Below are 65,000 nucleotides of genomic sequence, written 5' to 3' on the forward strand. Positions count from 1 at the left end.
ACTAAGAGGATAGAGAGTAAGGAGATTTGCCTGTATTTAGCCAGAGTATAGTGTAGCCAACTGTTAAGGTCCACTCGTCTTTGTTGCCGTACTCATCACTGGATTCACTGATGCCTGAATGAGACGCTGTGGATAAAAACACGCATTACCACCCAAAGATGAATGATAATAGGCACCCTAATCTACGTAACATTCAAGCGTCTATTAATCTAACCACGAAACTGGGTTATGAGAAACGAACGGATTTGAAGATTTACCGTACATAAGCACTCGTCTAGCTGCTAACCTGACGTAGATGCTGCTCTAAGGGTGAAGGAGTAGCCTGTTAGCCATATTTTTACGATTATTGGAAGGTTAATGGTGACAGTATTAACACTCCCAGGCTCCTATGACTCACTCCTAGCCGAATAAAATCATATATCATTTAGTTAGAATTCTGGAGTTTTTTCGACCATGATAAGGTCTATATAGCAGGAGATTCAACGCGGCAGAACAGTAATTATTCGTGGCATTGAAACTGTTATTGATGAAAGTTGCTGTAGTAGTAGCAGTTGTAGTAATAGTAGTAGCTGTAGGAGTAGTAGCAGTAGCAGCATCAGCAGCAGTAGTAGTAGTAGTAGTTGTTGTAGTTATTGTTCTTGTTGTTGTTGCCCCAGGCTCATTGGAGACGTGAATCCCCTGACTGCAGGCTGGAATTGCCCTTCTTCTGCAGGCAACCTTCCTCCTTTGGGGGGATAAAGATGTAGTTTAAGGACGTTTGTTTAGCCAGGCAGTTGAGCCGTCTAGCCATATCGGTGCTCCCATGTGAAGGCGTCCCTCATCAGTACCTATTGATGACAGTAAAAATGATCGATGTTCTTTCCGCGCTCTGGTAATCTTGTTTTGGTAAAGATGTTATTTGTCGCTTGCTTGTGTCCAGGGCCGGTTGTAGAGGGAGGCACGGGGGAGCAATGCCCCACCAAATTTTTCGATTGTCCCCCCAAATGCAAATTATCAGTATATGATATGCCCCCTAGTTAGCCTTTGTGCCCCATCAATGTGTGTAGTTGCCCCTCCAAGTGGAGCAGTCTAGAACCGGCACTGCTTGTGTCTTTTTTTTTCTTTTAGTTGATATTGTCCTTGTACGGATATTGAAATGTTAGTTGATTAATTTTCTTGAGATTTCACAAGCAGTATTGATCATTTCGCATATCATCGCACTCTTCCTGAGCGATACGTTTCTGATCGACTGCACCCCTACCTGGAACGTGTGTGACCTTGTTCTTCCATCCAGGTGAGTTGAAGAAACGTATTAAACGACATGGGGAACTACAGCTGTGGTAGTCTCGTTTACACACACACACACACACACACACACACACACACACACACACGAACGCGCCAAGAGGTGCTGGAAATCCCCACACAGGTGCAAGGGAGGTCATTGGCTTTACCTGTGTCACTTCTTACCTGTCGCCTTAACTGTTCAACCCTCATTCCTCTCTTTCACATACTCATTTTGCTCTCTTTTTTCCTCTCTCTTTTCGGTACTCTTTCTTCTCCTTTTCTCTGCATCCCTTTCCTATATTTTTCTTCTCCCTCTCCCTCCCCTCGCTTTTTTTTTTTCTTTTTGCATTTTGCTTGCTATTTTTTTTTTTTCAGTCTCTCATTATTGTATTTGCTCCCTCTCTTTCATCTCTTTTTTCTTCCTGATTACTTTCATTCTTTTTTTTCCACCCCTCATTCCTCTCTTTTCCTTCATTTTTCCTCGCTCTCTTTTCCTTCTCTTTTCCTTCCTCCCTTTTTCTCCATCTCTTCTTCCTCTTTCCTTCTGTCTTTTTTCATCTGTTCTTCCCATAGCTCCCTTCCTTTCATCAGTATGCTCTTTCCACTATCTCACTTATAACCCCTTTCTTCTTCTCTTTCTTTCTTTCCTTCGTCATTCTCCTCTCTCCATTTTGATCACTTTTATACCCCACCTCTTCTCCTTCCATCCTGCCTTCCTCATCGTCTTCCTGTCTGTCTCATCATTTCTTTCATTTTCCCTTTCTCTGCCTGTTTAAACGCTTCTCTTCTAAGCCATCTTTATTCTCTTTTCCCTCATCCCCCTCCCCTCCTCCTCCTTTTCTCCTCCTCCTTTTCCCTTTTCCTCTCCTTCTTTCCTCTCCTTTTCTTCTCCCCCTTTTCCCCTCTTTTTCCTCTCCTCCTTTTTCCCTCCTTTTCCTCTCCTCCTTTTCCCCTACCCCTCCATTTTTTTTTTAATACCTTCCTTTTTGCTCCCATTACTTTTGTTTCTCCTTCTCTTTTTTTTTTCCATCTGTTCCCCCTTTCTTTTAGTCTTTATTCTCATTTTCTCCTTTTTTTTTCTCTCTCTCTCTCTCCCCTGTTACCTCCTTCCTTTTTGCTCCTATTTCTTCTTCTCCCCTCCGCTTTCCCTCCTTTCCCCTTCCTATTTTCTCATACTTCCTTGCTTCCTAGTCGTACTTCTCCTTTTCCTTCCTCCATGTCACACCTCTTCCTGAATCTGTGGGCAATGTTCCTGGTTGCATAGGAGACATAGTAACACCTCTTACTCAGCGACTTAACCTTCATTGTTTACCTTAACCCTTTATTGTGGTTTTTTTGTATCGCTTTTAATATGCATTCGGGTTGCATTAGTAGCACGCACAAGGATATCAAGGTGCTAAGTGCAGAAGAAGTCGCTAAGGAAGAATAGTTAAGAAATTTCCACAGTCACTTGGTATACGACTCATGTCCTCGTCACCAGAAGGTATAAGAATAGCGGACTGCATCTCTCTCAGGCCACTCACCCCACCACCTCACCCAGACAGCAACAATCCTCACCCCGAACCAGCCTTACTTCATACCAGTCCTCACATCACACAAATCTTCACACCACCAACTCCTCATTATACCAGCACTCGCCCCACCAGCTCTGCATTGCACCGGTCATCACACCAGCCAGCACGCCAAAACATTCCTCACATCATACCACTCTTCTCATGATTCCACCCTTTGACACCATACTTCACTACACCAGCCTGCACTAGCTCTTAACAAAAATCCAGTTCCCATCACTCCTTAAATAATACCAGCCCTCACGTCATAGCAACCCTCTCATTGCACCAATCCTCACACTACAGCATCCTCCTCATCATACCAGCTCCTTCATCATTCTACACAATGAAGACGGTGAGTTGAAAATTTTTGGCTGATTGTTTTGTTGTAATACACAGGAAGACAACACAGCAAGATAGTATACAGTGAAGGGAGCCATATCTGTTCACTCATATTGAGATATCTATCTGAAAAGAGAGGTAAATGCACAAAGGAAGTGGAAAGAAGAGTGGCACTGGGAAGAAAACAGCTAGTGCTTTACAGGCCTTGATACAGAACAGAGGTCAAAGCGAGTGGAGAGAGCAGGAGGATCGCATATAGGTATTTTAGTGCCAATATTAACGTATAATGGTGAGGCTTTGGTGTGGGAGGAGAACGATTAGTCAGGGGTAAGAACAGTGGAAATGAGATTATTGAGGAACCTGTGTGGAGTGGGTAAGTTAGAGTGGACAAGATATGACGTGATATGTGAAAGATGTGGAGTAAGAAAGTGTGTCGACTTTGCCCTGTAATAATGTGCTTAGATGATATGGTCGTATGGAAGGAGAGGATGAAAATAGGGTGGTGAAAAGGGTAATTGTGAGGAAGTATGAAGGTGGGAGGAGGAGCGCTATGCCAAGGAGAAGGTGAATAGATATATGAGTAAACGCACTGTAGTACATCTCATCCCGGAGCAATGTTTTGAATTTGTTTATTTTTACAGATACTTGACGAAATGGAATGCCGCCTACAGTTTTTCACTTATGCCCAAACCTTTGTCCCTTTGCAGCTTATTTTACGTAGCTCAGTGGCAAAATACGGCAATATTACAGATCTACATCCTTTCCATAGCACTTCCTCGTGACTAGCGCTATCTTCCTGTATTGATCTCTTGTTACAGCCCAGCATTCACGGTGGAGAGATGTCATATTTAGCCCAAATTAAGGTGAAACAAGTTATATTTGACTCACGGGGATACAGTCAGATACAAAATTTAGCCTACTTTCCACTACGTCAACTTCACACTTAGGGCATGTCCGTCACTTTCCTCCCTAACGCATTATTTTACAGAATCGTTCTCTCTCTCTCTCTCTCTCTCTCCATCCTAGTTTCCCTGCACGCTTTTACCCTTTCTCCTTCGTGTCTAAATTATAACTTTGTTCCTGTTTTACACAAAAATTAATTCTCCAAAATAAAAAGAAAAACTATAATGAAATCCAACGTGATCGACATTTTGAGCTGGAGTAAAAGCCCGACCGAGATCGAGAACCAGATCGAGATCGAGATCGAGATCCAGATCGAGATCGAGAACCAGACCAAGATCAAGAGACCGACCGAAATCGTGAGCCCGACCGAGATCGAGAGCCCGACCGAGATCGAGAGTCCGACTGAGAGCCGGAGGAACGAGGAGCCGACTGAGAGCAAGAAACAGTCGGAGTGTGAGCATAAGGGATGTGAGGCGTGTGGATGCGTGTGTGTTGGTAGCAGATGCGGGTACAGCAGAGGGACGGGATCTAGTAACCCGCTCTTCCCCGTCGTCCACACCAGAATAGATGGATGCTTCAGTGCTGGGCGCCACCATACCGGGTGTTGGTGTGGGTGTGGATGCCGAAGTGAGGAGGCGAGTTGGGGTACAAAGTGGAGCACCGGGGAGAGGGGTACAAAATCCTGGGGAGCCCGGGAGGAGTACAGCTCAATAGAGATGAAAATTAGGAGCACAAGGGAGTTCTATGCCCTTTGTGATAGACTCCAGGCGCGGCAATGGGCGAAGCGGCACTCCTCCGTGAAGGTGAGGAAGTCCCCCGCCCTTGTCCCTTACGAGTCTACCTCTTTGACCCCCTCAACCTCCCCCATGCTAGTCTGTTACGAGTCCACGTCCTCGATCCCCATAACCCCCACCCCATCCAAAACCAAATCCACGACCCCAGAGGCTCCTAAACACTCTACCACTTCCTCCATCAGTAAATCCACCATCCAGTCTTCCATTCCGTCCTCCACGATCCCAGCCTCCACCATCCCATCCTTGACCTCCACCCCCTCCACCCTATCCTCTGCTTTCTCCCAGAGACCCATTCCTAAGTCTCCCAACTTCTGTCCTCCCATGGTCAGGAACCATTCGTTTAGACATAGAGAGGCGAAAAAGAGGAAAGAGGAGGCGGAGAGGAGGAGGGAAGAGGAGTTGAAAAGGAGAATGAAGGAGGCGGATGAACGGATGAGGGCAGCGCAGAGGAAAGTGGAAGAGGAGAGGAAGCGCAGAGAGATAAAGCTTGCTTGGTACACAGTGCTAAAGGAGACTGCCGCCGAGGAGCGCTTAAGAGAACTGAAACGAAAACAGAAGGAAGAGGTGGACCGCAAGAAGATGGAAAACGAGCGACGACAGGCAGAAGCTGCGAGAAGGAGGAAGGAGGCAGAAGAAGGGAAGGCAAAGGCGCATAGAAAACCCTAGCTGTCAAAAAGGGCAAACAAAATGAACCTCGCCAAAGGTGCGCAAAGCGGCTCGGCGACCAGCTCACAAAACTGAGCTAAGTACGAGGTCAATTGATCAAAATGTAAATCGCTTGGGGTTTCATTCTCTCGGGGTATATCTTGGAAGGATCATATTGCCTCTCGTAAAATCTGCTTCCAAGAGATTAGGTGTGCTAAGCCTACTGCATGCTTTCTTTACCCCTGCACAGTTGTTGACTTTGTACACGGGTTTTAATCGCCCCTGTGTAGAATACAGCTCTCATGTGTGGGGAGGATCCCCATTTACAGCTCTTCTCTGAAAGGTGGAGTCAAAGGCTTTTCGTCTCATTAGCTCTCCCCTTCTCTCTGGCTTCCCTCAGTCTTTGCCTTTATTCTATCGCTACTTCAGTGGTCACTGCTACTCTGAACTGTCAGCTTACATCACTCCATCACTACAGAGGGCGCAGTAACACAAGTTTAACAACAAACATTCATCTATTTCTGTCCAGCTTTATAATGCAAGGGTTAACCGTCACTCCCAGTCCTTCATGTAGAAAACAGGTCAACTCTGGAACTGTCTTCCTTTGTCTGTATTTCCTACTGCCTGTGACCTCCAGTCTTTCAAACGAAGTGTGTCCAGGCATCTCGAAATGAACAGATCTTGAATTCGGCTGTCTGTTTTCTTGTTTTTGGTTATTCTTGGAGGGAACACACCTTCGGGCTTCTGGCCTTTGCTTCCATCTTCATTACTAAAAAAAAAAAAAAAAAAAAAAAAAAAAAAACTTACAATGGGAGAGAGTGGATGAACGGGTGACTTGCATCCGGGAGGGAGAGAGGGAGAAAATCTTTCACCTCCTAAGAAAGTAAATCGTTTTTCCCCCCTCCTCGACCTATTTCAAAGCTTGCAGTGAGAGAGGGAGGGACAGACCGTTTTCCTGAAGAGAAATGAGAAAAACACCTTCTTACTCCACCATCCCCGTCTTATTTCTCACCCCTTCCCTCATGTGTTGCTAAGTGAGGATAACGAGGGGTAGGGGGAGTACCCAACGCTACCTTCGCTTCATCTGAGGTGCTTTTTGCTCCTCCATGTCTGTCTGGGGTGGTTTAGTGCATTCTCAAACTCTGCCTTGCCATGGAAGACATCTAAATTTGCTGTAGCTCGAGTTTCGTAGACAGCCAAGTACGGAACGCTCGTATTTACAAAATGTAGTTGCTCTATGATTTTGTCATAAACCTACAAACTGGCGGATTTCTGCCATAACTCTTTTGGAATTCACTGGAAGTTGTAGGCATTGGCAGTGTGAAGTTTTTCATGATCAAAATTATCCTTGAATAATTTTACGGTATTCTAGTTAGGCTTATTATTATTCATGTTGTTCTTATTATTGTTATTATTATTATTATTATTGTGCTTACCAGTTCCTATTTTGCATTCGTCCCACTACATGTAGTAATGGGAAGTAGAGCAAGGATGATGACGATGATGCTTGCTCCACAGACTCTGGTAGTGGTGTCCCTCTGTGGTGTCCTGGGCCTCTCTCTGGCACTCCCCGCCCCTGTGGCACTCCCTGCGGCACTCCCACACCGCTCTCCCAACAACCCGACCCTACTCTTTGGCAGCGGGCATGGCTACGGCGGGAGGCATGGAGGAGGAGGGCATGGCGGGGGGTATCACCAAGGGAGCCCGCACTTCCACGTTACTTTCGGCAATGGCGGTCTCACGATAACCGGACACGACCACCATGAAGCTCTCCACGGTCATGGATTCGGCGGTCATGGACTTGGCGGGCATGGGCACGGTGGCCACGGATTTGGCGGGCATGGACACGGTGGCCATGGATTTGGCGGGCATGGACACGGTGGCCACGGATTTGGCGGGCATGGGCATGGCCGTCCTGGAATCGGCAGCTACCATAATCATCGCCATGGTTGATCTCTTGGCTGTACGTGATCTATCTGGTGAGGCCCTCCTTTAAATGATGCTGAGTTTGGTTCTCGTCATTTACACTACATCGTTAACAGCTTTTGCCATGCTAGTGTCTGATAGCCTTGGCCACCTAAAGCCTGTTTTTCTGACTGCTTGATCTTCTGCAGCATCTCTGATTTATCCCAATACCATGATCACCTCATGCCTTGGGACTGTGCTGTTGACCTTACTTTATAATCCAAACACAATCATCAAACTGTTATGTATATTTATTCTATCTGTATTTACTTAAGGGTTTTTGTTAACAATTTTTATTAAATGCTGTTAAAATTTCGTCCAGTTGTTACATTTGTTTTGTGCTCCTTGCCACCCAGCCATCAGCCCGGCAATGAGGGGAACAGTGTCAGTTATTGCCGAACAGGGAGCAGTAGAGTGGTAGAGAACAGGTAACGAGATGTGAGAGTGCTTGTAGAAAATCTCTGCCCGTTAGGGATTCAAACCTGCTTCAGCCCAGACTTCATGACCAAAGCACTGCACCTCACTATACGCACCATGATCACTCCCTGTTACATGCTGGCTTTTGATTTATCAGAATATTCCAGACATGTTCAGGGTGGTAAAAGTCCCAGGAAAAACTGGCATGAAAACCGAATATTATGATACATGTTGGAAGAATAGAAATAAGTAAATAAGTAAATAATTAAACGAGAAGAAGCACTCAAAAATTGCAACAACCACTTCCACCACTTGGTCTTAGAGACGGACATTTGACTTTGCCTTGTGATCCTGAACTTAACTAATTGCCCTGCAAACCGAATTACTTCATTTTTGCCAGACTGACATTTCCACCAAGACTGATCCAAACCAGATCAGAATTATCGGAATTGACCTTGTCTTTTGACCTTTCCTCATAACCTCTCACTTTGACATTGTTCATAAATCAAATCTTCATATCCTTGCCTTACCCTTAACCCTTCTACTAAGTTTGGTGTAATTCAGACATAATTTCAGTTATCTCGACCTTATACCTGTTGTTCTCAAAATTGACAGATCAACTCTTTAACTTATTATTAACCCTTCAACCAAGTCTGAATCAAACCGAGTAAAAATTGTGACATTTATTTTATTCACACATAGAAATACGGGCCCAACTTGGATCTTGCCATTTACCCTTGACCATTGACTGATTGCTCTCAGAATTGAATAATTTCATCCTTGTCTAACTCTTAACACTTCCACCAACTTTCATGCAAATTAGATAAAAACTGTTTGAGTTGACCTTGCCCTTGACCCTGACATTTGACATTTCCATATAATCTTGACTTTTGACTGGTTGTTCCCAGAAACTGAACCTGATTATCCTTGCCGCACCTTGAAGTCTCTCACAAAGTTTAGTATAAATAAGATAAAAACAGTAAAGTTGATGATACCATGTAACCTGACCTTTGACCTATTGTTCTCAGATGCAAAGGATCAACTCCTTGGGTGATCCTCGACCCTTTCGCCAAGATGAATTCAAGTCACATAAAAATTCATATAGTCATTTTGTTCACACACAGCCACGCAGTTCGAAATATGGTCTTGTCCTGTGGCATTGACCCTTGACTGTTGGTTCTCAAAATTGAAGACCTTTGTACTTGCCTTACTCTCAGTCCCTCCCCCAGGTTTGATCTAAACTCAGTCAGCATTGTATACGTTGACCCTCTCAGATCAAACTTTGACTTAACTCTGTGACCTTGACATTTTATCTACTGGAAAAAAAAAAAAAAAAAGTCCATGACAAGTCCTCAACCCCTTCACCAATTATGGCTAAAATCAGATTGAATCTTCTTGAGTTGTTTGTTCACACACACACACACACACACACACACACACACACACACACACACACACACACACACACACACACACACACACACACACACACACACACACACACACACACACACACACACACACACACACACAAAGCAATGCAACACAAAGTGAACAAATATCTTCTCTCGCTTCGCGGGGCGCAGATAAATTTTCTCGTGGTATCAAGAATAAAGGAGAAGCACAGTGTTAAGTACTCCAGTCTTACAGCTATTATTTATACATTCCACCCCCGCACCCAGGCGAAAGTGAAAGTATAAGCAAAAGGACAGCATCTCACAGCAGGTTAGCCTTTCCCTTTCCATAATACGGTGTTCCTCATCCCCTCCTGTCACCTGCCTCCTTTCTAGTCCCTATATTGTCATCTCTTTTTACCTAATAGCTTCCATCATCTTTCTCACTCATTCCACCTTATTTGCCTCATTTATTCCTTGTACGGAGTGGTCCAAATATTGTGCAACCCAATTCTGTTTTGATCAAGGGGCTCCTCAGCGTTACCTATTTCTCATAACCCTTTTCATGTTTTACTGAGTATGCCTTTTTACGTCCTTTCAATTCATGGTTGATTAATAGTATCCTGAGGCAACCAAAATATCTAACCTTCTGCCAAAATTAACCACTTCCTTACGAGAGCTGGTCTTATAGTGAGTAGGATTCTTTGGGAGTGGTTAGGATGAGAAATGAAGTGATTCGCCGTGCTGATGTAGTTGGGTTTGCAGTTTGTGGAAAAGGGGATGAAAGTGAGTGGCTTGTATGAAAGTGGATCTCTCTCTCTCTCTCTCTCTCTCTCTCTCTCTCTCATGATTACTACCCTTAGACTATTATAGCTAACTTAGGAGGAAATAAAAGAGTCAGTAAAAAGAAATAGTCTCCATTAACCACGTTATAAATATAAAATCTTTGTTTACATTGCTTTTGTTACTACCAGAAGATTTCATTCAGGTTATCTCGTTTTTATTTATTTTCACATACTTTCTGTTGTTTTATTAGCAAATTTCCCTTTATCTGTTTTACTTACTTATCCATCATCTATTTACACGATTTTTTTCTTATTTATCTGTCTATTTATTTACTTATCTGGGTATTTATTTAGTTACGAATATAATAATTTACCTTTTTGAATTTTAATTTGTATAGATTATTATTTTTTATATATATTCATTGGTTTACTTCTGTATTCCTTTCCTAGCCATGGATATACTTTTTATTGTTATCTACTTTTATTTGTTGTTGTTATTATAATAATAATAATAATAATAATAATAATTATTATTATTATTATTATTATTATACTTATTATTATTATTTTTTTTTTATTATTATCATTATTTATTCATTTGTTTATCTAATCACGTGTTTACTCGTTTACCACCTTATTTAACCCTGACGGGAAATACCGTAGGGCATACCAAGGTTAAAAATATTTCGTAATCACTCAGTATACCCTCTACTTACAATAGTCCATCTTTTAGAACTAAGGTATCTTCTCTGCCTGTTTATCCCATTTATTTTATATATCATTAGTATTATTTATTAGGGAGGAGGGAGGACTTAAGAAGAAACTATTAGGGAACATTTGGTTATTATTTTTTTCAAGGGTAAGGAAGGATAAAGAAGAAAATAAAAGGCAGACTGCTTTCATGGCCATCCAGTTTCTTCCCAAAGCTCATCATCTTCACCGTCATCTTCATAATCACCACCACCATAATCCTCATCATCATCATCATAATCAGCACTACCAGTATCACGTCATAACAATCATCATCAGCAGCATCACCATTACCACCATAATCATTACTACCATCCTCATCATGATCATCTTCATTGCCCAGTCTAACGTGGGAAGCTGCCGGAACAAAGCAGGAAAAAAATTAAGATTCAGACTGATTTCACAGTCATCCAATTTCTTCCTAAATTTCGTTCTTATCCTCGTCATGGCAGCTCGGAAAATACGTGTGTGGGGACTGTAAGGCAGGACACGAAGGCAGGGATATTGACGTGCTAGGTGGAGGTTGAGATTATGATGTGTTGATTGCGGTTCCGTGAAGGCCCTTTACCCCGTGTCCCTGATGCTGGCTGGTCGGTTCTCTGATGTATCTAAGTGTTTTAGTGTTCAAAGTAGTGGTATGTAAAGCTCACAAGGTTAATAATAAAGGCTGTACTGATGCAAGAACAAAGTCAGCAATTTTAAAGCTACAAGAGATGGAGGCTTTCTGTCCTTACGTCGCGTGTATGAAGTCAGGTTTTCTTCTCCTACTATAAGTAATTTATTTCATGCATTCATTGGTACAGTGAAGAGGCTGAAGAAGCTTTTTGTTTAGACTCAACTATTCTTTTTGTGGTAACTGTAGCTATAGCTTTGATTAACTTCCTCCCTCTTGATCTTACCAAACAATTTTTCCCTCCCACCCATCCCACCCATTCGCATCCATAATCTGATCTCTTAAGCAGAATAGAATTGCCAAGAAGTAAAGAAAAATGGTTGAAGGGAATGAACAGCAGTAGCCTATAATGTAGAGAGATAAGGAAGCAAGCCCCAGATCCACAGAGTTACACCATATTCCCACTTATCTTTTATCTGTTTTTTCCCAGCATAAACACGAGGTTGTGGAAAGACTCGGCACTTTCATGTTTTCGTCCTTCCTGCAAATCCAATCATCAGTTACGACAGGGATTTGTTCTGATTTTTTTTTTACCTCTTAATTCTTGGGACGCTATTTTGATTTTATTTCTGCTCTCTCTTGGCAATGATTTTCTGATTTGTTTAGACTTTTCGAACTATATAGCTTAAATTCATCTTCGTTAAGCCTTCACGATCACTGGGCTACCCTAAAATTAGTAACTGACTATTTACATAAAAACGTGGGAACGTAACAAAAGAGGTCATTACCACCGAAGAACAAGAAAAAAAAAAGAAAAAATAGAAAGAAATCTTACAGTTATCCAGTGCCATCAAAATTACCCCCCCCCCAAAAAAAAAAAAAAAAAAAAGTCAGACGTCTATCGAGGCTTGGTTTAGATTCAGGGAAAATGATTCATCCTGTGAGTCCGTTTAAGACTTCCTGGTATTTTTCTCATTAATTCTTAACAAACTAAGGTATTATTATTCAGGAAGTTACTAAATCAATAGGAGTACCGAGAAGACGAGTGGCTCAATATTCGGAGATCCCTAGCACCTCTTTCTTTGCGATTTATTTCTGGATGCGGATGGTTAATATCAGTTTCTATGTTTATGCTGGGTATGGTGGTATTTGAATTATTTAAGCGACACAGAAGTGGTTGGTAACAAGTAATAAGCAAATAAATGGCTTAGGAAGAGGTGTTAGGGATCTTTCTTAACCGACGAGAATACGGGCCCCACTCTGAAGATTAAGGTATGGTTTAAGTGGCCGAGATGCATGTGCTTGAGAAGGGCAATTACGTTTATAAGATAAGTTAACAACCAGGGCGGCGTTTCCGGTTATACTCTTTTTACTCTAACTTGGCCTAAAACTACCCTCACTCTTTCTTAAATGCCGAGTTGTAACGATAGATTAACACTAGCATATGATGTTAGTCGAGAAGTGCCGTGGAAAGGACGTACACCACCGTAATGTCTTTTTCTGCCATTGAGCTACGTGAACTAAGGTGCAAAAGAAACAAAATCTGGGCCAAGTTAAGGTGAAAGGAGTATAAGTTCTGCTCCTTCTCCAACACTGGTTACTCTCAACTCAAGCCCTTGACTTAACCCCTTAATTTCCATGCCGTGTTTTATTATATTTTTCTTGCTGTAAGGGATTATGTTTACTTTGGATCAGATTACCCGTTGTGGAGGGATTAATGAACGCTGTATCCAACTCCATCACGAAATACGTATCCAAAGGTGAGTAAAATCGTCTGAAGCCAGCAAAAATAAAATACAGTATACATAATAGGATGGAATTGGTTAAGGAAAGTGAAAGAGGGATGCTAAATAATTCAGAGTATCTTCGTGAGGCCAAATGAATCGTAACACACCAGCTGGACTCTTTGTAGTTGTGCTGATCGCCGCTAGAGTGTGCCACCATCGCTTGTGCGTCGGCTGCTATACATCATGGGGAAAGTAGGGACGAAATTGTGTATGTTCCTTAATTTTAGTCTACTTTTGTGTTGATGTCAGGGTTTTTCTTCTTCGTCTGTGTGTATCTAGAATATTCGGGAAAGAAAGAGGTGCTAGGGAGTCTTCTTAACCGACAAAAATGCTGATCCGTGCATGAAGGAAACGGGACTCGTCAGCACACTCAAGGGATATTTATATCTTTTCTAGGAAGAATGGAAATGGAAAGCACAAAAACCTGTTGTTGTAGTTGGTTTTTGTTATTGTTGTTTTACTGTTTTTTCTTTTGTTGATGTCGTTTTGTTGTTTTTGGTGTTGTTTTTGTTTTTGCTGTTGTTCTAGGTTCACTTTGACGTAAACTATAGTACTGCAGCACCCTAACAAGAACGAGTGTCAGAGGGGGGAATACCCGTTCGTGACAATTAGTGTTTGGGCCGGACACTTAACTTTGCCCTGTGACCTTGACCTTCGATTGATTATTCTTACAGCCGAATTACCTCACCCTTGACTGAGCCAAAACCCTTCCATCAGGCTTGGTAAATATCGGCTTAAAACTATTTGCATTGACCTAGCCCTGTTACCTTGACCTTTGACCAATTAATTTCAAAATCGAATGGAATAATTCTTGGCTGAACTCCAATTTTCCCACTAAATTTGGTCCAAATGAAGTCAGCCTTTGACCCTGCCTTTTGAGCTTGACCCTTGATTGACCTCTGAAAATTGAAATGTTTTATCCTTGTCTTACCCCTCAACCCTTCCACCAAGTTTGAGAAAAATCTGAAAAAAAAATCTAAATTGACATTGCTTTGTGACCTTTACCACTGATTTAGCGTTCTCAAAAACAATAGGTCAATCCCTTGGCTGACCCTCAATATTTCCACCCAACGAGATCATAGCTTCTTAATTTTATTTTGTTAACACACAGACAAACACCGATCGAACTTTCCTTGTCCTTGCCCTGTGAGTGTGACCTCTGATGGATCGTTCTCAAAATTGCATAAGTCCATCCTCTCCTTACACTCAGCCATCCCACCAGTTTGGTCTAAATCAGGTTAAGATTGTTTAAGCTGACCTTCACGTTTAACCTTGACCTTTAACCTGTATTCCAAAAAAACAATGTCAACCCCCTGACTAACCTTCAAAAATTTCACGACGTTTGATTAAAGTAGGAATAAAACTGTTTGAACTGCACACACATGCGCGCGCACACACACACACACACACACACACACACACACACACACACACACACACACACACTGATCAAAACAATATACCTGCCAAACCATCAAGCACGTGGGTCTAAAAAAGGACATTAAAATCACACTGGTTGTTCTTTATGGATGAATTTATTGAGTGATGAGTGATGAGTGTGGGTTGTGATGATAGAGAGCTTGTCCGGTGATGCTGTTGACCTCTAGTGACGGTGACCTCGCCTGCCACCGCTGCGGACATCAAAACCATGCCCATGACTGTCGCCGTGTCCATGACCTCCCAAAAGATTACCGCCATGCCCACCAATATGGCTGCCTCCATGATGTCCGCCGCCATGACCACCGATATGTCCGCCTCCGTGTCCACCGAAATGGCTGCCTCCATGTCCGCCTCCGTGTCCACCAAAATGTCCCCCTCCGTGTCCACCAAAATGTCCGCCGTGTCCACCGAAGTGTCCGCCTCCATGATGGTGGTCGAACTTGTGTCCACCATATCCACCCCTATGGCCACCCCTGTGACCACCATGTCCGAATGAGATCTGCACGTGTCCTCCTCCCAGCCCCGACAGCAGCGACCCCACCAAACCACCAATACCCCTGCCACGACCGTAGGGACGTCGTCTGCCAAACCGCCCCCCGCCGCCGTGGGGGTCAGGGTCTGGGATTGGGGCAGGAGCAGGGGCAGGGGCAGGGTCTGGGTCAGGATTTGGGTCAGCCCAGGCCATCCCTACCACCGCACAGGCAGCCACCAAGAGCAGGACCTGGCAGGGGGAAGATGTGGATTATTAGACTAACCTATATTTTGCTTCAGAGATTCAGGTCACCCTCTAATCTTGCCCCTAGCTGGAGGAAAATCATAGTCATGGTTTCTGAACAAATGAAGGCCTGTGTTGTTGGTAGCAGGGTCAAAAGAACTGTTGTTTGATACACTCTGAATATAAGTGCAAAAAGTGCAGAGAAGGTGTGATATCACCAAATGAAAAATATAATTGTTTTAGGTACTATTATTTTACACGTCTTGCTTGAGAGTGTGCTTTCCTTTGTAAAAACTGACACAAGTTGAGTGGGCAAATCTTAATAAATAAAGCAGAGATAGAGGGCATACTGTTATCTTACCTGGTAATATAGTTATGGTGTGTATGGAAGTAAGTGAAGGATCATGGCAAGGAGTGCATAGAATATGGACAACCGACCCTGGCTAGAACACACCTGGCTGAGGGGATACCCTCCTTCTGCCACAACCCTCCTCTGCGTGACGTCACAAGCCTCTCTGAGCCAGGATTGTTCTTGCCTCGAAGTGCAATAACCTATCGTTATTTCGACCTTGGGCGATAGTTCAAAGGATTTCCGGGCTGTACTTATAACAGTATAACGCGAACTGTTCCGAGGTTAGTTTTGCCAAGCCTCTAACTCTTAACTAAACACTAAACAGGTCATCTTTCACTGTGGCTTCTTTCGAACTAGGGGTAAGGTAGAAGGTATACAGAAGCCATGACTCGCCACAGTACACTAATGGTATGTTGGAAGGAAGCGCAGGTCTCGCCATCACTACAACACTCACCATCATCAGCAGCAGCAGCATCCTTATCATTTCCCAACTTAAGGAGGTAGGACCAAGAAACAAGGAAAGAGAAGGTACGAAAGTGAAAGAACTACAAGCAGTATTCACACACAAAAATCATCTTCCTCCTCCTCATCATCATCATCGTGTCTTCCATCCAAAGCCTATTTTCAGGTTAAGGTATTTATTCATCAACAGATCATTCCTTACCTAACAGATATTCTCAATGCTTTAAGAAACTGAGCATGATCCACTAAAAGGAAATCCTGAACTCAAAATCATCACAGCTATCATCAGACTATCAAGAAATGTTGGAAGGATAGCAAGTAATAATCACACATCGTACACAAAAATATAAACACACACACACACACACACACACACACACACACACACACACACACACACACACACACACACACACACACACACACACACACACACACACACAAATACCCTTCATGCAACCAGTTTCTGATCAAGCTTCCTTTTATGCATTATTTTTTGTCACTGAAATTCCCTTATATGCGAAAGTTAGTACCTACAAAACTGGATCTTCTTAAATATTCGCTCAAAGGAGTGTTTCACAGTTTATCGTCTTGCAAGGGAGGTTGAAGATGATGAACAATGTGAATTTCGCTCGGCACTCTCACTCTCATCACTCATCTTCCAGTCCCTGTGTGAGGAGAGAGAGAGAGAGAGAGAGAGAGAGAGTGGTGTGTGTGTGTGTGTGTGTGTGTGTGTGTGTGTGTGTGTGTGTGATAGATAGATAAATAGACGAACAGACAGATAGACAGACAGGCAGACAGATAGATAAATAAACAGACAGACAGATAGTTGGAAAAAAAAGGGACAGGCAGACAGACAGACAGACAGATAGAGAGACAGACAGACAGACAGACAGATAGAGAGACAGACAGACAGACAGACAGATAGAGAGACAGACAGACAGACAGACAGATAGAGAGACAGACAGACAGACAGACAGACAGGTAGACAGCTAGAATAGACCGACAGGTAGAAAAAGAAACAGACAGAGAGGGGAGAGAAGAGAAGCCGATTCACTTAACCAGTCTCCTACCTTCCTCATGGTGCGTGTGTGGGTGCGTTCGTGGTGAGGGCTAATGTTGCTGTACGCCCTGGGTTGAGACACACAGCGTATTTATCCTCTCTTCACTCTGGGGAAGTTTGGGAGCTGGGGGACGAAAGGTGAGGCCTGGGGGGAGGGAGGGCGTGGGTAGGACTGGGGGGAAAGGGGAGGGGGAGGTGGAACAGGAAGGAGAGGAAGGGGGAGAGAGGTTGTGGGTAGGATAGAAGGGAAGGGATAAAGGATAGAACAGGATGAAGGGAGTAGGCGAGGGGGAAAGGGGGAGCTGTGGTTAGGTCAGGGGGAAGGGGTGGTGGTGGTGGTGGAACAGGAAGATGGGGGGAGGGGGGACATTATGTAAGGTAGGTGTTAGGGGGCACGGGGAACTACCCTTTTCAGTTAGAGAGGATTTTCCAAAGCTGAAAAAAATAGCACTGTGTACATAGAACGAAATAAAAAATGGGTCATCGTTGTGCACAGATTAATGGAGATTATTTTCAACCATTTCAGCAGATGTCTTTCAAAATATAAATGCATAAATAAATATAGACAGATAAATAAATAAATAAAAAGAATAAAGTTAACTGCACGTGGCCAAAACAGGATATGAGTCAGTGAGCTACGAATGATAGAGGTTTCCAAGAGTTGTGATTGAGGTGGCTTGGGGGCAGGAGGGCTGAGGGGAGGGGTAGGGGAGGGGTGTGTAGTAAAATTGGTGTGAAGGGGAAGGGAGGGGTGTGTTGTAAAATTGGTGTGACGGGAAGGGGAGGGGAGGACTGTGTAGTAAAATTGGTGTGAAGAGGAGGGGGAGGGGGTGAAGGGGGATTGGGGGCAAAAAGATGAGGGAAGGGGTAGAGGGAGTGGCGGTGGGAAGGAAGATGAGGGGGAGGGGGATAAATCTAGAATGGAAGGGAATATTTAAGGAATTTTTTAGGGCTGCCTCTGGGGAGGGGATAATTTTAGGTTGGGAAAGGGTTGACAGAGGGAGGAGAGGGAAGGGGAGAGGTATGAGAGGGGGAAGAGGGGAGTGGGAAGGGTGAGTTGAATTTGTGGAGGGCAAAGGAGGAGAGGAACTTAGGACAGGGTCAAGGATGAGAAGAAAGGAAGGAGGGAGATAAAGGAGGAGAGAGGAGGGGAGAAAAAGGAAGGGAGTACGTAGAAGAGGAATGAGGGAGAGAGAGAGAGAGAGAGAGAGAGAGAGAGAGAGAGAGAGAGAGAGGAGCGTATTGGGGGTGGAGGTGGTGAGAGGAGGAAGTAGGGAGACAGACCTAAGAGGGGGGAGAAATGATTAGGTGGTGGTGGGTGTGAGAGATGAGGGAGGGTAAGATAGAAATTGCATGGGAGAGGGGGAGGGAGACGAGAAGGTGGGAAGGGGATGAGCCAACAATAGGAGAAGGAAAACCAATTATTAAGTCGATGAGAAGAGAGAGAGAGAGACGAGAAGAAACAGAGGCTGGAGAGAAAAGAGAGAGAGGAGAAGGAAAAAATTAAAGACAGGAATTGAGGAGCAGGGGGAAGGGATAGAAGGCAGGAAGGACTGAGAGATGAACAGGAAAAGTGTGAATGATATCTATAAGACAGGGGGGACGAGGAGAAGGGGAGGATGGAGATAGATATAAGAGGGGAAGGAAAGAGAGAAGGGAAGGAAAGAAGGGGCAGACAGGCATTGAGAAAGATTGATAGGAAGTGGAAAGATTACATCAGGTGGAAGGATCGAACGAACAATAGAGGACACATAAATTACGAGACAGGACAGCGAAAATATGGGAGGGATACAAGAGGAGTGAAGAAGCAAGTAATGGTGAAAGAATAGTAGGGGGGACTCTAAAGGGGAGAGGGTACTGAACAAAAGGAAAAGGATATGAAGTAAATGAACAGTGAACGTGGGACAGTAAAGGAGAGGAGAGGCATAACTGGAGAGAAGAAGAGGAGAATGGACAGAGAGAGAGAGAGAGAGAGAGAGAGAGAGAGAGAGAGAGAGAGGAGGAGGGAGAGAGAGAGAGAAATGGGGGTGAGGGGCGATGAGAGAGGAAAGACAAGTAGGTGAAGAAAGGAAGAAAACGGGAGAGACAGACAATAACAAAGAAAGAAAAGCAAGTAGCACGTGAAACAGAAGCGACAGGAAGAAGGATGTGGATAGGGAAGAGGAAGAGGAGTTGGGGATGAGAGGAAAGGAGAAGACAGAGAGAGAGAGAGAGAGAGAGAGAGAGAGAGAGAGAGAGAGAGAGAGAGAGGTTGTGGGGATTGGAAGGGGCGAGGGGAGAGAGAGAGATGGAGTGGACGGGAGGGGGAGAGGGGAGAGAGAGAGTGGTAGATGGAATGGGAGGGAGAGGTGAGGCAGTTGCCAGGTAGATTTTGCTATGGAGGAAAGCCCCTGTCTTGTCTGGAGTCGTCTTCAAGGCCAATACGGGACCAAATACATTTTGAATCCTTCCCGCCACAGAGAGGGAGATTCCGATTGCTCAGGTCCTCAGGCAATCATGTTGTAGCCATATTTCCACATTCAATTGCTCAGTACTTCCTGCATTCCTTTATTTATTTACTTATTCATTTATTTATGTAAGCTAGGAACTTTTATTTTTCTGAATCATTAAGCATTTCCGTCACCGATGGGGACGTTCCCCCTGCAGAGTGTCTTGGGATTCCAACTACATTCTTACACACAATCTGAAGGAAAGTCATTTTGGCACATATGCAACACTGATAGTTAAGTGTTGAATTTTGACTGCAGAAAGTGACTGGAAAACACAATATATACCTACAGTATTTTGGGATACCTAAGCAAGCCGCCAGATCGCTCGTGTCTGCCTGTAACAGATTGGACGCGTTGATTACTCAAGATCACACCATCACGACGGGACGCGTCAGTGCATCAAACATTCAAATCTATAGCAAACCTAACGACCCAGCTTAACCTAATCTATCCAAACCTAACTCTTCATTATCTACGGGCTTCGCCCCAGACCCCATTAATTTTTAACCACCTACGATTGCCACTTAACCTGACCGTAGAGAGACCCCGAATACCTATCAGGCCAAATCCAAGTCCTAATTTACTAAACCTAATCTAATCCATCATAACCTCCCCTGTTCTAACCTAAACTGGGCATTCCTAACCTAGCCTAACCTATCTTAACTGAAATTATCCAAGCCTAATATATCGGTAGAGAATTTCAAATTATGCCAAAGGTAAGACGTGCGTTTGGAGTTTGGCAGCAAGTTCTGCTCTTGGTGGTAACTTCATCGGGATGACGGTATGTATGATATAAAGAAGCATTCACTTATTTCACAGGGAAATTTTTTAAAATACCATGTATCTATGGCAAGCTATGAATCGTAACAAGTAACCTGTGAAAGACTCACTTCAGTAAGAAATAAGGAAAGGCCGCGCCCGTTTGGTAATGAAAATTATCTAAGTAAAACAATTGCAACTCATTCTCTTTCACATTATGCTTGACCCCTTCACTACTATCATGTCTTTTTCATTTCAACAGTATTCTAAGGGGACGATTTTATTCAACATGGGAAGAATCTCCTGTAGTGAAGGGATCAGTGAAGGCTATAACTAACTCTTCCAGTTCCAAAAGTCTCCCCTAAGCTGAATAAAATCGTCTGAAGATAGCAGTACTAACATTAAAATGGACGTCTGAGTAATGGTGCCATCTTGTTTCTTTCTTTTTTCTTCACTACAGGCCATTTTGTTTTAGGAGAGATTTTCCTAATGTAGGGGGATGGATCTAGACTTCTTTAATCTATTCAGAATGATTTTTTTTTTTTTTTAAGATGAATAAACTGTCTGGCGGCACGGAATGAATTAAAATCTGGTAATGAAAGCGTTAATGAAGGCTACAACTTACCCCTACATCTCAAATCTCTCTTATGCTGAATAAAATCGTCTGAAGGTGGCACGGATGAAAAAAATAAAATGGGCGGGGAAGGAGGGGGACAGGCTCTTAAGGGCTTAATTCACCCCCCACTCCCACCCACTTACTCGGCATGGGGTGGCAGGATCGACGCAGGATAACGAAGATAAATATGATTAAGTATTTTTGGTTATTATATAGCCTTTGCGTACACTGGGGGACAATAGCGTGCCTAAAATTATCACTTTTGCTATCTTACTTCCCCTCCTCTGCTATCTTACTCCCCTCTGCGGGCTAATATTTACATCTTCTGCATCTCAGTTTCCTTAAGATTTAACCTTTTCTGTTTTTTCACATTTGATATTTCACCTTTCCTACTTTTCATTTCTCCAGACATTTCACTTCTGCTTCTCACTTCACCTAATAGTTCACCTCCTCCTCCTCTACTTTTCTCCTAATATTTCACCCCTACTTTTCACTCCCCTATTTCCAACTCTACCTCTTACTGCCTATAATATTTAACATCTACCTCTCACCTCTCCTAATAATTCACCTCTACAATTTCTCACAAGCCTTTGCAGGCTAATTTTCCTAAGCTGAGAGAGGCTTTGTATATTTCTCTTCTCACTGGTGATTCTTTTTTATATGATGTGCCAGGGAGGAAAGTGGCAGAGGTGCCCTGAGTGCGAGATGCAGTAGAATAAATGCACTTAAATACTAGGCAAACTTTTGTCCTGACTGTAATCGAATTGCCACAAGCCAAAGTCACCTTCGCGAGGAGTCAGAATCAGAAATTGTATCAATTTTATCCATCTGCTGTTTTTATCCTAGGACATCTTTTGTATTACATCCTGCCGACACTAGACGGTTTTATTCACCTTAAGGGAGGGACGTCTGTGGTGAGGATTAATGTGTAGGCTGCATCTAACCCCTCCAGTAACAAAAAAAAAAAAAAAAAAATCCCCTGAAAAAAGCAGAGAACAGAGAGACTTGCTATGGTGAGGGTGTTTATGACAGCTGTATCTAACCCCTCCAGTAAAAAAAAAAAAAAATGAAAAGAATAAAAATTGTCTGGCGGTACCGAGAGGAAGATATAAAAGACGTCAAGGTATAAAGTGAGTAAACAGTGACTATTGTGCCTAACATTCAGGCTCCTACGACTCAACTGCATGAAATCGTCTGGCATTAGCTGGAGTAGGACACTTAGGAGGTCTCGAGCATGATAGAGTCGATGGTGACAGTTCATACATTAACTCCTTCATGGTCGGGACAACTCTAGTATTCTAATCTACCTAACGTCAGATTGTTATGTTCAGATGATTGAGTGCAAGAGCCTGAGTGTATACTGTCACCATTAACCTTTGAGACCATTATTTTTTTTCCCTCAGATGCGACCAAGAGTATCACCATCACCACCACTCTGCTACCACTGTCATCAGCAGTATGACTGTCACCACTACAGCCATTACTACCACAGCTAACAATATTATCTAATGCACATCACACCTACCAGTACCTCAACCATCATCATTACTACCAGCATGATCATGACAACCACCCCCACCCCCACCATCATCGTATTACCACCACCACCACCACCATCAGCACTACCACCACCACCACCACCACCATCAGCACTACCACCACCACCACCACCATCAGCAGTACTGCCACCACCACCACCACAACCACTACCACCATCAGTATGACCATCACAACCACCGCCCCCAACACGATCATAACAGTCACCAAGAAGATAGATATTTATTACGACACAATCTGATGCTGTGCTTACAAATTAATACAATATAGACTTATTTTATGAAGAAGTAGATAAACAGCGTCTTTTCTTTCTTCATTCTAAATGCATGAGAACTGCCCACACGCTTGTCCATTGTATTCTTCCTGACGTCAGTGACTTTTATGGGTTTTGACTGATTTCTTTTGCATATTGTAGCATTAGGGGGAGGCGGTGGCTCAATCGGTAGAGACGTGGCCTGCAGTCCTACGGGACCCAGGTTCAAATCCCCACTGGGGCAGGGAACAGTTTAAGGATTTGAATTAAATAAAAAACAGACTTTACTGATCTACCAGAAGACCCGCCGACATGTCGTAAAAATACCCCCGCTAAGACCAATACACCAGTCCTGTATGAGACAGCCCTAGCATGTATTCAATATGGACGGTGGGTGCTAGCGCCGAAGTGGTGACATGTAGAGGTGTATGGTATGTAGGAGGATTACTGGGCCTTGAGAGCAGGCTTTGAAGCCTATGCCCAGAGTCGGACACAAAAAAAAAAAAAAAAATCATAGCGTTACGTTTTTTTTGTTTTTTTTTTCGTTTTTCATAAGCTGGCCACAAGGATCTAATATTAGCTTAGGTTAAGAAGTGTGCTTTTTTTCTGTATTTTAGTTTTTTTGTTTAATTTCTTTAGCTGATATACAACCTTATCTAAAATTCAATTTGCAAAGCTTTTACCTGGTTTATGACTGACGTATCTTGATTTCCTTTTTTTTTTTTTTTTTTTTTTTTTTGGAGGGGGATGGAAGAACATCAGTGACATTTTTCTGTATTTACCTTTTGATATTCTGAACCATTGACTACATTCTATGCCAGGTTGAGTGTATTGGGCCTTTTCTTACTGTAGTGTCTCAGTGCAAGTGTTCATGTGCAATTAAAAGATCTTAGTCTACGAGACTGGTGTGGATGTGGCATCAACAGATTCTGATCCCTTTGCAAGATATATTATGTCGTTTATATCGGCTACCCTCACTGTTTTCTTTGACTGGAGAGTACGCCTTTTTCGTTTCTTTTTTACTGTAGTTATTGGACTGAAGCATGTAATTTTATTACACGAGAGAGAGAGAGAGAGAGAGAGAGAGAGAGAGAGAGAGAGAGAGAGAGAGAGAGAGATCATGTAATAGTAATGGCCACCATCGGCTTCGCTCAGAATACGTACCACCCACCACCACCACCACCAACACCACCACCACCACCACCACCACTACTTCTACTATTACTACTACTACTATTACTATTACCACCACAACCACCACCACCACCACCATTACTACTAACACCTGCAGCCACTAATCATGTACTGCTCGGGGGGTTCCCAGAAGTTCCCACCTGTCTCGTCCCATCTGTCTTCACGCATTCCTGCCTTCCCGCTACCTCACCTCTCTGCCTCATCCATCCTGCCTCACTCCTCCTCCCCTCTGCCTCACTCCTACTCCCCTCCTCTGCCTCACCCTTCCCTTCCGTCTCTTCCCTGCTCCTCTTCTTCCCTCTTTCCTCACTCCCCATTTTGTTACCCGTTCTCTTCACCTTTGTTACGTAATTCCCACTTTATTTATACTTGTTCCATCTGCTTTAGGTCACTTGCCTCACCCTCCTTGTTTTACCTCTCCTGCCTCACTTCTCTTTCCTCATCCAACTCTGCCTTACTCTCCTTGCCTCACCCATCCTGCCTCACCCGACTTACCCTACCCCTTACCCTCCTTACCTTACCTTACCTGCTACAACTCGCTTGCCTTACCCCTCTTGCCCGACCCTCCCTGCCTTACTCAAGGAACAAACTTCACTTCTTTGTCACAAATTACCAACTTTGTGCCTTGCGTTATCTTTGTTACCCTTCAGCCTGAGGATTTTAAAATTTTATTCTTGATATTTCCAGACGATTTTATTCAGGTTTGGGAGGATCACTTACTTCTCAGGGGTTAATGAAGGCTGTATCAAACCCCTCCAGTTCTAATAAATATAAACGCCTAGAACTTGGGCACCGACTTGTTGACGCAAGTTGTCGCTTGATATGCCTCCGCCACCTTGCGCACGGACTCTCCATACAAACTCCATGACCTTGCCAACCAATCAGTTCATCGTCCCTTCGTACTGTATCACCGACAAAAGTTTGGTCAGAATCCGTCAATGGGTTTAGGAGATACCGTGCCCACAATAGTTTTACAGACGCACGCTTGCAAGGATAAACTGAGTCAACCCCATATACACACTCGCAAGGATAAATTGAGTCAGCCCCATATGACCTTGACCTTTGACCCCTTGAATTTGTTGACCTAATCAGATTATTATATCTTCATACAAATTGCTGACAAAAGTTTGGTGAAAATCCGTCAATGGGTTCATGAGATTTCGCGCCCACAAGAGTGTTATTGATGCACTCGATAAAAGAAGTCGACCCCAAATGATCTTGACCTTTGATCCCTTGAGGTCGAAATCCGTTGAGGGGTTCGGGAGATATCACTCATGGGGTTATTTTTATCGAATTTGGGTTCACATTTATTCTGGGCATGTCTTATCAGGCGTGGGTTCTTTTTTTTTTTTTTTTTTTAATCATTTTGGGACACTTTTCATCAGTTCAAGGCTCTGTTTTATTCTGGGTGTTTTTTATCAGCCTTTTTATCACTTTTAGGTTCGTTTTTATCAGATCTGGGTTCAGTTTGATCCTTCATTTTTAGTTGTGTGTGTTTTTTTTTTATCAGTGATGGGTCTCTTTTTTTATCAGTTATGTTTTTTTTTTTTAAATCAGTTATGGGTTCTTTTTTATTATTCGGGGGTTCATATTTATTATTTATGGTTCTTTCTGTGTTGTGTTTTAATTATTTTTTTTATCCTTTATTATTAATGGGTTCTTTTCATGTTATTTTTTTTAGAATTTGTGTCTTTATTTTTATTTATCATATTATGGTTCTTTTTATGTTATTTTTTTAGAATTATTTGGTTTTTTATCCCCATTTAGGATTTATGAGTTCTCTTCACGTTATGTTTTTTAATAATTTCTTTTTTTATCCTTTTTATCATATGTTGTTTTTGTGTTTTATAATTTGTCTCATTTGTAATCATATTGTTTTTTATAAGTTGTTTTTTATCTTTATTTATCATACTGTGCGTTCTTTTTATTATTTTTTATCCTTATTTATATACATTTTTTGTTTTTTATGATTAATTGCATCCTTATTTATCGTTTTTTTCATAAGCTGTTTTTCACCCGTAATTATTATTTTTTGTTTTCTTTTGTTTCTTTTTATACTTTGGTTTTTATCCTGGTTTATTATTTTTTGTTGTGTTTTTGTAATTGGTTTTATCCTTATTGGTCATATTGTATTTTTTTTTTTTTTTTATACTTGTTTATCATTTTTGGGGTTCTTTTATTTTATGCTTTTTCATAATTTGCTTTTTAACCTTTTCCTAATTATTTCTCTTTAATAATTATTTATATTTTATGTATTTTGTGTGTTCTGTTTTTCTTTTTCTTTTTAACAGGTCCAGGTTTTATCTATTTCTTACGTTTTTTGTGTGTTTGATTTTTTCTTTTTCTTTTCTTATTTTAGACAGATACTGGTTCCATTCATCTCTGGGTTCTTTCCCTCACCCTTTCGTGTAATGCGCAATAGAGGTACCTGTCCAGCCTTACTTGAGATTCTGTGCGTGTTTGTTGCGACACGTGCACATTCCTTGGTGTGTACGTTTCTGCTTGAGTATGTTTATGAGTGTCTGCGTTCCGTCTTGTGTAAGTTTATATGTGCGTTTCGGCTTGTGTGTGTTCATAGGTGCGCTTCTGCTTGTGTAAGTTCATGAATATGTGCGTTTTGGCTTGTGTGTGTTTATATGTGCGCTTCTGTTTTTTGTATTTTATGAGTGTGTACATTTTTTCCTTGTGTGTGTGTGTTTATTGGTGTGTGCGTTTCTGCTTGTGTATATTCGTGGATGTGTGCGTTTCTACCTGTGGGTACAAGAAACCAAAAACCTGGTCCAGTTAAGGTAAAAGAACTATAAGTATTTTATTCCCACTAACACTTAACGATTTTATTTAGCTGAGAGAAGCCCAATGCTGAATATAATAAAAATAATAATAATAATAATAATAATACCCTCAGTACAAAGTCTTGTTAATAACATTTTTTTTACACCAAATGATTATAGTAAACTTAGAAAAAAATAAATAAAAACATCTCTCCTTATCCCTCCAGTATAATGTCTTTCCTGTTTTTTTTCTTATACTTCCCTAATTTTTTTCTTTTCATTTTTCTTTTTTCATCTCTCTCTCTCTCTCTCGTCTTCTTTTTTTTTTTTTTTGCGCACCCAGCCAGCCATTGCCACGCAGGTTTATGTTCTCTCAGAGTTTCCATTTTTCTTTTCCTTTTCTTTTTTTCTTTTCTCCCACCAGAATCTTAGTGTTGAAGGAATCGAGGACCTCAGACACTCTTTTTCCCTCCTTACTGATATTTCTCTCTATTTAAACTCTTTCTTCTTAACTTCATGTTCTGTAAAACCAGTGGAGAGGACTTGGGTTGCACACTTTGGACCTAAATCGTTTGAGTACTGTTTTAGTGTTCCAGCGAGCGAAGCGAGCAAGAGCACTATACTTCAGCCGAAATTTGGTGTGTAAAAGTCATGCTCATACGGTTTGTAAAATTTCCCTGCTTGATAGCCACCATAAGATTAATGAATAAATAGATAGATAAAGAGATAAATAAATAAAAAGAAAATCTGTACTCTCTCCGCTATTGACCCAGCCGTGGCAGGTTATACCATTTACAATTGCCACGAAAGTTGTCTTCCAGGAGTGTCAGAGCTTTTCCCCAAGAGAACCAATTATGACAGAGAAAGGAAAACGTACTTCCACGGGTTAAGAAAAGAGCACTATATATTTTTTTTCCTGTTATGAGATGAACCATGGCAAGTCATAACTTTTTGTAACCGTCATGAAAACTTCCTTCCAGTGGTACCAGTCATTTTCATCCAAAGAGCGAAATGTGGAAGAAAAAGGCAAAAAAAAAAAAAAAAAAAAAAAAAACTTGCTCGCACGCACAGGTGCCACAACTGTGACGTGGACGCTTATTTTTCTTATCCTGTGATGTTAACCCTACGACTGAAGTCAGGAGCGAAATGTCATTTTTTTTTTTTTTTTCAGATTTGCCCATCCCCGCTCCCTCCCTCCATAACGTGTGGAGGGATTCAGAATATTATATATATATATATATATATATATATATGTGTGTGTGTGTGTGTGTGTGTGTGTGTGTGTGTGTGTGTGTGACCTTGAACTTGGGAGTCGGCTCAGCACACTCGCGCCACCACAACGCAAGACACGTGGGTTCGTTAAAGCCCTTACTACCTGCCTACCAACTGTCTCTTCTTCCCTTCCTACTTCCCTGCCTATCTTCCTGCCTCTCAGTACCTCTCTTCCTTCACCATCTGCCTCTCTTTACGTCTCTCTTCCTCCCTGCTTACCTTCCTGCTTACCTCCAACTATCTCTCTGCCTTCCCTCCTAGTCCATACCCTTCTCTACCTCCCTCTCGCCATTTTCTTGCCTGTCTTCCTTCCTCTACCTCCTGCCTCTCTCAGTCTCGTTACATTGCTTTGTGAGTACGTCCATAATTGCCTCTCCTGCCTGTCTGCCTGCCTGCCCGCCTACCCTCCTCCTTTCCTCCCTCCTTCCTTCCGTCCCTCTTTCTCTACCTTTATCCTGCCCTTCCACTCTCTACCTTCCTCCTCCCTCCACCACCTTCCTGTCTGCCTACTTGGTTATCCTGGCACGAATATGCAAGGCAGGTGGACTGGCCGGTTTTTGAACGCTTAGGTAAGTTTTTTTGTGTGTGTGTGTGTGTGGATGTGTGTGTGTGTGTGTGTGTGTGTGTGTGTGTGTAAGAGAGAGAGAGAGAGAGATTCCTTCTAAAAAGTTGACTGAAATCGTCTGTCAGTAAAGAAAATATTACATTTTGTATGTCAGTAATGCAAACCCTGTCGACTTTACAAAAGCACACACACACACACACACACACATAAATATATATAAATAAATATATATATATATATATATATATATATATATATATATATATATATATATATATATATATATATATATATATATATATATATATATATATATATATATATATATATATATATATATATATATATATATATATATATAACAGAACAGAGGAAGGAAAATCAAATGAATAAAAAAAAAAAAAAAAATCCATACACCAGATTGCTGGCGTCCTCCATCCGTAAAAATCTGTTACAGTTGAACTAGAACAGCTGTAGGTTGAAGTTTGAGGGGAAACAACTCCGGGAAAGCGAGTTCCAGAGAGATGCAGTTCGGGGAATAAAAGAATTCTGATAGGCAGAAGTTCCGCGATATAGCTATGTGATATTCAAGTCATGAGCTACCAGACGCCCGTGTAGCACGAGGGAAGGCATGGAAAGGTAGCACAATGGACGGAACTTTGTCTGATCATTTACCATAAAAGTATCTGTATAATAATGCAAGGGAGGCAACATTCCTTCTTACCTGAAGGGGAGGTAGTTTATTTGTATTATCAGGATTATTAATAATTCCAACAGCTTTGTTCTGAATTTTGTCTATATTTAATAATAGATCGGAGGAAAGAAAAACAAATGAATAAAAAAAATAATCCATACACCAGATTACACACACACACACACACACACACACACACACACACACACAGACGACAATTTTAACGTAATATGCAATATAAATTTCTAAGGAAGAATTGCTACAAATCTCGTAAGACAGGTAGAACTCGGGTCTTTCTTCCTCTTCATTTAATCTTCAGGTAGATCTTTAATTGGTTTACGGGTCATTAACAATACGTCTTAATTAATGCAAAAGGATCAGCCCGGACGAAATTTATAAATGGAATGCAGCTAAGTTCGTGTCAGTGTCAGTTATTGTTCTGAAAAATACTGAATAACTTTGACAAAGCCTGTTGTCAAAACTGTGCCAAATTTACTTATGATGCAAAAGTTAACAGCAAGGATACACAGTGACAGAGATATTCCAGGGATATCTTGATGTTTAATGGGACACACGTATGCCAAATGGACGCACACATGACCAATGGGACACACAACGAATGGCACACATATGACAAATGGGACACACACATGACAAAGCGATATCAGTTCTACGGCGTTCACTATTAGGAGAAAAATGCTGTCTAAAACAAAATGCTCAGCCAGAGAATGTATGTAAGCCATGAAAGAATTTACGAATTATTGTAACAACTTATTTCAAAGCAATCTGGTAATGTACAGAGTCAAGAAAGCCAAAACTTTATTGGTATCGTAGGTATAGCATTCGATTTTTTTTTTTTTTTTTTTTTGAGAGAGAATAACAGCCTTACTTCTTGCAGTAACTTTCGTCCTTGGTAGTGTTCTGGAGAGGGACGCCTTCACGGGATGGCACCAATATAACCGGGCGGCGTAACTCTCCTTAATGCAAACGTCCCTCAGCTCTTTCTCTGTCACCCGTAAGGAGGACGGCCGACTCAGGAGAATGGCAGCTTTAGCCAACAATTCACTGGGTTCACGTCCAGATTATCTTGGGGCCACAGCAAGAAAAAAAGAAAAAAAAAAAGGAAAAGAGAAAAAAGCTCCCCAGTACGTCCACACTTGAAAGTATTATGATTATCTAGTCGTCGCATTAAAAAAGAAAGGAAAAGAATAAATGGAGAGTCCAAGAGAGGCTGCCGTCAGTTATATTTAGCCTGGAGAGCAGAGGAAAGGCCAAGGATCAGCACCTATCGACAAAACGTGGGTTATTGAGGCAGATAATCAATTTTGCTAAAGGTTTCATGCTTAAACCTGAAATTGCAAAGTCCCGATTATTTGATGGTCATTTATGGAACGCCTGTGGTTATCAGGTATGGTTAGCCTGCATCCCATATTACAGAACGCAGTCAGCAACCATACAGGAAGGCCAGATACGTTCCACGATTGTCAAGTACTCCAAAAATCAGTCGTCAGAATTCTTGTGTCTGCATCTCACATCTCGATTTCAGATTCAAGCAAACGATCCTCACTTTCGGTTTTCCTCTAGAATATGAAACACAAGTCAATTTTATATCCAGGTCCCCAAATGGATTACTGGGTGAACAGGGACTGAAGGGAAACAGTATAAAGGTGCCAAGGTATAATGTTGGGTAGGCAGTTATGGGAAACAAACTGTGCCCACCAGTCTGACCGGCTCCAGAACCCAGGGTGGTGTAGGGAGTGAGACGATCAGACGCGCCACTGGTGCGGGTCGGGGAACTCCCAGGGTCGCATTTATAAAGATTCCCAGCCATTTCACAGGATAAACAAATCTTCTTATCATTTAACTAGTATCACATAATTAAAATTTATGTCGTATTTTGTCACTTTAATGGTCACCGTAATTTAATTTTGAAGTGTCTGGCAGCTGTATGAGTGCAGAAAAACATAATACACAAACAATCTTATATGCAGCTTGAACTGAAGAAAGATTTTAAATATGACTCACAGTGTACCTTGGTGATCATATGCCGGCCTTCCTTTCAACTCCCACTCCCCCTCCTTCCCTCTCCTTCCTTTCCTCCCCCCCACTTCTCTCCTCTCCTTCCCACTCGTAATCACTCTCCCCCTCCCTCCCTCCCCCTTCTCAATATTACCCTTCTCCCTCTTCCTCTTCCTCTCTCACCTATCTTCTCCCTCCCCCCTCCATCTCAGGCCGCATTATCATTCTTCCCTTCTTCTCCTTCCTTGTCCCCTACACTCCCTCTCCCACCCATTATCACCCTCCCCCGTCTATCCCCTCTTTCTTTTTTTTCTTCCTCTACCCCCACCTTTCTCTCTCTCTCTCTCTCTCTCTCTCTCTCCTTTCCCCATCACACTACCCTCTCCCTTCCCTCTTCCATCCGCCTTTCTCTCTTTCCCCTCACATCCTTCTTCCTCTCTTCCCAACTCCTCCCCTCCTTCTTCCCTTCCTTCTTCCTCACCAATTTCTCTTGTCCCTCTTCCCTTCCTTTTTCCTCTCTCCCTAACTCCACCCCTCCCTCTTCCCTTCCTTCTTCCTCTCTCACCCACTCTTCCTCCTCCCCCTCCTCTCTTCCCCCTCCCTTCTTCGCCACCTCCCCAGCTAGTTCAAGTATAATGGAGGTCAGAGCAAGGGATTCCCGGCTATTAAGGAGTCTCTAGATCAAGTGGACGGAAATTTATAGGTGCAAAAAAAAGAAAGTGGTCAAAAAAAGGGGCCACGTAAGTAACAATATATATTTTTTATTTTTTTGTCACCTTGAGCTGTGTGTCAGTAAGCGATATTCATTCTCTTGTTTTCTTTTTTGTTGTTCATTTTTACTCCTTCATTTTTACTTTCGTTTTTTTTCCTTATCTTCCTCGTTCTCTGTTCCTCTCTCTCTCTCTCTCTCTCTCTCTCTCTCTCTCTCTCTCTCTCTCTCATTTACTTTTTTTATGCATGACTCCACATCCCATGACTGGCAGGTCTTCCCGGGGGGCCTCCAAAAAAAAATCCCAACTCATTCTTAACCCCTTGTATCAGGTGACTTATTCTATCCGTTTATTCACCCAGACGATTTTGCTAAAGCTAGGCAAGATCTCTCCTACTGAAGGGGTTAATGAAGCCTTTATCTAACCCCTTTAGTCTCTCTTAGGCTGAATAAAATCGTCTGAAGACACCAAGAATAAAAAGAAAAAATGTCTTCGAGGTGACAAGACTTGAGAAAAAATCGCTTCTTTTCCCAGTCCTCTTGAGCTGTGAGTCGATAATATTTTCATGTTTATTTTATCTTCCTTTGTATTTATAGTGTTGTCTTACGATCCTTGTCTGTCCTGGTGTTGTCCTCCCTGGGGGGTTGCTACAAAAAAACCTCCTCTTCTCCTTGCATTGATAATTTAGTGCAAGTACAACTCTTTTCTCCACTTCACATTTCCCTCCTGCTGATATTTCCACTCCCTGTCCTTCCACCTTAGTCTCGAGCCACGTGTCTTCCTCTGTCACCTCACTGCTGTATGCCAAGGACGTACATAGCAAAGGGAGGTAGGCACACACACACACACACACACACACACACACACACACACACACACAAATTATTCTACGTTTATCAGGCACCCTTTTCCATTCTTTCTTCGTTCACACACACACACACACACACACACACACACACACACACACACACACACGCAGTTCGAAGGGGAACGACCTCATGCTTGCTGGTGAAGTTATGTGACCTGGAGTTCTATTCCTGGGTTGTATGACTGGAGATAATTGTGTGTGGGGGGGGAGGGGCGATCCGTGAAAAAAAATCTTGACCGCTGAAATGTTGGTTGAGTCAGTGTGTTGAAGGATTGAATAATGAGTGGATGAATGTATGAATGTAATTGCTAGATTTATACTGTAAGATATTTTTCATCTGTCTGAATGCAAATCAAATTTCTTGTTTATAAATGAAAATTAGACTCAGGGTATTATAGTCCTTGATAACCGATTAATTATAGCAACTTTTTTTTTTTTTTACTAGATTTATCAAAGTATGGAGAGCTACTGTGTTTTCTACATTTCCATGCTCTTTCTTTCGGGCTGTTTCAGTTTGGCGCCATTCCTCTATTGCTTTACCAGTCCACTTCAAACATGGCAGAATTATTCCATGAGTCTTTAGTTCCAAATACCCTTTTTTTATTTATTTTCTTATTCAGTCTTTTTAAGGGGATTTATGTGGTGAGACGTCAAACCATATATACACGCAAATTTGGAGATTCTCAGTTTTGTATATTTATTAACACCTTGCCGATTTGCAGAGAAGGATCATTGTCTTGTATCTCTCAGTAGACCATCTTGCATTCCCTTGTTGGTAATCTTGTCCTATTCTTATTATCTCCAGACGATTTTATTCAGCTTGGGGGAGACCTTCATATATGCCCTTCACTAACTCCTTCACAGCTTCAGGTGCTCCGTAAGTTGAATAAAATCGTCTGGAGGCAGCTTAATTAGGATGAAAAATAGCCTACGTCTTCGTGTTGATGGGTTAATGATTCCCTTACGTTTCTGGAGTTTCCTGCTAATGATGCCAAATTCCAAGCCATTTATTAATATTTCTTTTTTTTTTTTAGTTAATTTAGTAAGATTTTATTAGGTTTTGACACGGTATCTTGCAAGGTTTCTTTTCGGTAATATAAATAGATTCTAGTAAGATTCTCAGGCACAGAGAGAGAGAGAGAGAGAGAGAGAGAGAGAGAGAGAGAGATAGCCTGAGGTGGCAAGGCGGGGAGGTTAATGGCTGGGGGAATCCTGGGAAAGTACGTCTGCACCTTTATGGGGGAGGGGAGGGGGGGAAGGGGAAGAGATGGGAGGAGGATAGGAGGGAATGGATCAAGAGGAGAAAATTGGCAAGGGGAGGGATGAAAAACAGGAGGAAGTGGGAGAGGGAGAGGGAGGGGTAAGAGAAAAGTGAGGAAAAAGAGGAGAGAAGGAAAGAATGGGAAGGGGAGGGGAGGGGGTAGGAAGTAGAGTTTAGGAGAAGAATGGGTGGGCAGCGATAGAAAAGGGGAAAAAAATGGAGAGACATCTTTGAGAAGAAAAAACTGAGGATAAATGTGGTACATCTCTTGACTATTACCACACATTTCCTGTCAGTTAAGGGGGCGTCCACACGTGTACTCGAACATGTGTTGACAGCACAGCTGGCAAACGTGTTTGGATACATGTATGCAGCAGTATTTGGACAAATGTATGCAAATATGTCACAGTGCAGCTTCAAACCTGCTGGCAGCAGAGGTGATGGGACAAGTGTGTCCATATTTCCCCACTGTATTACCAAACCCACGCTTCCTCTAGAGTGAATTTTTTACTTGTTAAATTTCATGAGTGCATTCTACCTGGGATAATCATTGACGACACGTATATATATTTTATCTACTCCTTTCATGTATTTCAGTAGCCCTTATTAAATCTCATTACTCAACGCCTTTTTAGAGAACGTACGAGTAAATGTGATTGCTTATTCATATCCCTGCATGGTAAATTTTTAATACCTTGTTTCCTCATTTTTTGCTAAGAACATTTTCAAATTCATTTTTATACTACCTATAGTAAGATATCCAGTACTATATCGCGTAGATCAGATGCAGGTAGAGTGGGGCGATAAAACATTCAAGTATAGTATTAAAGTATTATAGTATTTTCTTCGTTACTCACATTTACACACCCTGAGTTCTTATCACCTAGAACTCGGGATGCGAGAGAGGATGTTATGTTTTGTTTGACGTGTGTGTGTGTGTGTGTGTGTGTGTGTGTGTGTGTGTGTGTGTGTGTGTGTGTGTGTGTGTGTGTGTGTGTGCAAAGTAACTCGGACAGATTTTATTCGATTTTAATGCAATTTGGTGAAAGGGTTGATCGAAGTCAATGGGGCTGACTTTTTTTTTTTTTTTTTTTAGAACAATAGGTCGAGGTTCAGGATTATATAGTTACGTCAAGGTTCAACCTAGTCTTGTCTACCTGAACAATTTTTATCTAATTTAGACCAAACTTGGTGGAAGGGATGAAGGTAAGGCAAGGATGCAGCGATTCGATTTTGAGACCAATAGGGCAAAATATCAAGGCAAAGCCAGTGTTCGACCCGTGTGTCTTTATATATAAAAAAGGACAATTTTCTTTTTATATGATGTGGGACAACGTTGGTGGAAATATTGAGGAACAGCCAAGGATTTTTTTTTTTTTTTTTTTTTTACAACAGGCCAAATATCAGGGTCACATTGCAAGGCTTACTTATTCAGATTCTAACGATTTAAACCAAACTTTGTGGAAGGGTGCAGGGTAAGGTAAGAATAATTTTTAGGCCATTCAGCCAAAGATTAATATAACAGGAAAAAGGTCAAAGGTTAAGGTCACAGCATATAGCCAACTCGCAGAGCTTTGGTCCGATTTGAAAGAAGCTTAGTGGAAGAATTAAGGGTCAGGAAAGTAAGAAGTAAATCGATTTAGAGAGCAATTGGTCGAGGGTCAAGGTCACAGGGTAGATTCAAATGTTCTCTTCTCAGACCAATTTATGGGTACGGATGGTGTTCCCTCAGAGTGCTTGTTTCCTACTGGTTTACGACAATTAGTTCTTTGCATTTATCTTCACTAAATTCAACAGCTAATTTTGGGAGGTACATTTGAAGACTTTACTGCCTTCTAATGAGCTCAAAACTATTCCAGCCGTAATGGGAGGTGAAGACGAGAGGAGGGAAGACTGGGGAAGAGAATGGTGGGGAGGAGAAGGATGGAGGAATCAGAAGATACTAAAAGGGGAATGGATGCGGAAGAAATGGGATGAACAAAGGTAAGAAGGATAGGGATCTGGGAGGGAAAGACAAGGAGGGAAATAGAGAGAAGAGAGATGGGAAAGAAGGGCTGGGATGGAGAAGTTTAGAAAGAACAGGAGAAAGATGAAAAGAGAGAAGTGAGAAGTATGCGAGAGAAGAGATAAGAACGGGGGGATGTAAAACGTGGATACGGATAGGATGGAGTAGGAACAGAGAATGGAGGGATTACGAAGGGAGGAGAGGGATGAGGAGAGGGAGAAATTAGGATAGGTGATAAAGGGTGAGGAACTGTGCAGGGAGGGATGGGAAAGAGAAAAAATATGAGGGCAAGGAATAGGAGTATTATATGAATACTGTATATGCAGATAACAGAAGGCGTGGTGAGGAATTGGAAAATGTGAGTACGTTTAAGCATTTGGGTAGTGTGATGAGTAAGGATGGAGGTTTGGAGGGTGAAGTGCTTGAAAGGGTACAGCAGGGAAGAAAGGTTGCTGGTTCCTTGAAAGCAGTGATAAGAAACAGGGAAGTGAGCATGGAAGTGAAAAAGTTACTACATGACAGTATTGTGATACCAACTCTAACGTACGGAAGTGAAGCTTGGACATTGTTGGAAAGACACAAGTCAAGAGTGAGAGCAGTGGAAATGAGTTATTTAAGAGGAGCCTGTGGAGTCACGTGGAGAGACAGGCTGACGAATGAGGATATAAAGGAGCGTTGTGGTGTGGATGTGGATGTGATAGGAAGCGTTATGAGGAACACACTGAGGTGGTTTGGCCATGTGGAGAGGATGGAGGGTGAAAGACTGACGAAGAGAGTGTATGTGAGTGAGGTGGAGGGGGGAAGAGGGAGGGGGAGGCCGAGGATGAGATGGAGGGATGGGGTGGAGAGGTATATGAGAGAGGGGGGTGTGAGTTGGGAGCAGGGCAGTGAAATGGCGGGGGACAGGGCGACTTGGAGGCAATTTGTTTGTGGCCACCCCAAACGGGATTGAGGCGTCTGGCAATAGATAGATAGATAGATAGATAGAAGGCGTGCTGGCCTATAGGCTAACGAGCTTATCTTCTGGGGGAAAACTATTTTCACAACAGATCAGAGTTGTACTGTATGTGTAAAAGCAGAGGTAGATGGAGATTGTCCCATGCATCTCTGCAGTGAAGTGGGCATCTAAAGGTATGTAGTGGCCTGTAGCAGTGTTGGGCATAAGCAAGGAGGTCTGGGTGTAACCTGGCATGAAAGAGAGGGCATGAGCCGTGGCGCAGCAGGCGTGAGGTAGCATGACAGGGACAGGATAGTGAGTGTGAGGTTGTCTGAAATTGAAGGTGAGTATGGTGGTGTAGGCGTGATGTGGCCCAAGCAAAGCAGAGGTGCGTTGAGCGATGCTACAGGGTGCTGTGCAAAATGAGATGAATGTAGGGTGCTGTGGTGGTGGGTGGAGTGGTGTTGTGGGTAGGTGTCCTAGGTTGCCAGCTTGAGGTGGAGAGAAGAGATATAAAAACTAGGTTTTCGAGTGGTTAGCTTTGCCAGCCTGCACACCAAGGATTCAATATACACCATATTATCCTGGTGGAATGTTGCCAGGGATCGTCGTCATCATCCAGTGATTGCATGGTATTAACTTCGCCAACGTTCTTCTTCCCCACTATTTAAGTTTACGGTGCCGGTTGCATTGTTAGCTCTAGCGGTTGAACGCTTGTACTTAGTGCTGTGGTGGCTGATTTTGGTTTATGTTCCTCCCCTGTGGAATGATAAGGGGTGCACTTCTCATATGCTCTCGTTGGTAGAGGCAAATTTTTTTCTATCAATGGCCTGTTAAGAGTTAGTTCCCTTTCTCTTGGATCTATAGGGTTGACTTGGAGAGATATTTTGTGAGTAGCATAACACCATTCCAGGTTTTATGCTGATTACTGTCGAGTGATGATTCTTAGATTATTGTAAGCCCCAGCAGTTAAAGGGTTAAAGCAATATTGAGTGACACTTCTCTAGGTAACAGTTGTGCTTGGAATTTTATTTTGGCAAACCTCAGACCAATTTTCTCCAGTGCAAACAACTGGCAGGTAAATGGTTAAAGCGTCTGGATAAATCGTGTATCTGTCAATCGTCAACATACGTGGCAACCTGAAAACTGAAACGCATAGGCGAGTTCCATGTATTAATATGCATTATCTAACAATATTTTTAATGAACTGACAGCCAGGATGGAACAGGAACAAAATAAGGATGGGAAGGGCTGATAGAGGCGGCTGAAAATGGAACGAGAAGACGCCAGGGGGAGAGGCCATAAATACTGGTTATATAAGCGAGGGAGACAGATTAGATGACTGGGCTGGAGTGGTGGGGGAGACGGAGGGAATATAGAGGAGAAATGAAGGAGGAGAGCGATGTAGTGCGGAGGTGAGGGGGAGAGGACAGTGAGAGTTTAGGAGAGGGAGGGGAGCAGTTGAGAGGAGTGGAGGGTAGAGTGCGGATGAGGCTGTGGAGAGAGGAGTGAGAAGTGGTGAATGGGCGAGAAGGGAAGCCAGTGGGAATGAATGTAAGTTTAGTGGAGTGGGGAGGAAAGGGAGCAGTTGAGAGGGGAGGGAGGGAACCAGAGGAGAGGTCAGAGAGGATACTAATGGGAATGCGAGAGTGAGGGTGAGCAAGAAAGTAGTGTGGATGGTGGAGAGGCGAGGGAAAGGTAATGGAGAGGTGAAGGAGGTGAGGGGGTGAGTGGAGAGGTGAAGGAGGTGAGGGGGTGAGTGGAGAGGTGAGAGAGGTGACTAAAAAAGAAGTGGGAAAGGAAAGGGTATGGATGGTGAAGAGGTGAAGAAGCAAAGGTGAGAAAGGAACAGAGGTAAAGAAGGAGACAGTGGAATTGTGAGATGAAGAAAGGGCGAAGAAAATGAGAAAGGAAAATAATGGAGAGGTGAGGTGAGACAGAAGATGGTGTGGGTGGTGGAGAGAGGAGGAGAAGAAAAGTGGAGGGGTGAGGTGAGAAGTGGGGTGGGAGTTGGATGGTGGAAGGAGGCAAGAGGGGATGAGAGGAGGAGGAGGAGGGGTAAGAGGGAGGCAGTGGAGGGGGAAAGAAATAGGAAGGGAAGGGATGAAGGACTGAGGGGAGAGAGGGGTGTGTGCGAAGAAGGCAGTGGAAGGGAAGGGATGAAGGACTGAGTGGAGAGGGGGGGGGGTGCGAAGGAGGCAGTGGAATGGAAACAGCAGGGAGGTGAAGGTATGGGGGATGAGGGGAAGAGAGAGGGTAAGGGATGAGTGGGGTGAGGAGGGAGTAGGGGAGTAAGAGATGACGAGGTGAGGGGGGTGACGGGGTAAGGAGTGTGAGGGGTGAGGGAGGGGATGAGGAGAAGACGAAGAGGGTGAGGGGTGAGAGGGGTGATGAGGGGGGTGAGGGTGAATAACATAACCTTACTGCCGCCTGGGGGGAAGTCACAGGGGGCAGGCGGGGTAGATGACCTTATGTGGGGGAGGCTCACTTCACCTCACCTCCCTGCATCTCCTCTCATTTCTTTTACCCTCATCTCACCTCGTCTCATTTTTTATTTCTCATCTCATTTCATCTCATTTTTCATCGCCTCGTCTCATTTCTTTTAACCTCATCTCACTACATCTCATTTCTCTTCACTTCGTCTCATCTCCCACCTCTTCTCCTCACTCCCTTGTTCACTTCGTCTCATTCTTTCTCATTCATCTTACCTGCTCTTACCTCTCATTTTCTCTTTCATTTCCCCTCACCTGCCTTTTCACTATCCTCACTCTTTCTCATTTCTCCTCACTGTCTCTTGCCTCTCACCAGTCACCACGCTCCTTTATAAAAATTACCTTATAAACTTCACCTTATCTCACTTTCCTCACTCTGTATTCCTTTCCTCATCTCACCTGTTCATCTCTCCTAATTCACTTTTCCTCTTTACTTCCTCACCTCACCTCATCTTACCCCACCTCAAGCACAAACTTTTATTTAATTATTTTCCTCATTTGTTAAGAACAGTGATGCTCTTTCCCGTACGGTTGTTTATTACAAGAGATATTACCCCTTGAAATTGCAGACTAATATTGATGATACTCCTTATATTTACAGTTCATTTTGCACATGGATAAAAGCCCTATAAAGATAATATTTCAAATTAAAGGTACCCCTCTCATACACAGGTAAAGAGATTTCCTCCCTGTGAGACCTGCATCTTCTGTGTTTTAGTCTACTTTCAAAGTCTACCGTCAGTTTGTTTGTTTTCATCTACGTATACCAATCATTCCAGGACTTGGTATGGCAGAATCGTGTCATTGAAGATCATAACATTTTATTCTACTCAGCACAACCCCAAACACTCTGGGAAATGTCGCTGGAGGCCAAGAATGATCGTATACAAACTTTTGATTTTGTTACTCCTTCTATATAAACATATTCCTCGTTTTCTTCAAATGAGATAATACAGAAAACGGATCATTAAAGTGTGACCCATAAAATCTTTAAAGTCTTGACCCTCCGTCTTGTTCATTTTGAGTCCCACACTCGAAACACTATAGTCGCTTCACTTTTATTTATTCCTATCCCTCCATCTCCAATACTGAGTTGTAACAAGAAATTAATACTAGCATATGATGCTAGTCACCCAGAGATGCTGCTGAAAGGATGTAAATCCATAATACTCACTCACCCTCCCACACAGCTGCGTAAAATAAGCTATAAGAGTATGCAAATCTGGACCAGATTAAGGTAAAAGAACTATTAACTTATAATTGCTATTCCATCTTGATTACTGAGCTGTAGCACGAGATCAACACTAGAATATGGTGCTAGTCAATAAGTATTGTGGAAAGGGTGTAGAACCATATTTTTGTAGTCAGCCGATGAACCCTACGAAATAAACTGGAAAAGGACGAAGTCTCCGTCAAGATAAAGCGAATTAACTATAATTTTATTCGAAACATCCAGGAAAGGAAATAAACCACAGTAACGCTAGTATCGTTTCATCTCATCTCGCCTATTACATCTGGATCCTACCGACCCTATTTTATGAGTGAGAAATATGATGATGATGATGATGTTGATGATGATAATACAAGTGCATACAGAATGAATATAGAGTCAATACTGAGCATGCGAAGAGTCGAAGCATTTTTACTATCTCGGCCACTGCTTCGAACCCTCTGAATCAGCAGTCGAGTCGGACGCCAGTGTAGCGTTGGCAGTGAGCGTGGAGAGATGTGCGTGCGCTGTGGGTTGGTTGTATGGGGTTTCACTGGGAGCACATGGCCTCAGAGCGTGTATGTGGCTTAAAGAAGTGTGTATGTAGGACATGTGTAATACTACAGGACGTGTGCTGGTATCAGAGATTTTATGTATTCAGGAAAAAGGGTGTGCATCAGGACGTGTTTAGGAAAGACCTACACTAAACCTCGAATAAGTCTGAAAGATGTGATTCTTAAGACGCTCAGTTTCACGATATGTACAGCTTCAGGATGTGAACACAGCTTCATAATGTATACAGAATTTCAGGACATGCACAGACTCTAGATAATGATGCCACTGGTCCTGAGATGCGGAAACATGCGATATTGCGTGACGTAAGAAGACGACCCAATGATCACCCTAACAATACTCTTTTCACTTTAATTTGGCCTAGTATTGCCATCTCCCCATCTTGATTCCTGAACTATAGCAAGACACCATAACAAAAACATACAGTTAGTCGCGAAGAAGTGCTTTGGAGATGATGCTGAGCCGTAGCACTGTTTTATTCTCCAAAATGTTGATAATCTCCGGCAAGTTAAGGTGAGAAAATTTTACCTAAATTCCTTTCTTCTCTCTCCCATCTCTTACTATCTCGCAGCTTCCTTTATTACGTTGCAACCTCTCCTACGACCTCTCATCCTCCCTTACTACCTCGCAGCCTCCCATCCCTTACTACCTCGCAGCCTCCCATCCCTTACTACCTCGCAGCCTCCTTTCCCCCTACCATCCTTTACTACCACGCAGTCACCCTTCCCTCTAACATCGCTTACTACCTTGCAAACCACCTCCCCTCTACCCCTTACTATCACGCAGTCTCCCTTCCCCCTCCCACGCCTTACTGCCTCGCAGCCTCGCTTCCCCCTCCCATCCCTAATTACCATCCTTCCCCCTCCCACCCCTACTACCTCGCAGCCTCCCTTTCCCCTTCCATCCCTTACTGTCTCGCAGCCTCCCTTCCCCCTCCCACATTGTCGCGTGTAACTGTGCGTCCGTGTAGTCAATGTGTATATATATAAATTTCTGTGCATTTGTTTATGTATTTTTGTGCGCCTGTATTCATTTATGTATTTTGCTTTTGCTTAAGTGCATGTGTGTGCTCATGTGTATGTGCATGTGTGTGCATTTATAGTGTATGTATTTGTGTACAGTACATGAATACGCATGGCTGTGTCCACGCGCCTGTGCCAGTCTGTGAGCATATGCACGAGCATATGCATTTGTACAAGCATATTATGTTTGTGTATGTGAATGTTTATGTCCATATTCTTGCTCATGATTATGGGTATGTGCATGTACGATACTATATATGTATTGTACACGTGTAGGTGCATGTGTATGTTCATATGTATGTCCATGTGCATGTGTTTGTATTGCGTATGTCTATATTTTGGTCATGTGTGTATATTCATTTGCATGTGTATGCTTATGCGCATGCTGATGTGCTGGTTCATGTCTATATGTACTTGTTCGTGTGTATGTGTCTACTGTATGCCTGTGTACGTGTATGCTAGTATATATATATATATATATATATATATATATATATATATATATATATATATATATGTGTGTGTGTGTGTGTGTGCTTGTGTGTATTTTTATGCTGGCGCTCGCATGTATTGTGTGTTCGTGTCTGCGCGCCCGCGCGTGCGTGCGTGTGCATATATGTGTGTGTGTGTGTGTGTGTGTGTGTTCATGTCCATGTCTGTGTCTGTCGGTACGTGTGTCTGTCTGTCTGTGTCTTTCTCAATCTGTCTAAGTATGCTTTGTGTCTGCCATGTTTTTCAGTCTTGTTACTGCATATCTGTATGTCGAAGTCCTTAGGCGGTCTGTGTCTATGTCGTGTATGTCTCTGTATGTCTACATATTTTTTTTTTTCTTGATATATGTGCTTCTGTGTCTGCATCTATATCAATGTCAGTCTGTCTTATCTATGCATCTCCACATTTATAGCTGTCTGTATATGTGTCTCTGTCTATGTCTGTGTCTCTCTATATCTGTGTCTGTGTCTGCCTATATCTGTGTCTCTGTCTATGTGTGCGTGTGTCTATATCTGTGTCTATATCAATGTCTGTGTCTGTATGTATGTCTGTGTCTGTGTCTGTGTCTGTCTATATCTGTGCCTCTTTCTGCGTCTGTGTCTGTCTATATCTGTGTTTCTGTCTATGTCTGTGTCTGTCTATATCTGTCTTGTCTATGTTTCTGTCTGTCTGTGGTGTCTCTCTCTCTCTGTCTGTCTGTGTCTGTCTTTATAGATGTCTGTCAAAACAACATTAATGTAATTATCTTGTCGGACAACATCACTCATATTGTAATTATAGTTCTTGAGGATATAATTATGAGTTAGGGTATCCTCTGTCTCTGTCTCTGTCTGTCTGTCTGTCTGTCCGTCTGTCTGTCTTGTATGGTCTGCCTATCTGTCTGTCTATCTACCTGTCTATCTATCTCTATTTGTATTTCATTCCGCGTCCCCTTACCATCCTCTCACATTATCCTTACCCAACAGATGTGCTGCAGTGGATCAAGTTAGCCGGCATATGCGTTCCTATCCCGCCTACTCTCCCACACCGTCTCATCCTGCGCTGCCACAAGAGGTTCATTTGACATCCTGAAACTAAAGGATGAAGGCACGAGGAGGAAAAGACACTCAAAGCATAGTCCTGAAGCTGTAAATTCCTCGGTAAGATGTGTTGACATCTCACTCGCTTCTAAATTTATCTGAAAACTGGTTATCGATGGCTGAAGTTCACGTTTTTCACATACGGTAAATTAGTCTGGTTGATAGATTGCGTGTTTCATGTAATATATCTGTTCATTCTGTTTGCTGTTTAGATATAGGAGTTATGAAAATTACTTGAGATTAATTTCAAATCATTCGGCCATTGTTTTAAAATGTCATGAAAAGTTTCAGACACTTTTTTGGTGTAAACGTGCATTCTGATTATGCTCATATTTTTATTGCACTAGTTTCGAAAGTCACAATCTTGCAGAACTTCATATTGTGATTTACCACTATATTTATGTTTATTGTTGGGTAGGTGAGGATGCCCACCAGCCTCTCACTCGATGCCGCGCTGCTTTCAGATAACTCTACATAGAATGTCAAGCTAAATGGTTTCATGTCACCCGAAAATCAGTTTATTTACATTGGGTGGTAAACATTCAGTATAAGTAAGTGACGCCTGGTGGTCTAGTGGGATAAGTCACTCCAACTGGATGGAGCCAGTGGGGGTGTACATTTGAGGGCTGGCTGGGGTTTACTGCTCACATAATGCCATTCAGGAGTGAGCCAGGTTGGTTATTCTTGTCTTAACTGTCACGAGTGAGTAGCCTAGCTCCGGGTCCCGTCGCTGCTCATGGAAGAAAGAAGGGGGTTGGATGGTACGATGATAAAACATCATTATTATTAATGTTACCAACAGCATTTACGTTGCTCGCCATTCGTGACCTTTTCAGTAAAAATAAATAAATAAATAAACAAGACTACCCGTCATCTGTGAGCCAGGTAGACTGTAATAATACTGTTAGATGAAAACTTGACTATTATGTATCTATCCTGGATGACTCCCAGTGTTGGTTGAGTGACGTGAACTCAAGTTGTGACTCTAATAAACTTTTATTAATAGTTTTTTTCTTTCTTTTACAGTCAATACTTTCCGAGATTTTAGTTTTCGGCAAAGACTCACACAGATACATTTCGTACAAAAATAATGACCATCGACTTCGTCTACCGGGCTCGGTAAAACGAATGCACACAAACGCACTTCCACGCACACGCACAGATGAGATATGCAATAAGGAATGCAAATAAATTTCAAACCTACTTCTGCCCTGCCATTTATTCATACAATTATATTTCACGATAACAATCACAGTGAAGCATAACTACATAATATTCTAGCCTACTGTAAATCATATGACTTGACTATCTTGCTGTCAGCTGGCGATGATCATCACATTAGAAGAGACGCATCGTATTCAGGATATTAAAAGTCTCTCTCTGTCATACCTTTCAGTCCGATGACGTATCTATTATTTTATAGTTATTACCTCCAGACGATTTTATTCAGCTTGGGAGAGCGCCCGTGGCATGAAAGAGTTTATGTAGTCATACCAAACTCCACCCCTTTGAAAGAGTCTATCTTGAGCTGAATAAAATCGTCTGTAGGAAGCAACAGTAAATGGAAAACTACGTCAGTGGCTTCAGGGGGTTTATATGTTAAATAATATTACTTTATAATTAGCACATAAAAATATTAATCCTTTTTAGCCCGAGAACATCATTTTCATTATCTACGCCAACTAAGTTGTACGTAGATAATGTATTCACCCAAATGTGTCTGTTTGTGTACAAGATATCTCAGCAAGTTGTTATCGGATATCAATAAAATCTGATGGATAAGAGGAGAGTGGGTCACGGAAGAGTTAATTAGATTTTGAGCTGGATCCGGATCCAGATGCATGAGTAACTCATAGAAATTATTGGAGTCAGCGAAAGTATGCGCTTTCTGAGATAATGTAACAGAGCAGACTAAGAAGGTAGAATTAACTGATTATATGAAACTGCAAAAGTATTCGTGTGGTAGAAATGAGGAATTTCAGCAGCATATCATATATTTAATTGGTGATGGTAAAGGCTAGTTCTTTGAGCGCATTTTTTTTTTTTTTCTGCTACGAGACAATTTTATTAAGCTTGGGTGGGCATCATACAGGTAAATGGGTGAATGAAGTTTATATTTACATTCATCTGAAAATTCTGCAGTCTTCAATGATGAATAGAAGATTTGGCCCATTTGTACCAGACATTTTAATTTTTCTCTTACTGCTATGTGATTTACTTATCCTCCTCCTGCATAGTGGGATAATGATGATAACGATGATGATGATGATGATGATGATGATGATGATTTTTGTCCCCAGGTGATTGTGTGAGGGATGCGAGAATGTTGTCAAGGGTCTGTACACTGAGGTATGGAGTGTACACAGCGAGTGGCAGCCTCGGGGACCTCATAGCCCCTCCATACACCGATCAACACACGCAGGTAAAAACACACACACGCACACACACACACACACACACACACACACACACACACACACACACACACACACACACACACACACACACACACACACACACACACACACACACACACACTGGAAGGTGTGGTTTGGTGATGGGTTGATATAGAGGTGATGTGGAAGGTGTGCCTTAGTAATGGGTTGATATAGAGGTGATATGGAAGGTCTGGTTCGGTAATGGGTTGATATAGAGGTGATGTGGAAGGTGTGGTTTGGTGATGGGTTGATATACAGGTGACATGGAAGGTGTGGTTTGGCTATGTGGATGGTGTGGTTAGATGATATGTTGATGTAGTGATGACGTGGATGTTGTGGTATTCAGCAGCGCGGCAGTGATGATGCACATGCTTTAGTCTTATTCTACGTTTTAAAGAGGACCATCTGATAGTGGGGGGTTGTCTACACCTTCGATCTCATAGTGTTATGAATGCGGTCTTGAGTCGAAATGCCTCTGTATTTTATCCCAGGACGGGGGTTAGGGTAGAGGCTGGATTTGTGTGATCTGACTGTGGGATTGTGATCTGCATAAGAGGGGGTTCAGAGTCTGGGTATGTGTGGTTAATGTACTGTGGGATTGTGATGCACAGATTAAATGGTTTGTCTCGGAGATGGCATTATCATCACCAACGCCCTACGTTACTCATTATCTTCTTCCGCCTCTCGCACTCCCTGCTGTCAAGTTTCGCCCAATTATGGAGACACACTGAATGGAGTTGTAACTCCAGAGTGAATGTGGTGAGGTGGTGTTAAGGTGTGGGTGTGTTGTGGTGTTGTGCCCCTACCTGCGCCGTGTCTTGCGCGTCATTGTTCGCGTCCCGATGGTGTCCAGATGTTTTTATATCATGTAGAAGTTACCAGGGTGTTGGTTGGTGTCCTATGTTTAAATATTCTGAACAACTGTAACAGTAGCCTGGTCTCGTGCCCCAACGTTCTAAAAAAATAGGATTTGTTAGTTATTTGTATCACGTTAATTAGTGCACACACACACACACACACACATCTAATTAACTACTGTTCATTACAGTTTTGCATTCTTAGCGTCATCTTATCGTACTTCATACTCACTGTGTTCTTTTCAGTAATATTTCAGGGTCTGCGCTGTAATTAGAATGTAATTAAATTAAAACGTTTTAGATTATTTTTTTACTGTAACTTCAATATAAGATGTGTTGGTATGGTTTGCTAAAATTTCAAGGTTTTTTGTTTCCTTTAAGTCAAGAAACCATTTACAACACTGGGTGGTAACCGTATAACCAAACCATACGTGCTCCCTACGTGTCAGCAAGTGGGCTGGTGGAGGGTTAGTGCCCCTCCCCGTAAAACAAATAATCCAGAGTCAAATGGCCACCCTTTACGGGAATATGGAGTCTGGCAATAGATAGATAGATAGGTTGACTGGCTGCTACCTACTCAGTGCTATCCCTACAGTACTTTTCTCTAAATATTCCTACCCTACCCTTCTCTACCCCACTCCTCTCTACCCTAACTTTCTCTATCCTACTGTTCTCTGCCTTACACTACCCTACGTGAACCCTACCGTACCCCACCCTACCTGTCACAACCGACCCACCCTTACTCTACCTTATCTTAACTTTCCGTACCTTAACCTCCCCGACTCCACACTATCCTACCTAAACCTGTCATACCCTGTCCTAAATGAACCTATCCTACCCTACCCTGCCATAACCGACCCAACCCTACCCTACTCTGCCATAACCGACCCTGCCCTGCCATAACCGACCCTACCCTACCCTGCCCTGTCATAGCCGATCCCATCCTACCCTACCCTGCAATAACCGACCCGACCCAACCCTACCCTGACGAACCTTTTTTAACACCCTTACCACTATAACTATATTTCCTAATTTCTTCTTTCTACCTTCAGACGATTTTCTTCAGCTCTGGAGATACTTTTGGAACTGGAGGGGTTAGATAAAGCCATCCTCAACCCCTCCACTACCAGGGGATCTCCAACGCTGAATAAAATCGTGCCCGTAGCTGGAACAAAGTAAATAAGTCGATCTCGGTCTGCAGGGGTCAATGTTTCTGTCCCATCATCCTGAGACGGTTTTCTTAAGTTGCGTAAATCGTCTGAGGTTGGCAGAGAGTAAGAGTAACAATGACGTCAGCAGATTGAGCGCCACTATTCGAGTCCCGAGGTGGCCAGATGTTTTTATATATTGAAGACTTTTTGTATTTTATTTTTACTTCCTTCAGGGGACCATATTGAGCTTCCAGTGGCCTTGGTATATGGAAGGGCTCAATGAAAATTTTATCTAAACCCTCCAGTTAGAAAAATAACCTTAGACATGAATCCTCGTGCTGATGGGTCTGATTAAGATGCTAAATTTCATCTGTATGACCGATTAATTATTATTATTATCATTATTATCATCATCATTTCTTTTTCAGGCAGACGTCCCAGGGTCCTAGATTGGCTGACTAGAGACTATCATTCAGTCTCCCATGGATAATGGCTCCGCCCGGTCAGGAAGAACGTGGACTTCAAAGCATTCCGCGCACAAGATGGCGTCACTACCGCATTGCTGCGAAGAGAGAATGTCAAGCGGATACTATGCTTTTTTTTTTTTTTTTTTAAACTAATATTTGACTTAGAATTTCCATCTTTCCATCTTGAATGCTAAGTTGTAAAACACTAGAATACGATCCTAGTCACGAAGATGGGTTAGAGAAAGGTGTAGAGCTTGCAGTTATTTATTTATTCACTGAACTAAGTGAAATAAGCTGCAACTAGTCGAAGATATGGACCACTTTCATCATCATCATCATCAGCCTCACCTCGTCTCACTTTCATCTGAAAAATAAATAGAAAATAAGGTTGACATCAGCGAGTCTTTGAAAAGGCAAAACATGCAAATGTACAGTATGGTTTTTCACATTAACTGAGAGGATATTTTTTTTAATGGGACTTCTTCGTGACTAGCATCGTATTCTAGTGTTAATGTACCGCTACAGGTCAGAAACCAAGATGGAGAGAGGGTATTTTTGTTGTTGTTGTTGTCTAGTTAAAATGACTAGTGTATAGCATGTTATTTTCTCTCTCTCAGGCTCCTTTGACTCACTCTCCGCTGACTAAAATCGTCTGGCGTCAGCTGGAACATAATGCTAGAGTTATGCCGACTGTGAGGGGGTTAATAGTGACTGTATTAACACTCTTAGGCTCCTTGGACACAGCCGAATAAAATCGTCTGAGTCAGCTGGAATAAGTAACTAGAGCAGACCCGAGCATTAAGGTGTTAAGTAAGGCAATTCTTAACCCTCTGATGCTCGGGACAACTCTAGTATTCTATTCTAGCTGACAAAGACCATTTTATTAGGCTGAGAGTGAGTCATAGGAGCCTGAGAGTATTAATACCGTCACCATTAACCCCCTCGCATGACCGGCATAACTTTAGTACATTATGTTCCAGCTGTTGCCAGACGATTTGGTCCAGCTGAGTGGGTCATAGGAACCTGAGAGAGACAGCAAATACATAATAGCAGGGGTAGGTTAAAAAATTATTTCCGACTGTAATGGTTATATCAGAGTTTTTAATAAAACCCCCTCCCCATTCACCTCGTATTTCTGTGGATATCCGTCTTCTCGCGTGTCTGCTGATGGTGTGCATCTGTGTACGTGACGTTGTGCGTCTCTTAGTGAAGGTATGGTGTGTGACGTGTCTGTATTCCCCTGCTAATGTGCGCCTCTGCAACATTTTGAATATTCCTCTATATCAGCCGGGGATCGAACCCGGGTCAATCAAATTACCAAGCCAGCATGCTGCTGACTCTGCCACCGCGCACCTATTATGATTGCGGCCAGAACTTCTACTGTACCGGTATTTAAATTTTGATCAATCATAAAGAACGGGAAACTGAACTTTCTCCGGGACTAAGTTAAGTTGCCAAGGAAGAGATGTTACGAAGTATCTAGAGCCATTTCGACTACTTAAAGTGTGTAATTTAACGGTAGTCATGAAGAAGTGCCATGGAGATTATGTAGAGCCGTAGCAGTCTTTTTTCAGCCACTGAAGTGCGTGAAATGAACTGCAAAAGGACGAAATATGGACCAAGTAACAGTGAACTCAAAAGTGTGTTTCCATATATATAGGAGGAAAATAAAAAACGGAACTTAGTATTTTTTCGTTTATTTCTCCTTTTGAATGATTTACAATACTTTCTTTAACGCCTTTTAGCCCGAGTGCATAAATATAGACATAAATGGCTAAAATAAGGGTATGAATAAATTAGTTACCCCTTTCACCCCACTGGCGTTTTCTCTTATTCACTTTTCTCATCTTCAGACGATTTTATTCAGCTTAGGGGAGGTATTTGGTGCTGGAGGGGCTAGACAAAGCCTTCATAAACCCCTTCACTGCAAGGCCACCCTCCCAAGCTGAAGAAAATCGTCTGATACAAGGAATATACTAGAAAATACGCCATCGGATTGAAGGGGTTGTTGTTTATACAAAAGTCAATAAATGGGCAACAATAAAAAATAAGTGGACATAAATAAGAAAAAGTGGGCATAAATAAGAACTAAGTGGACATAAATAAGAAACATGTGGACATAAATTAGAGTGGGCATAAATAACTAATAAGAGGGCATAAATAACTAATAAGTGGGCATAAATAAGAAACAAGTGGACATAAATAGTAAGTGGGCATAAATAACTAATAAATGGGCATAAATAAGAAATAAGTGGATATATATAACTAAGTGGACATAAATAACTAATAAGTGGGTATAAATAAACAAGGGGCCAGAAATAAGAAATGAGTAGGCATAACTAAGTACTAAGTGGGCATGATTAAGTACTAAGTGGGCATAACTAAGTACTAAGTGGTCATAGGTAAATAAGTGGGCATAAGATTTTAAACATACATAATTCTCCGGCAAAAAAAAAAAAAAATGATATTGCACGTAAACCATATTTATACTAATTACGTGGACTAATTATAATGTCCAAATCAAACGAAATTATTATTATTATTATTATTATTATTATTATTGGAAGTAGTGGTAGTAGAAATAGTAGTGGCAGTGGTAGCAGGGAAATTTTTGAAGACTATCGTGCAAATGGCAAAACTATCACTTGTCTTGATATCAAAAAAAAAAAAAAAAAAAAAAAAGTGAAACAGACCAATATCCGATTATGCCTTTATCTGATGTTTGTTATATAAGGAGATAATAGTAAGTAGATTATTGTATTAAAGATGAAATGAAAGTAACTGGTAACTGTGACTGGGCAGACTGGGAGTGTGAGAGAAACAGTCAGTCGGAGCTACGCCACAGGACCTGAAGGGTGTCAAAGTGGCCCTCAGCAGAGCCTATAATTACCTACTGTATGTCTGTCTATCTATCAGTCTGTCTGTCTGTCTGTCTATCTGTGTCTAACCGTCCGTGTCTACATATACCAAAAATATATATGTTAACTCATACCATGCTTCACACGTACACGTATACCATGCCTCCTCCCCTCTCTCTCTCTCTCACACACACACAATCACCACCACCTCCACCTCCACTCCATCACCACCACCACCACCCCACCGCACACACACACACACACACACACACACACAATCACCACCACCTCCACCTCCACTCCATCACCACCACCACCATCCCACCGCACACACACACACACACACACACAATGCATTCCCTTAAGTAAATACTAAAAGAAAATGCATCACACAAACACACAGACCTACTATCATTAAGCTTCATCCTATAAGTAATTTCATCGGTCGAGAATAACACACTATGTAAGCTTAATCTTATCCCATGACTGCATTAAGGTCCATAGTTGTATATAATGGCATGGGGGAAAATGGCCCAAAAGAGCAGAGGAAATTTTAGTGTTCGATACGGGCAAAAGGGGCCAATTTTGAGCTCGATTAATCGCTCCAAAATAGCAATGGAGGAGGAAATTCTTATAAATGACTGTTCAGGAGGAAAGAAAACTATACTGGGTAGCTTTTGAAAGGAATTAAAGCCTTGAAAAAAGAAACCATGCAGAATAATTAAATATGCAGGTTTATTGGCCCCTTATGACGTATGACAAAAAAAAGTCCTCTTATGCCCCTATTACCTCGATTTTCACTAGTTCTAAGTTCTGTCGTAAGTCTCGAATGTATATTAAGTACGTATGACACTGAATAAGTCAAATAAATACTCAAAATACCTTAAATTTGATGTAAACAAGCAGGACAAGGTGAGCTGGTAGATGGGCGATGCGGTGGCGCTGTGAACTAATGGCGCTGGCTAAGGTGATGACGTTAGGAAGGCTGGCCATTGCCTACCATTTGCAACTTGGCAGCCTCACCAGATGGACGTGCGTGTTGGAGCTCCTGCGACCTCGTTATCCAGCTGTTACAACCTAGGAGAAGTATTTCATCCGTGACTTATTTTCCGGGTACAAATTTTCGTAAACGGACAATGGACTTCATTTTTTGCCCTGTTTAACTGGATAATATATATAACTTAAGTAATATTAGCCACATGTCTGCCTGTAAAATGAAAGCCGGCTACAAATCCTCTTTTCGTGTCTGAAATATTGCTTATTGTAATTTACCCTACCAATCTCATGTCTTAATTTTCGACTATATCATTTTTTATTTTTTTTTCCCAGGTTGGTCTCCTTCACTGCGTGGCACAGTGTATAGCAGAATCAGGGAAATAATGGCCAAGGAAAATAACCCCGGCAGCATCAAGAGTGAGTTTCCGCCATTACCTGTTTCACGTTTTCCCTTCAAATGGACTTTTTTTTTTTTTTTTGTGCTGACCTAACATACTGTACATAGTATTTTCCTGATGCATATCAGATGGACGTTATCTCTTTTATATATATATATATATATATATATATATATATATATATATATATATATATATATATATATATATATATATATATATAATCCTTGAACTTAACAATGAAGTCTTACTATTTTTGTACGTCTTATGCATTGATTTTTCATAACTGGTGTAAATCGCGGAGGCCGCGACGTTGGAGGCGGGAGTGGCGGAGGCTGCGACGTCAGAGGGGACTGTCCACTGTGACACAGGAGGCGGCATCAGTGGTAAGAGCATTTTTGTTCATAAAGGCTCCAACATGTTTACATGCATCGGCCTTGGTCACTTACTGACGGCTCTCCACGCTGCTCGATACCTGGAAGCTCTCTGATAAATGTTTTAGACACATTCTGAAGTACTGACATACTTAGACATAAGAAAATTTACCTCAGCAATATAGGTTTTACCCAAACTTCTACATATAAGTGGCAATAAACACTGTAATCTATACAACAGGAGGGCGAGGAGTGGGAGACCCGTACTACCCTGCCCTGCCCTGAGCCGCTGTGTCAGGGCTGCCGTGGGCGATGCAGATGGTGAGTGTGAGGGTAGTATTTCTAGCTTGCCTCGGGTTTGTAACTCCTCTACCTCAGCAATTTGTTTGAAAATTTACAAATGAATATTCTAGTACGTTACTGACATAGACTGTCAATATTAAACACAAATATAGCACAAAAAAAGTAATGAGTGAGCTGGAGAAAAATCGTTAAGGAATATGCACTACGAAGTTCCTTAGCTTACATTAGATGACTAATGCGGTGTGTGTTTTATTTTTGTAGTTAGTTTTCAGTTTAGGAGACTCATTGACGTGAAGAAACTAATAACAGTAATTCACAGGAAAAGTTTAGTCTAGAACTCTAGACTCTCTCTCTACCAGGGGTACGCTGAAAAAATTTTGACTGGCAAACGCAAGAAATCATACTGAGGGGCTATATGGAGATGGTTCCAATCCTCTTATCTACCAGGTCTCTAAGCTTAGTAATATCTGGAGGTTGTAAGGTAAAAATTATTCTGGCTAATATTTACCAACAGCAGTAATGAACTTCGGCCCTTTCATGTTTGGAAATCTTTAAAGATAAAGCACGATATATTGGGACGTTAATAAGCATAATTCGTTTTTTGAATACACTCTATTATTCTATATGGTATTCAGTGTTGAAAAATAGAAAATGTTTTCCAACCTGACAGGCTGTATTTTTCTCGGTTACGGATGGATTGTACCCGTGTTGATCTTTATCAGTCTAGATACCTAATCATCTGAGTAACTATCCCGTGCAATGTCAGTCTCAAGATTGCTACTCGTGTAACAGGAGAGTCGCGGACCAGTCGGCTTGCTAGGACATTCCCAGCTGATGGGGGACGTGCCCGGCGGAGGGGGGACGTGCCCGGCGGGAGGGAGGGACGAAGGGTCGTGCCAAGCGGTGGGTGGAAGTGAGGGTCCGCCACGCCACATCACCTTCAGGATTCTACATTCAAAGTCACCGGGAGGCTGGTATGTCACATGGTCACATTTCTTATTCAGATACAGTAAGCTCATAGTTATAAGAGCATAAATCACCTATGACTACTGACGAAAAACTTTAAATAGTATCGGTGAGAACTGTTCACGAGTAGAGTAAGGATGTTCTATGTATGCTATCAAATTAAAACAGGCTGTACTAATACTGCATATTGCCGTTAGCCATACCCCACGTTAGTAACCCTTTCTTCTTGGGGATGCAATATATCTCTTGTTAATATTTTCTATTTTTACATAGGAAGTGTTATATGCACATCCACATGAGATTATTCTTCCTAGGACATCATGAGCTGCATAGATCATTTAGGATGCCATCCGAACTTTTTTTTTTTTTTCTGTACGTGTTTGCTCATGTACTGTAACTTGTCCGTAGATGGGAACCGTTTACTGTCGAACATTATGGATACTCCTGGACACTGACTGTCGCCTTCTGATCTGATTTACTGTAATGATGTTCAAACATTAGCTTGAAGCTAGCAATTAAAAAAAATAAAAATAATAATAATAATAATGAAATACAGGAACGGTGTGTAAATTATGTTCAATACAGACAAGACTGTATCATCAGATAGTTTTCTGCATGAATCCTGGAAAAGGAGTTACACTTAAAATTGTATAGGAAACTCTCAAAGGAAAGCCATATTTTACTGAAATAAAATCAGACTTACAGTGAGGGCTGCTGCTGTTAAACTTCACAATCCACAGATGCTGGCCTGAACGGGATTATTTTCATTTGTAGCGGCCGAGAACTTGAACGAGAAAGATGTATAGATTCCTCTAAATAAGAATGATATGTGTAATCAGCTATAATGCACGGCATAGCGTAAGAATACCGAATGAGGCTGAGAATGCCTTGTAAAACACCTTAAAGCATACGAGTATATACATGATACTCAGTTCAGTGCTGTAAGAACTATTAAGAGTTGGCTTAAATGTAACTATTCGTTATTTGGGTATGATTCCCGGTTACGAAAGAATTGCACCCACGAGCTTAAATGTTGATCTTCAAAATATACCAAGTTGTATTAGATTCATTTAAGTAGCAGTGACTTTGTGCATCACTCAAAATCTATCAGCAGGCAAGCCAAGAATACAACAAGGTTTGTATAATTTCTTTAGGCAGGGCATCTAAGAGGAGCGGGTGCAGCGTGGAAGAGGGAGCTTGCCAGAGATGCCGTGGTGAGTGGAGGGAGTGAGGGACCGGACACCAGCCTCACTTGCACTACTCACTCATACCAACAGAACGTTCACAGGGAAGCTGGTGAGTGACATAACACCTTTTTTTTTTTCTTGCAATTACGTACACAAGATGATGTATCGACAGAAAAGTACAAGAATACCCACAAGCCACAGGTTAGAATTAAGGCATATTTCAAATAGTTTCCGCAATAATCCGTTAATCAAGTAGTTAACTATACTGAGAAGCATTTGTATTTGTTCCTCTACTTTTTATGTATCGATAACGTGATTTCAGTTGCTGTAGGTGTGTTCCTAGGTGGATATAAAGCTTATGCATAAAACAGTGGATCAGGGACGTAAGTTCGTGTAGACCAGACTGCAAGTGTCTTTTGCATTATGAATATGGAAGTTGATAGATTTAAAGGGGAATCTACAGGAAAGACGTACAATAACTTACAGGCAAAACGGATGCTGTAACCACGTTCATCTTGCAGAATGATGCAGAGGAGTTAACTGCGTCGGCGTGGACTTCGGCGTCGGCGGGGACTTCGGAAGCTGCAATGGTAAAAGATAAGTATATATGCTAAACTTACTGATACATGTTGGCTAAAAATAAAAATGTTCTAAATACCTTTCGCAGGATTAAATAAACACCCATGTGTATGTAGAAGTCATAGGAGTATGAGCTTTATTGAACCTACGTTCATCTCGCAGGGTGATACGAAGCATAGGCAACGGAGCGAAGTTACGACTTTGGCAAGAGATGGCGAGAGAGAATTCAGCAGGAGATGCAACATTGACAGGAGATACATCAGCTGGAAATGGCGGTATGGGTGGCAGCGGGAAACTGTGGCAGTGACGGGAGTTGAGGTGCTAGCGAGAACTACAGAAGCTGCAGCGGTAAGATGTGCTTTGGTATTATATAATGTGGTCGCTGCGCGACTGTGGCAGTTGCGGGATCGGTGACAGCTGAGTTGATGAAATTAACGATTTGGGCACTGACTAGAGCCGTATTCTCGCTGGCATGATATTCATGGGACTTTTCCTTAACATGTTCTGCACCTTATTAATGTCTCATGTCATATTTATCCATTATTTTTTCAAATAATCGCTGAGACGTTAACAAAATTTCAACCAACAGGGATATGGCTCATGTACTTCTCGTTGCATTACATTTACTGGCTCAAAAGAATATCCAGCATGGTATGGTTTTTGGTTCTATAGAAATGTGGACTATAACTGATTTTATAATTGAATTCAAGTAGTTCTTATTTGTAGGGATTTTGCAAAGTATCACAGCAGTGATAAGGAATACGGAAGTGAACATGGAAGTAAAAAGTTGCTGCCATAACTGGTGTGATACATGGATGTGATACTTACTCCTGTTGGAAAGAAGAGTGAGGGCGGTGGGAATGATCATGGAGGAGTATGTCGAGTTGGGTGGAGAGAGAGGATGTGATGGAGCTTTGTAGTGAATTAGATGTGCTAGAAAGGCTTAGAAGTGCCCAAAGATGGTTGATCATATTGAGAGAATGGTGAATGAGACTGATAAGGAGTTTGTGAGGTTAATGGGGGAGAGGAAGACAGATGGGTAAGGTTGAGATGGAGTAATAGGGCGGAGAAGTATCAGGAATAATGGGGGTGCGAGTTGAAGGGAGACAGCCTGATGGCAGAGGACAGAGTGATATGGAGACGATTAGGTTGTAGCCACTTTCCGGGATTAAGGCGTCTGGCAATAAATAGACATTTGCTGATAGTAATAGAATCTAGTAGGTAAGTTGTGTAAAAACAAATGATGAATGATGAAAATATCACGAAACCTTGTTCAAGTAATTATACTGTTTGATGTGTCCATACAAATACTGTTTGATCTTTTCTACGTAGTTTATAAAGGGATAAGAAAATGCTTACTTTGCAGGTATTGAGAAAAGCGGTGATGCCGGAGAGAAGACGACTACCATGAGCGGGGTACTCGTATAAGAAGGGCAGTCAAGACCGTCTGAAGAAAGGCGGGATTTTCCGACTGTCCAGCTGCTTAACATCCGGTAATGTACGAAGGCGTTCAGCCTCACAAAATTATCTTCCACATCCCCTATTTGAGCATTATAGTGTTTAGTTCAAAATTCAATTTAGCCTCAGTAAACGCTCTGCCTTCAGTCAGTCCTCCACCATCAGTTGTCGACCTTCGACAATCAGTCCTAGACCTACAGTTAATCCACAACCTTGTTATTTCTAGACCATCAGTAAATTAGTCCTCGACTATAAGTGAATCAGTCCTCGGCCCTGTCAGCCCTATTGTCAAAAGACGTTTTCAATCAGTGCACACCTTCACGTCTCCTTATAGCTGACCACTGATAGTTCACTCCCTCACCCTCATTCACTACATCGATGCTTATTCCTCTGTATAAAGCCTAAGTAGATTATATTCCCCAGTCAGGCCACAGCCACACTCACTGAACCAGTCATGAAAATCACTGATAGTCAATAGTCGGTGTACATTCCTGATCCACTTAGAGAATACATTTCATACCAGCTGAATACTCAGTCTATTCACTGATCAGGCCAGTTGTCTTATAACTCCACACACTGAAATTCAGCTAGTCTTTTCGCATTACAATGATAGTTACCATTTTCGGTACTCACTCATTTCGTCACAAACAATGGTCCCAGCTTAGTATAGTCAGTTTCAATCTACGCTTAGTGATAGTCAGACAAACCTTTGTCCATTCTCAAGGACATTGTCTTCAGTCCACACACATCAGATATATAAGTCTGACCACACTCACTGCTCGTATGTCAAGACTTCCAGGCCACACCGATCCACTTAGTCTGTCAGTAACTTTCAGTCCACTCAGTGGTCGTTAGTCAGTATTTTATCTCCACACACTAATCCAGTCAGTCAGTGCATTTACACTCATTGATCCAGTCAGACTCTACTTTGTCCACTAAACCAGTCTGTCAGTGCTTCCAGTCCACATTCACAGATCCAGTTAATGCATCCAATACACACTCACGTCAGTAGGTACTTCCATTACGGTCAGCGACCGTCAGTACTTCCCGTATTCACTCAGTGATCAGTATTTCCAGTAAACGCTCATTGATCCAGGTAGTACTTCCAGCACACTCACTGATTGTCAGTACTTCCTGTACATCCAGTCAGTACTTTCGTTACACGCTCATTGATCCAGTGAATACTTCCAGTCCTCACTCACTGATCTACTCAGTATTTCTAGTACACACACTGGTCCAGTCAGTACTTGCAGTAGACACTGGTCCAGTCAGTACTTCCTGTACACACTCACTGGTCCAGTTAGTACTTGCAGTAGACACTGATCCAATCCGTGCTTCCGGTACACACTCGCTGATCGTCAGTACTTCCAGTACTCCCCCCTTCCCTCTACTTGCCCCTTCCCCCTACTCGCCCCTTCCCCCTACTCCCCCTTCCCCCTACTCCCCCTTCCCCCCCTTCCCCCTACTCCCCCTTCCCCCTACTCGCCCCTTCCCCCTACTCCCCCCTTCCCCCTACTCCCCCCTTCCCCCTACTCCCCCCTTCCCCCTACTCCCCCCTTCCCCCTACTCCCCCCTTCCCCCTACTCCCTCCTTCCCCCTACTCCCCCCTTCCCCTCCCTTCCCCTGTTCCCCCCACCCAGTTCTTTGTACTCGCCTAAATACATAAGAATATATATCCACCCAAATTTCCCACTGATTTCTCCATTGCAGGTGAAGGGAGGAGATGCTGATGCAAACAATATAAAGTATTACACAAAATTAACTCTACCTGTGCAGTGTGATCTCCTCGGACCTTTTCCCTCAGGTATGGCCACGCGGGGAGACAGAGGCCCATTCCATCAGTCCACCAAGGCTATTCCACCAGGCACTCCACTTCTCACAGGCCCAGCAAACACTCCACTCTTCGTAGGCCCATCAGACACTCCACTCTTCGCCATTCCACCAGGCACTCCACTCTTCATTCCACCAGGCACTTCATTCAGAGCCAGTCTTATCAGTCAGCTGACTCCACCCTGTTCAAGAAATGGCAAGATTTTCAAGATATGCTTGGGTCATTAGCACAAAAAATAAACTGGAAATCAGTTATGTGCATTTGTTAACATAACATTTAAACTATTCGTCACGTGACTGTAAAAATGTTAATGGAATAAGGGACTGAAGTTGATTTCAAAGTATCTGCGAACCTAGGTAGCTGAACACTTGTATTTAGGATTGTATTTACTCTGCTTCCCCCTCCCCCCAAGATTTTGAAATAGCCCTAATTTACACGGGTAATACTGCAGATTCTCAGTGATATAATGCTTTAACATTTAATTATTGACAACAGGGTATGGAGTCCTGCAGAAACTGGTGACTATATAACGGGCTTTTTTTTTTTCTAAAGCCAAGAACGAGTATCCCCACTTTATATATTTCATGGAAAGTAAAATGAGATCCAGAAACAATAGTTACTTGTGTGAGCATCACCAAATAAAAAAAAGTTTAATTATGAAAACAAAACGAAACTAGTCTACTAAAGTTAATAAGCAACTTCTTAATTACTACAGTTTTACTTAATTTAAAAAGATTACAAGAGCAGAAAGTTTTTAAAAATAAGAAATAGGGTAACAAGCACCGAAATATGGAAGATTGGAAAATTAGAATGATCGGTGTCCCGGAAAAGGGAGCCACACATCCCAATACCAGCATTAACATCTTCCAATAGACTATCAAAGCTTCAGTGGATACATGAACAGTATTTGGAAAACTTTGATAAACATTCTTAGGAACAAAGTACGTGTTCAAATGGTATGATCTTCTCGATTGCTCATTCATACTTCACATCTGTCTTTCTGCTTTTCCCTTCCCCCCATTACCCCACCCCCCATTACCCCACCCCCCATTACCCCACCCCCCATTACCCCACCCCCCATTACCCCACCCCCATTACCCCACCCCCCATTACCCCACCCCCCATTACCCCACCCCCCATTACCCCACCCTCCATTGCTTACTGATTTCCTTGGTGACTCTCCTACTGTTTATTTTTAATTATTGCTTTTCTTTCTGCTCTGCGTATTTTGCATCTTACTTGTCATTCCTTCCTTTGCTACCTTAGTGCCACATATCCTCTCTGGGCTTGGTGCTAGCCATTCTCATTATTCATTCATTCAAATGGTATGACAAACATGCTTCAAACTTTTAAACATTTTCCTACAATAGCTTTGATTTTAACAGTGATTAGAAATAAGTATCTGGATCTTTGAAAATAGCTTGAGGTAAGAGATGGTGGTAAAGGATGATATAAATACCGCCTGAAAACTACCTGCAACGACAACCTGAACATAGAACAAGATCATTAAGTATTTATGAACCCACTGCAAAAATGTGTGGGGGAAAGTGAAAACCTTAGATGACCTGGAGGACTATTGTACAGAACCTGCACCATCATCAGCTTACCCTAACCTGAATAAAATAGTAACAGGAATAAACTGCAAAGGCTAAAGGAAATAGAGTAGTTGATGATGATAATCGAAATAAGACTGTTACTGTTAATGTGTTCACATGGCAGTACTATCATGGCTAAAAACATTTCAAAATTAGTATAGTTACCCATTAAGAAAGTATAAGATGGAAGGACTAGTTACAGTGTAATTAGACTAGGGGTTTCCTAAAAATTTCAAAGTTGAAATCAGTGTTTTACATCCCTAGATTTTATACCAACCTCTTTCGTAGTCAGAATATAAGTCTAAGTAAGGGTTTTGCTTACTTAGAGTATACAGAAAACTCCACGTCTAAAAAAAAAAAAATCCGAAGTTGAATAATGTGTTTTTATACCCCTACAATTTATACCCAGCTGGACACAACAAAAACAAGTTGAACTGTGGGTTTTCATACCCCTAGAATTTACATCGAGCTTGCTTGTTCTCGAATACCTTTTACATCAGCTTTGTACTTTATTCATCTTAGTTCAGTCATTGATTTAGGTTTTCATTATTTTGTTTAATATTCTTTGCTGTTTTATTTATTTTCTCTGTGCTCATACCATGAAGGGCAAAATAAACTTGATATACAACTTATTCTTTTATTGTTTCTAAAAAGTGTTAAAAATTTAAAGTATTATCAAATGTAATACGATCAGGTTACCTAAAGCAACTGAAATTTAGTGATAGGCATCTCTGGCTCGCTCCCTGTCTCCTACTCTCGTCTCCCCACCCCGCTCACACTAGAACGACAGAAAAGATCAAAGCACATTAAATGGTACAGGTGGGGAAGAGAGAGAAGCCCTAGAGAAGACAGACACACTATCCCAGCACCAGGCCGCGCAAGGGACAGGCAGACAGGAAAGACGGAGAGGAAGATGGAATGAAAGGAAACCCCCTTTTTCTCGCCTCCCTCCACCCCACTTCCCTCCCCAAACCCACCCACCTGTCACTCACGCACAACGCTGGGAAGCACGCGCACACGCGCACACACGCGCGCGCACACACGCGCACACACGCGCGCGCACACACGCGCACACACGCGCGCGCACACACGCACGCACACGCGCGCGCGCACACACACACGCGCACGCGCACACACGCGCGCGCACACACGCGCACGCACGCGCACGCACGCGCACGCACGCGCACGCACGCGCACGCACACGCACACACACACACACACACGCACACACACACACACACACACACACACACACACACACACACACACACACACACACACACACACACACACACACACACACACACACACACACACACACACACACACACATTAACACACACACACACACACACATTAACACACACACACATTAACACACACACACACACACATTAACACACACACACACACACACACACACACACACACACACACACATTAACACACACACATACACATTAACACACACACATACACATTAACACACACACACACACACACACACACACACACACACACACACACACACACACACACACACACACACACACACACACACACACACACACACACACACACACACACACACACACACACACACACACACACACACACACACACACACACACACACACACACACACACACACACACACACACACACACACACACACACACACACACACACACACACACACACACACACACGCACACGCACACGCACACGCACACGCACACGCACACGCACACACACACGCACACACACACACAAAAGCACACGCACAAATCACACCTAATGGAAAAATACAACCTGTCACCCGTCCTGTACTGCGTTCCGACCTCCCTGCAGGCTCTGGTATCGCCGCAGTCTCTCATCTCTCCCTCGCAGCCGTCTCTCCAACGCCTGGGGAAATACAGGAACATTAAAGGTGCCTAAGTAGTGGGATGCCTACCAGAGTAACGCTATACAGTTACAGCCACAGCTCCTGCTACCGTCCCTACCACATCACGTAACCAATCCACACTGATGGCTTCTCCAGGTTGCCATTTCGTGTGCTGGGGTTGGCTTCTGTCTCTCCAGGTCAGCCATCTTGAACCCTAGGGCATTTTCGTACTCGGGGATGTCATCATTTCTGGGACTGCTACTTCGTCTGCTGATGTTGCCAGGTTGAAGTCTTCGATTCTCTTCTTCCGTTGCCATCTTCGGTTTCTTCGTCTGCGGTTATCTTGTCTGCGGCAGCCATTTCGTCTCTTGCGGCCATCTCGTCTCCTGTGGTCGCCATCTCGTCTTCAGAGATTGCCTTCTCGTTGTCCGGGGTTGACTCCTTTCTGTGAGGGCAAACCACCACATAGAACTTCAGTACCGAATAGGCAGGTCTTTATACAGACTCATGAACCGCGCACAACCATTTAATGAAAACCGCTCAGAGACACGTGCGTTATCATATTCTCCCAACAATTATACGCATTTCCCTTCCATGAATTGTTGAAGGAATTATGCCCTTATAAAGTTACGTTGTCGATGAACATACATAAACTCGACCAATTGAAACTTATATCTTCTGAATAACTTTTTTCTTCAGTATAGTTCTTTCACACTCCTAAAAATCATTAACTTAAAACATTCATAATCACACAGCCTAACAGTCAACACCCCAACACTCATGACAATAAACTATACTCTCCCCCTCCTACACTTTCTCAACACACAAACTTACTTCCCACGCCTATGACCGTAGCATATCTTTCGTCTCATATTTACTTCCAACACCTACGACAAAAAAACTTTCCACTCTCAAGCACTTATTTATCCAGTCATAAATAATCAACACAGCCATGAACATTATTTCACTGCTGCTAATTTTCTAAGTCAGACTTTCAACAACTCGATCACAGAAATCCTCCTCAATACATACTCGTACCTTTATATCCTCCGAAAAATCTCTTCTCCTTGTTTATTCTCCTGTCCTCTGCCTCAGCACAATCTCAGTCTTCTAAGTACCATTCCACTAATAATTCATCCACACATCCTTATATTTATTTTTACCTCATCCTCTCCTCTATGCTATAACCTCTTCAGTGATATGATGCTTTTTATTTTTCCTTCAAAGTTTATACCGCTTTCATCCTCCATCCAAAGGTCGACTATAATCCACTCAAATGCAGTCATACCCCTTCGCCCTCCCCCCCCAAAAAAAAAAAAAAAATCCACACTCCACCTGCCTTAAACCAAGGTGTTTTACTTTATTTTTCTGTCAATTTTACTCCACTCAAGAGAGGCTATAAGGACTGTTGGGCCTACAATCTACATTACTTTTTCCACTAAGAACAAGTCATCTGAATAAAAGCATCTGGTAAAGGCAAAAATAAGATATTAAAGACGTCATCTAACTCAATCAATTAATACCCATAGTCTACATCTAGAAAACATCTAATCACAAACACATCTGCGCTCATTAT

The 65,000-nt window shown here is 42.3% G+C and overlaps 1 protein-coding gene across 1 annotated transcript; it reads right to left on the reverse strand.

The window, feature by feature from the left end:
* Positions 1–14,760: 14,760 nt before the first annotated feature.
* On the reverse strand, positions 14,761–17,281 carry LOC145407855 (uncharacterized). The gene is made up of 2 exons (XM_080278711.1): positions 17,254–17,281; positions 14,761–15,372 (listed from the first exon to the last, which is right to left on the reverse strand). Exons 1-2 carry the CDS (start codon positions 17,260–17,262, stop codon positions 14,815–14,817), a joined length of 567 nt encoding a protein of 188 aa, XP_080134837.1. The 5' UTR covers positions 17,263–17,281; the 3' UTR covers positions 14,761–14,814.
* Between the last annotated feature and the right edge of the window lie 47,719 nt (positions 17,282–65,000).

The sequence above is a fragment of the Coenobita brevimanus genome, chromosome 74 (assembly GCF_032717465.1).
Source record: "Coenobita brevimanus isolate Jiangsu-jjx chromosome 74, ASM3271746v2, whole genome shotgun sequence".
NCBI lineage: Eukaryota > Metazoa > Arthropoda > Malacostraca > Decapoda > Coenobitidae > Coenobita > Coenobita brevimanus.